This window comes from Rhinolophus sinicus, linkage group LG11 (genome assembly GCF_036562045.2).
Source record: "Rhinolophus sinicus isolate RSC01 linkage group LG11, ASM3656204v1, whole genome shotgun sequence".
Lineage (NCBI taxonomy): Eukaryota > Metazoa > Chordata > Mammalia > Chiroptera > Rhinolophidae > Rhinolophus > Rhinolophus sinicus.
In genome coordinates, this window is record NC_133760.1 from 2,246,977 (window position 1) to 2,308,795 (window position 61,819).

The window sequence follows — 61,819 nt, forward strand, 5'->3', positions numbered from 1 at the left end:
ATAGACACAAATAAGATCCAATGAATAGTTGTGATGAATGTGAAATTAGACTTTCAGAAGGAGAAGCAGGAGAAAATGAAGCTGAAGCAATATCTGAAGAGTTAATGGCTAGGAATTTTGCATATGGATAAAAAGAACCATCAAACAACAGATTTTGAAAGTTCTGGGAACCCCAAGGGGAACATATATTTTAAAAATCACTTCTAGTAATGAACACTGCCACATAATAGTTGAAAGCCACAGACAAAGAGAAAAACGTTAACCCCACCCTGCAAAAAGAAACAACAAAAAAACTGGATTCATTTCCTAGGAGTGCCATAACAAGTTATCATAAATTGGGTGGCTTAAAACAACAGAAATGTATTGTCTTACTGTCTGGAGGCTAGAAGTCTGAAATCAAGGTGTATATATTACACAGAAGATTTGAAAAAACGTAATGGAAATTATATCATAAAAGTAAATCCTTGAGCTGCTAACTAAAAGAAAGCTGGCATAATTATTTTAACATCAGATAAACTAGATTCTAAGTCAAAAAGTGTTCCTAGAGATAAGGAGGGACATTGAAATTGATTAAGGGGTCAATCCACCAGGAAAATACCAGCTCTAACTCTGTTTTCATATAGCAGTATAGTTTTTACATAAATAAAATGAAATTGACAAAACTAAAAGAAAGATAAATCCATGATCATAGGGGGAGACTTTAACACCTCTCTCAATAGATGATGGAATAAGTAGATAAAATTTAATAAGAATATAGAAGAGCTAAACAAATAACAAATGTGACCTCATTACATATATAAAACTTAGAACACAACATTGATAGAATGCATGGTCTTTTCAAGTGAACATGGAATTTTTAAAATTAAATTTATTGGGGTAACTTTGGTTAATAACATTTATAAATTTCAGGGGTACAACTTTATAATACTTGTACGACATCTGTATACTCCATTGTGGGCTCACCACTCAAAGTGTAGCCTCCTTCTGTAACCATATATTTGGCCCCCTTTACCTGCTCTCTTTGTCCTCCCCCCATCCCTTTCTCCTTTGGTAACCACTATTCTATATTTATGAGTTAAACATGGAATTTTCCAAAGTAAATTCCCTAGGAAAAGGGGTGTGTGTGTGTGTGTGTGTGTGTGTCTTCCTGAATTTTCAACAGGGAACTTAATTTTTTTATTTATTTGTATTTACCTTTACACTGGTAATGTTCTTTTTTAAAATTTTTTTTGGAGGACTGTTTAAGACAGGCGTGTTTTGTCAAAAATCCAGAAATAGCAAAGTTAAAAACTACCAGATCAGTAAAATAGTACTAAGTAACGGTTGTTGTTCATCTCAAGATGAAAGGTTACAAATTCAAAACTGATACCATGTTTCCCCAAAAATAAGGCCTAGCTGGACCATAGCTCTAACGCGTCTTTTGGAGCAAAAAATTAATATAAGACCTGGTATTATATTATATTATATTATATTATATTATATTATATTATATTATATTATATTATACCAGGTCTTATATAAAACTGGATATTATGTTATATTATATTATATTAATTATATAAGACCCGGTCTTATATATTAAATTATTTTAATTATATTGAAATAAGCCTGAGTCTTTTATTAATTTTTGATCCAAAAGACACATGAGAGCTGATGGTCTGGCTAGGTCTTATTTTCGGGGAAACACGGTATGAAGCCCATTGGCATGATGTTACAGGATGGCTAATAAAGTGAAAATGAGGAAATTGTTTACTCTTTACAATGATGGTCATGACAATGGGGATTTCCAGACAGCAGTGGGATTGGTTAAAGTGATTCTCTCATACTATTTTTAGGAAGATGACTTAAATTTCTTTTATGATTATCAGAAATAATGTAAGCTTTGCTTATATTAACGGAATAAGCTAGATTTAGTTTAGTTTACATGGCTTAAAATGGTTTTGTCTGCTCATGGAATTTTCAAGTCCGGTCTCCATTTTGTACTGAATTTTAACAGTTTATTTGTAAAACGTTGAGGTTTTTATATGTAATACTTTCATTAAAATTTAAAATGAAAAAAGCATACAGCAGAGGGAATATAGTCAATAATACTGTATTAATTATGTGCGGTGTCAGATGAGTACTGGACTTACCAGGGTGATCACTTCATAAGGTATGTAAATGTCTAATTACTATGTTGTACACCTGAAACTAGTATAATATTGTACATCAACTATAATTGAAAATTAAAAAAATTTTTAAGCGAAAAAAGAAAAGGGAAAGCATGTTGGGTAGGTAAGAACAGCAACTGTGCATCACATTAGGTCTGAAATGAGGAGGTAACAGAGTCAGGTCTGGGTGTTAGAAAGACCCTCCTGTGAGCCCCTTGGGAGATGGTTTGAGGGAGAGGCCGTATGGAGAAAGGGGCTGAAACAACATAGTCAACAGGACAGCTGGTGAGGCTGGTGCCTTGGGGGTGGAAAAGAGAGGTGGAGGAACCAGCAACAATAGACCAAAATTTCAATTCAGGAGGCAGGTGGAGATATGGGTATGGAGTTTGAAGGGAGATCTGTGTTATGAAGGGAGACTCAGAAAGAGCAGGTATTTCTAGAAGGGGAGGGAATGCCTACAGTGTAAGTCATTTCCATCCATTTCTCCCAGTTAAGCTTCCTCCAGCTACCACCCCCACCATGAAACCACCCAGGAAAAGGAACAAATAGAGCTTGTTGAAATGTGCCTACATGATGGTCACCTTCTTGTTCATGTCCTACAATAAAGGAGACTGGGTAAGAAGGAACCTAAGGTTACCTAAGGAGGGAGGAGGGTGAGTGAAGAAGGGAGAGGGAGGAAGGAGAAGACAGGGGGGTGGGCACAGAAGAAGAGAGGAAGGGTGTGAACAAAGTGCCAAACAAATGAAGCATAGGAGAGGAGACTGCCCCTCTGTAAATGAAGTCCTTCCTTCCTTCCTTCCTTCCTTCCTTCCTTCCTTCCTTCCTTCCTTCCTTCCCCCCACTCTCTCTCTTCCTCTCTCTCTCTTTTCCTTCCTTTTTTCCTCCTTCTCTCTCCATCCCTCCCTCCATCCTAAGACTTGGATAGGAGCCACTTCTTTCTGCACTAACAAAGCCCCAGAGAGTCCTATGAAATACTACCACTCATTTATTTTATCTCTCCCCCTCTCTCTCTCTCTCTCTCTCCTCTTCATGTAAGGGAAACTCTTAAGGACCAAGTATTTACTGTTTTTCTGGAGATTCTGATTAATAAGCTACCTTCAGTAGGTCATATTTTGTTAGGGGGACAGACATCAGAGAAGATGACCAGATCACTGAGTGGGAGTGATTCATAGGAAACACTCTAGGGCTGTATTAGAGAAGGAGGTGGTGACTCTTACTCATCCCAAGGGGAGGATAAACTTGTGGAAAGCTTTCTGCAGGAGATGCCACCTCCACTCCATTTGGCACAGAATTAGCCAATTGAAGAGGGGAAGGGGGAAAAGCATTCCAGGAAGACGGAACATGATAAGCATGGAAGTAGAGCTATGGGAGTAGAGGCATGGGAGCATCACTTGCAAGAAATGGCCAGTAGTCATTCATTCATCCACGCATTCATTCCTCAAAGTTAAGGCGTGTAGCAGACCTCGTTCTATATGCTGGAGACTCAGAACAAACCCCACAAGGTCCCTGGGCCCATGGAGCTCACAGGATAGGGGCAGGGGGACAGAAATGGAACAGGTAGTGAGCTCCAGAAAAGGAAGTGAATCAAGGGGCTAGCACAGAGCTCACAGGATAGAGGCAGTGGGAGCTTTACCCAGGGAGGCAATATCGGGATGAAGAAGGGGCTGGCCTTGAGAATTGCTTGGGGACAGCTATCCTGAGCAAAGTGAACATGTAAGACAAAAACCTCAAGGCAGAAATGCACTGTGTGCTCTTAAAGAACCAAAGTAAAGACTACCTGAGTACAGAGGAGCAAAGGGGTCCAGATCCTGAAAGGGCCACACAGACTACGGCAAGAAGAAAGCTTTCATTCTGTTTGGTAGAGAGCCTATGTGCATGACTGACTGGAGGCATGAAAGGGTCACTCTGGGTGCTGTAGTGGGTAGTGAACTGGAGTCGAGGCAACAGTGAAAATAGACTGAGAGAAGGAGGTTTAAGTGGCCTGGGTAGGATATTGGTAATGGCAGTAGAGATGAAGAGGACCTTGTAGCAGTTCCGCAAGGATAAGTGCTAATGGATTGGTTGTGAGGAATGAGGAAAATGAGGGTCCAAGGAGATGGGCCTCAGGCTTGGGGTTGGGCCCTGGGTTAGACCAGTGGATTAGGCTAGGGGTGACTTTACCACCCAAGAGACACTCAGCAGTGTCTGGAGACATTTTGGGTTCTCATGATTGGAGGAGAGGGTGCCACAGCATTTAGTGGGTAGAGGCTAGGGATGCTGCTAAACATCTTACATTGTATAGGACAGCCACCAGAATGGGTTAAAATGGTCCAAAATGTCAGTAGTGATGAGGATGGTGTCACTTGTGGGGGTTGTGTAAACTGGCTGGAAGATGGGGGTGGATGTGAGAGTAGTGAGAGGTGAAGATGAATACATCAGCGAGACCTGGGATGTCACAACAAAAGGGAAGTTAGAAGAGAGGGGTGGGCATAGAAGAAGGAAGAAAAGAGTGGGGAGAAAGAGACAGAGGGAAGTTGACTTGTCTTACACTTACCATTTCTTTCTCTGTTTCCGATTCTCTCCTTCATCTACCTCCCAGTGTTACTGCCACTATTGTAGCACAGAAGTGGACAGCAGGTATGTTATAGCAGGAAAGATGGGTTTTGTCCCCTGCTGGGGTGGAAGGATTTGGAACCCCAGATGGGTTTGGATACTCCAATCACAGAATCACAGAAAAGTTCCAAGTTCATCACCCTTAATCTCAAGCCACTGGTGGCCAGTGAAGAGCATTACAAATGATAAGGACATGAAGATCTGCAGGAATTCATTTATGAATTCTCTCAATAAATTTTATGTTGGATGTTTAAAGTTATGGCAAAATACATAGAACATGAAATTTACCATTAGTGACATTTACTACATTCACAACATTGTGCAACCATCACCACTACCTCCAGAACAATTTTTATTATCACAAAAGGAAATGCTGTACCCATAGCAGTCCCTCCACCCAGCCCCTGGCAATTCCTCATCTGCTCTCTCTATATATATGGATTCCATATAAATGGAATCATATACACTATCTGGCTATTTGCGTCTGACTTTCACTTAGCATAATGTTTTCAAGGTTCATCCAGGTTGTAGCATGTATAAGTATGTTGTTCTTTAACATGGCTGAATAGTATTCCATTGAGTGGATATGCCATGCTTTTTTTTTATCCATTTCTGAGTTGAAAGACATTTGAGTTGTTTCCACCTTTTGACTTTTGTGAACAGTGTTGCTGTGAACACTTGTGTACCTTGTGTACAAGTTTTTGTTTGAACACCTGTTTTCAGTTCTTTTGGGTACATACCTAGGAGTGGAATTGCTGGGTCATTTGATAATTCTGTGTTTAACTTATTGAGAAACTCATTCAACAAATTTTTATTGAGAAGCACTCTATGATGGATCCTGGATTAGTTAAAATGGTGAATTTTATGTTATGTGGATTTTACCACAATTGAACAATATATAAAGGGTAGAGGCTGGAGTCACCCTTGGGTTTTAGTTTGTGGATCCCTGCACTAGACTGTAAACCCGTCTCGGAGGCAAGAAGACCCCCTGATCTTTCCCTGGGATTCCAGTGCACAGAGCAAACCTTATATACATGTTTGCTCCCTGCACCAACCCTGAGTGATCTAGTGTGCCAGGCGGGGGGTCCAGTGGCACTGAAGCAGAGGAAGTCCCTATGCTCGTGGAGGTCGCCCTCTAGTATGAGGGCATGGGGCAAACTAGTGATCACATGAGTTTCCTGGGAGGCTGGACAGGGTGCTATGACAGAAAGGAACTTTCTGCTGAGTGGTCAGAAGAACGCTTCTGTGAAGAGGAGGTAATTGTATTGTGATGGGGGGAGGTGCCCGGCTGAGATCTAGGGAGCATGTTCCAAGTGGTGGAACAGCCTGGAGGGTTGGAGGGACACACTGAATGGAGCACAGTGTGTAAGGAGAGTGGTCTAGCATGCAAATCGGTGCACTAATACATTCCTTTCTTTTTTCTCCCCTTCTTTAGAAATGATCCCTGCTGTTCTTCCTAGCAACCTTCCATCTCAGCTCAACCTTCATGACTCTTCCAACTCCCAGGTAGTCTCACCTCCCAAGAAACCTCTGCCCCCTGGACTGCCAATTTAGAAGGTAACAAATTGGGTTCTTTGAGGAATAACACCTGTCTGCCTGGAGGCCTGGTAGGAAGGCAACTCTGAGCTCCAGGAGATCATCGGCCCAGAGAGTTGCTGAGTGAGCGTCCGCAGGGGTTTCCCCCGTAATTTCTCTTCCTTACCTTTTTCAATGCTTCCCCATTGTTTCTATAATAAAATGTATACACTTGTTGAAATGGCTGAATGCTTGGCTCTTTCATCACCCAACATTGAGAATTAATAACGTACGGGGTAGCAGGGGTGCCAAGAATCATATATATATCATTTAATTCTGACCACAATCCTATAAGTAGGTCCTATTATGCTGCCTGCTTTACAGGTGAAGAAACTACGGTTTCAGAAGGATTTGTCCAAGATGACAGAGCTGATTTTTGACCCAGGTTTTGCTCATTCCAAAGGCTCTATTTTGTGTGTGTGTATAAAAATTTAGGGTTTTCCACTGAGGAAATAAAGATCTGAAGACACAGCTGCTTCTAGTGTCCCAGCTCTCCAGCCTGCATGCTTCTTGCCAGTACTTGAGGAAGTCTGGAGTCCTGGTCAAGGCTCTGGACACAGGTTTCTTGAGTCCAAACCCCATATTCACCCCTTGCTAGATATGCAACCTTGGGAAAGTTATTGTCTCAATGCTGCCTTTCATTATCCATAAAATGGGGATATTAATAGAGTAGAAGTCCTCATCTCATCATTGTAGGCAGGACCACCGTTGGTTGGTTCATTGAAAACTTGGTTAAAATGAGCAATTAAAATACTTTAAAACATATAAATGTACATTAATTTGCCAATCTTTTGATATAGGACCACGGTTTTGTTTTATGTTTAGTATGGGTGTGGGGACAGACCCCCAAAAAGTAGTTTCCAGGCCCTCGGCCTCACATAGACAGGTGCTGGCTCAGGTAGTAGCTGGCCATCGGCTGTGATTGCATGGCCATCAGCTGTGGCTAGTTGGCCGTCAGCTGTAACCAGTGAGCCATTGGCCACTAATATAACTGCTGTGGCTACGCTAGCAGAAAGAGGAGAAAGAATGGGGGCTAGCAAGAAGATGGTGGCTGGGCTGGTAAGTGTGGATGGCAGTTTGCGGACAGTGTGGATCCAGCCTCCAGTGAGAGTATAGTGCCGCCAGAGAGAATATAGTGGTATGACTCCCCTATCTATGGCTCCGTGGGTGTTCCTTTTTGGCCTCACCATATCCTGCGTTCTTGTGTGGGGAACAGGACCAGAGACCCCGCAGGACGCCTTCCACGACAAATGGCGCATCGAGCAGGGTCTCCCGCATGACAAATGGCGCAGCAAGCAGGGTATGGTGCCAGCCAAAGCTCTCCAAAGGACAGTGGAGCAGTTTGTGTGTATGACCACTCAGTCTCTGGAAGACCAGGAGGAGCAGCTGCTAGAGAGCTGGACCCCCGTGGAGGGGTGGGAGGACGTGGACGGTTCTCCCACCAGCACAGGAAAAGCCATGCAGCTGCTGGAGAGATGGAGCCCCGTGGAGAGGTGGAAAGATGTGGACGGTTCCCCAACCAGCACAGGCCAGAGAAAGCAAAGGTCGTTGCGGCCCTGTGGGCTGGAAAGTGCTTGCTGAGGCAGCCCAGATGTGGAACTTGTCCCAGGAGGAGGGGCTTGCTGAGTCCTCCATGGGAGATGAGGGTGAGGTCAAGGTCGTCCTTCACCCCAGGACAGCCCTGGCGAATGACTATGGACTATGGGGAATTGCCTTCCATCCCTAATTTAACGGACAGCTTGACTGTTTTTTTGGGAACATACCACCATGTAGTGGAACTGGGGGATATTTGCTTTTGTGTCTTGACTGGCCACCATTGAGAATATGTAAGCACCTTGATTGTAAGTCGCTGTTGTTCCAGCACGGTACCCTGAGAGGCCCAGAGAGTGGCAGTGCCATGAGAGAGACCTGACTGAGTCCAGGAAGTCTGGCTGAGCCCTGAGATGCCCTGGCTGTGCCCAGGAAGTCAGGCTGTTCCCAGAGAGAGTGGCAGTGCCCTGAGAGCCCTGGCTGAGTCCAAGAAGTCTGGCTGTGCCCAGAGAGAGTGGCAGTGCCCTGAGAGACCTGGCTGAGTCCAGGAAGTCTGGCTGAGCCCTGAGATGCCCTGGCTGTGCCCAGGAAGTCGGGCTGTATCCAGAAGTATTGGTGGTGCCCTGAGAAACCCTGGGGAAACTAGTGGTACCCTAAGAAGTCCAGGAAGTCTGGCTGTGCCTAGAAGTACTGGTGGTGCCCTGAGAAACCCTGGCTGTGCCCAGAGAGCCTGGCTGTGTCCAGGATATTGCATTCACCTCCAGGCTCCTCGCACAGGGCCCCTCACAGAAGACGCTTGTTGTGTAGATTGTGAGGCGAGAGCCTGTAGGGGTGGAGTGTGGGGACAGACCCCCAAAAAGCAGTTTCCAGGCCCTCGGCCTCACATAGACAGGTGCTGGCTCAGGTAGTAGCTGGCCATCGGCTGTGATTGCATGGCTATCAGCTGTGGCTAGTTGGCCGTCAGCTGTAACCAGTGAGCCATTGGCCACTAATATAACTGCTGTGGCTACGCTAGCAGAAAGAGGAGAAAGAATGGAGGCTAGCAAGAAGATGGTGGCTGGGCTGGCAAGCGCGGATGGCGGTTTGCGGACAGTGTGGATCCAGCCTCCAGTGAGAGTATGGTGCCGCCAGAGAGAATATAGTGGTATGACTCCCCTGCCTATGGCTCTGTGGGTGTTCCTTTTTGGCCTCACCATATCCTGCGTTCTTATGTGGGGAGCGGGAGCAGAGACCCCGCCAGACTCCCCACACAACAATGGGTGATGTTTGAACCTGTAGTTGTGTTTGTTTTTGCAAACAGGACTGCTTTTTCTTGCCATCCTCTGGGGAAATCCATATAAAGGAAGAATGGTAAAGCAATTGATAAGAAAATAAAGACTTGGGGACTTCCGGAAAAATGGCGGAGTGAGGTGAGCCTCTGTAAAGCTCCCCTGGAATTTACAAAGAATCGAACAACAAAAACTCCACAAAGGACTCCCTGCACAGCAGACAAGCAACACGAAGAGGCCCACTACCGACTGAAATCACCTACAGGTGGGAGATTCGCGCGAGTGGAGGGAGGAGGAAAGGGAGAAGCGCGTGGAGACGGAGCCGCGCGGGCGCAGGACGCAGACCTAGCTCAGTGCTCCAAGCTCGCTGCTTCCCGGAACTACCGCAGTGGCGGGAGATCGGACTGCTAGGGCTCCGCCAGGGCTCCACAGGGCTGAGGGGACAGCATATAACACGGCTGAACCCAACGCTCACGGCAGAGACCTCGGAGAAAAGACTGAGGGAAGAAGGCTGAAAACGGTGGTTTAAGCCCTCAAGCCGAGCTGAGAACGGAGCCTTAGGCACTGAGACTAGCCGCCCCCTCCCTCCCCTCCCAGAGCTCGCCCCGCCCCCACCTGCCCGGTGCTAGAAGCGAAACAGTAGCAGTGTCAGATCAAAACAACAGAAAATTTGCTGTTTTGAGATCTGTGGACCACAAACACAAATTCACAGCCCAACTAGTTCCAGCAAAGGGGAGAGAGCAGTGGAAGCAGGACCGGCTGTGGTGGTGGTCGCCGCCATTGCTCTGGGCCACCTCTCACAACTCACCCCGCCCCTGACCCCACCTATCTGGGCGGATCCCTGCAGGAGTAAACAGAACTGCTGAAATATACGGGCTCTGAATCAGCAGCTGGAAGAGCTTTCGAACATCAAAAGCTCTCCGCATACCCACCGGGACACTGCGCCCTGTGACCTAGACGAACTATTAACAGAGGAGAAGCCCGTCTCCCAGGGAATCCCCCCATTGCGTGAGAAGTTGGAATAGTGCAGAGAAAACATAGCACTACTGTGTGGGAGAAGAAAAATAAGTTGCAGTTGGAGAAATAATAAAACATTCTACCAACAAGTACTGGCAAACAAAAGAAAGACCGCTGACTATCAACCTGTTGCAGAAGTCACTCCTGTAGATGTCTAGGAAGAGAAATAGTAAACCAGTAATCGCCATGAATAACCAAGGCAACAAGATAGCTCAGAAAGAAAGTGAAAAATCTCCAGAGAAGGCACTTAAAGATACAGAAATATGTGACTTAAATGACAGAGAATTCAAGATTGCAGTTCTGAAAAAACTCAACGAGATACAAGAAAACACAGATAGGCAGTTAAAGGAACTCAGAAACTCAATCAAAGAACAGCATGAACATTTTACGAAAGAGATTGAAATCTTAAAAAGAACCAAATAGAATTTCTGGAGATTAAGAACTCAATAGAAGAAATTAAGAATGAAATAACCAGCTTAGGTAGTAGAGTTGACCAGATGGAGCAAAGAATCAGTGACATCGAAGATAGAAACCTGGAAATGACACAAATTGAAGAAGAAAGAGACTTGAGACTTAAAAGAAATGAAAGAACTCTACAAGAACTTTCTGACTCCATCAGAAAGAGCAATATAAGAATAATGGGCATACCAGAAGGAGAAGAAAGAGAGAAGGAACAGAGAATATATTCAAACAAATTGTCGATGAGAACTTCCCAAATTTGTGGACAGAACTGGACCCTCGAATCCAAGAAGCAAATAGAACACCTAGTTACCTCAATCCCAACAGACCTTCTCCAAGGCACATTGTATTGAAGATGTCTAAAATCAACGACAAAGAAAGAATCCTCAAGGCAGCCAGGGAAAAGAAGACGGTAACTTACAAAGGAAAGCCCATTAGATTATCATCAGATTTTTCAGCAGAAACTCTACAAGCCAGGAGGGAGTGGAACCAAATATTCAAACTATTGAAAGAGAGAAACCATGAGCCAAGAATAATATATCCAGCAAAGATATCCTTTAGATATGAAGGAGGAATAAAGACCTTTCCAGACATACAGAAGCTGAGGGAATTTTCTAATACACGACCTGCACTACAAGAAATACTAAAGGAGGCCATTCGACCACCATCAACAGGGACAATTTGTGGCAAACAAAACTCAAAAAGGGGGAGAGTAAAGGCCTGAACCGGAATATGGGAATGGAGAAAGTAAGCGTGCTGAAGAAAATGGAATACTCTAAATATCAAACTTTCTTTTACATAAACTTAAGGGTAACCACTCAAAATAAATCCAGAATTGAAATACATACTGAAATAAAAAAAGAAACAGAGGGAAACATCATAGAATACCACCACACAGAAATAAGAAAATAAAGACTTTATTCCTCAGAGGGTAATTTCATATGCTTGAGCTCCAGTGGCTAAATGGGCATCTAAAAACTCCTCCAAAAAGAAGCTTCCTCTGACTTCCCAAGTCAAACTTAATTAAAGGGGGTGTGGGTGTGGCTGTGTTCACACAATTGCAGTTGACTGAGCTCACAGGAAGCTGTTGTCTTTTCTTACAGCAATTTGTGTACAAATGGGGTTGCCCATTAAATAAATAAAAAGAAACTGCCAAAGGCATGGAAGCCATGCAGTAAGTTGCTGACAGACAGATGGAAGGAAAATGCCAATTCCTTGTAGGTAAGTTAGGCAAAAATTATATCCTAGTGAAACCCCGTAGTAACTAATTTTTCAACTAGTTTATAAATTAGTTTATTATGAAGAAGAGGTTTTATACCCTAACCAGAAGCAGGCCACGTGGTTGACATTAGGTTTTTGTAACTTCCCTCACTGGTCTTTAACGGCCTTTACATGCAATCGCTCTTTCCCTTTGACAGTGGTGGTGAAGGGGGGCTCTCTTAAATCTTGTTTAACACTGAGTTTGTTAATGGGTCAGCTCATCACAGCAATCGATATCAGACACCCCCCAGTTTTATTGATATATAATGAACATATAACAATATATTTGTTTCAGGTGTACAACATAACGATTCTATATTGGTACATATTGCAAAATGACCACCACAATAAGTCTAGTTAACATTCATCACCTCATTTACTAACAATTTTTTTTCTTGTGATGAGAACCCTAAATGTCCACTGTCTTTGCTACTCTCACACACACATATGTCAGATGTTCATGAGCTGGTGAGCTTACCACGTGCTCAAGTTATCTGAAAGGAGCAGTGCTTAGGAAAAGCCCTTGGAGAGCAGCGGTTCCCAAGGGGCTGACTTGGTCCCCTATGGGACATTTGTCAGAGTCCAGAGACATTTTTGGTTGTCATGAGTGGGGCAGAATGGGTGGAGGCCAGTACACAGAACAGCGCCCCACAGCAAAGAGTGATCAGACCCAAATGTCAATAACTCTGAGGTTAACAAACAGGGATTCACTTTCTGCATCCCCTTGCTCAAAACAACGTTGGAGGCCATTCACCTGTTTGTCTCCTTGGCAACTGGCACTTGTTGGGCATTTAATAATGACCTGTTGACTGAATAAATGCACAGCAAGAGACTGTCATCAAGGACCGAGTGTTCCTGAAAACTAGTAGTGACCTAGTTTGACTGGACACAGGTGTTAATTTAAAAATAAAAAGGCCGTTCAAAGTAAGAAAGGTACAACCATTTATTTAAGATTTTTAAAAAAAGGAATAGCTATTTGGGATGCACTAATTCAGGCATAAACCTAAATAGTGTTCCAATTAGGAGACCAAAGCAAGGGGTATTTATGAGAAAGGGATGGGGAACAATTGCATCAATAGAAGGAAGGCATCGCTATTGGTACAGATAACATAGCATAGCGATGTTAATTCTAAATGATGTTTTTAATTTTCAGTCCAGTAGTCTGTCACCTTTGCAAACAGTTCTTTGGGACTCAAGTTTGCTTTAGTCCCAGAACAAAAGTTATTTTGCCCTATTTTACGGTTCCAAAGGTTTGAGGCATGACACATGCAAGGCAGTTCCTCTGGCGTGGCAGCTTCCACTCCATTTCAAAGTATCTCATTCATTCATTCATTCATACACAGGCACGAAACCATAAAGTCTAGATTTTCAACCAAATTTTATTTTTGCCCCCAACCAAACTGGGGGCAAAAATAAAAACCAGAAATGAGTATATGAATTCCAGGGAAGCCCAGGCACAATTACTCCGGAAGAGCTGGTCCCGCTCCTTCCTCCTCCCACACTCGGCCCTTCTGCCTCCCTCCCCAGACTCTTGCTTCCACTGCCCTTGCGCGGGGGGGGGGGGGGGGAGGGGGGGGAGCGCATAACGTTACCGCACAAGGGGCAGAGAGCAACAAGTGTTACCATGGCGACCAACACACGCTCAGAATTGTCCGCAAGTGACGGTCGAGCCCCATACAACCGACCCTAAGGTCTACAAACGGATCAGCCACCGTGGCAGGACCTGGTAAGCGGGGCGGATGAAAGAAAGTGGGAATGCCTGGGTCGGGGACATTTCTCACTCCCATCAGCGGCCCTGTCTCTCGGTGGCCACTTCCAGATCTGGGGTTGAGGTGGGGGTGGGGTGGGGTGGGCGGTAATGCGGAACTACAACTCCCAGAAGCCTCTGTGGCGACCTGTCTATCCTTTTTCTTCTCCTCCCTCCGATTCCCCAGCAAGTAACAGTTGGCGAAAACATTTACAAGCGCTTTATATCCAAGAACTCATCCCTGGAAGTAGGCATATTTGACATAATCTCTTTTTTATGAACAAGTGTGCCTCATTTTTCTCTGCCCCTTTGAGACTATAATACCCAGAAGTCTCTAGGCCACTTTCCTCCCCACCCCCTCCCTCAGTCCAATGGTTGCCTTTTATTCAGCGGGACGCCGGAAGCCTGAAGAATGAAGCGGGGCCAAGGTGCAAAAGGATTGCGATTGGTGAAGACGCCACGCCTCCTGCCTTAAAGAAGATGTCGGGTGCACGTGCGCATTGCATTGGCCTCGCGCGCATCCTAGGTCAGCGGGGTCCAGGGGTCCACAAGCCTCGGGCACCTGGGCAGTGTCGCAAGTCGCGCAGGGGGAGGCCGAGTCTGCGTTTGCAAGGGGCCCCGGGCCTAGTTCCCGAGACCAGAAGTGTGGGCTTCAAAGAAGTACCCCGGGAGGTGAGTGCCATACGCGGTTCCCCCACCCCGGTTTCCGAATGGGATTCCCAGTCTCTATGGTAACAGCCCAGCTTCGCTTGCATGTGACGTCATAGTTCCACCTGGGGCGAGGGAGCGCAACTTTGAAGGTGATGTTGATTCTGCGCCGCGGGCCCCTCCTCCAGGCAGTCTACCGTGTGCTGAACCACCCTGGATGGTGTGCATTTTCAAACCCTTTCAGCTGGAGCGTCTGAGTCAGAGAGGCACCAGAATACATTTCTGGAGAGTAAACCCGTGAGGACATGATGGAGGTCACTCAGCCCCTGAGGCCCGAGAGGCCTGGAGACAGATCCCACCCGAAGGACAGGAGCGGCTCTTGAGGAAACTGACCATCCTGGAGGACGAAGGCCACCCACGTTAGGCATTTTGGGAGTACCACCAGCCAGCCTGTCAACAAGCCTGAGAACGCTCCTTGGGAAGAGAGGCCGATCAGCACGTCATCTGCGGGAAAGGCTTCCAGCAGCATTTCAGACTTGGTCAACTACCTGAGGATCTACCCCGGGAGGAAGCCGGGCAAGTGCAGCGCGTGTGGGAAGTCCTCGGTTCCCGCTGGACCCTTGGCGCGGGAGGATGCGCGGGGAGCGGCTCTACGCCTGCGCGCACCTGGCGCCTACCTGAAAGTGCACGAGTAGCAGTAGCCTGGTGGCTGCGGCACCACAGCGGGCGAGAGGCCCTTGTGTGCGGGAAGGCCTTCGCTCAGCGCCCCTACCTGGACCAGCACCTTGCGCGTGCACTGGAGCGAGAGGCCCTTGGAGTGCCACCGGTGCTTGAAGGCCTTCGGTAAGTGTGCGCACTAGGTGCGGTACAGCGGGGCACACGTCTGTGCTAGGGCATGGAAGGGAGGGCTCGCCGCCGGGGAGCGGCACCAGGAACACGCGAACGCCGGCGTCGCCTTGGTTGGTGCCCCTGCCTGCGGGGACCCTTGGGCGAACACCCTCGCAAGCGCACCCCAGTGCGGGAGCATCTTCAGGGGCAGCGCAGCCGTCACGCAGCTTTGGCGGCTGCACACCCGCTAACCCGGTCGTCCTACGAGGGTGGGGAGCGGCACCAGCTAACCGTGTCCGAATGTTAATCCGTGGGTCGGGTGTTGACGCTGCCGCCTGGTGCAATATTTCCGAGGCACAGGGATTGGGGCAGGAAGAGAGCTTTCTGCAGAGGCCCCATTATGTCCCCTATTTGAAATATTTATTGGAAAGCCTTATTATGTCAGTCTCGGAGTTTCTACGCCTCTTCACTTTGGAGCTGAACCTGAGGGTGTCATGGGGCCACTTGGCTGCTCATCGCCTTGTGGGCATCTGCTCTGGGCAGGAAGGTCAAGGAGGTGAGGGTGCTGCTTCAGAGCGTTCCTCTGTTGAGGCCAGAGACCCGGTTGAAATCAATCATCAACGGCCAAAGACTTAATCACACCTATGTATGAATCCTCCATAAAAACCCAAAAGGAGGGTTCAGAGAGCTTTCAGGTTGGTGAACAGGTGGAGATTTGGGAAAGGTGGTGACCTCTGAGAGGTCATGGAAGCTCCGTGCCCTTTCCTCATCCCTTGCCCTGTGCGAGACGTCTCTACCATCTGGCCATCCTGAGTAGTGTCCTTTTATAATAACCAGTGCTCTAGTGAGTGAAGTGTTTCTCTGAGTTCTATGAGCTGCTCTAGTAAATTAAACCCAAGGAAGGAGTTGTGGGAACCTGTGATGTATAGATGGTTGATCAGAAGCCCAGGTGATAACCGGGACTTGTTCCTGTCTGAAGGGGGCGGGGGACAATCTTGTTTAACTGAGCCCCTAACCTTGGGATCTGATGCTGTCTCCAGCAGATGGAGTCAGAATTGAGTTGAATTGTGGAACACCCAGCTGGTGTGGGAGAATTGCCTGGTGGTGTGTGAAAAACACGCACATTATAATTGGTATCAGAACCGGAAGAAGGTTCCCCTTGCTCCAGGAAAGGCCCCTTCTTTCTTTTTGACTCTAAATAAAACCAGGACAGTTGAAACAACCACTAAATTAAAGCAGGGTCTGGTCCTCTGTAGTTACAAAGCTTCACAGTAGCATTATTGCATTCACTTAATCTCTTGTAGTTTAGAATCATGTGGGGGAGGAGCGGGGTGCTCCATCCCAAAAACTGGGCTTCAGTAGACCCCAAGAAGTGCTGTGCCAGTTTTTTAAAGAAATGGTAGTTATGTGTTGTGCTGGAGGTGTTACCTAATGCTATGTAATCATTTTGCAATATAAATGTATCAAATCAACACCTTAAACTTTCACAATGTTTTATGTCAATTATATCTTGATAAAGCTGGAGAAAAAAAAAAAAGTTCCCCAGTTGCCCAGCCCTGGTTGGCAGCAGGCATTGTAGTCCAGGAAGTACCTCCTCATTCATTCCTCCAACTCAGGGTGCCGCCCGGAGGCTGCACCTCCCGGCCCTTTGGGATGGGGAGGTGTTGGCAGACAAATGCATGGGCAGCCATAGGAGTGTGAAAAGTGCTATGATGAGGACAAGTACAGGATCCCAGGGGACCAAGAGCAAGTAAGTACTTCTTTGACCCAAGCTGGGGACAGGAGGTAGGGCAAGGGGTCACCCCAGGGATGATTTCTGGGAAAAGTGCTGTGCATCTAAAGAAAGAGAGTGACTGGTGACGTGGGTGAAGAGGTACATTACTTCTGTCCATATCCCATGGCCCAGAACACCAGTTGCAAGGGAGGCTGAGAAGTTTAGCCTTGACTCACAGTGGCCACAAAGCAGCTCAAAGAGCAGCTCAAAGTGGGTCTCACGGCTGTGCTGGAAAGAGCCTGGATGTGGGGAGTGACTGGCTGGTCTAATGCATCTGATAAAATTAACCAAACAGCAGTGATAATAAAACAACTAAATGCCGTTTGCTGAGCGCACCCTTGCAGTGGAAATTCTGCTAACCACTGGACACATACATATGATCTCATTGAATCTTTGCTGTAGCCCAGAGAGATGCTTGGCCCTGTCTTAAAAATGAGGACAGTGAGTCTCAGTGTCGCTCTCTGAGCCTCAGTTCCCTCCCCTGCTATGTGGGAGGCACAACTCCCTATGTGCACTTGTGAGGATTTGAAGTAAGGCACCAAGCTCCCAGCCCCTAGTAGGACCTCTATAGATGACCTGCTTTTCTGAGAGCTGCTGGCTGGTGGGAAATGCTGCCGCGCTATCTAATGGTTGAACAGCATAGCCATGGTGCCACCTGGTGGCCACATCCCGCAATTGCTCCGTCGAGCACTGAGGGGTATTGCTGCTAAGGCAGGGTTCTCAAAGTGGGCTCCCTGTGGGGGCCAGACAGATGACACAAGTGATGGAGGCAGGCTGGATGTGAGACAGAGAGCGATTGGGGGATTGCAGAAGACTGGGAAACCATCCCAAATCTCCAGCAAAGTGTTGCCGTGTGGTCATGCAGACCCAGAATTTCCCTAACTGGTGATTTTTTAAAAAGAAATCCCAACTCTTGCGAATTGTGTCTCTTTTTAGAAATGAGCACTAATTAAAATTGTTTTGCAAGCACTATATTGGCCAAACATACCTGGAGGCTGGCTATAGCCTGTGGCCCACTGCTTTGTGATGTCTATCCTACCTCATGTGGTCTTACAATTTTAAAATTTTTAAGTAAATGTTCCCCTCTCTTCTTTTTTTGGTGATTGTGAAGACTAATTTTCCTGTGTCAACTTGACTGGGTCCCAGGAAGCCCAGATATTTAGTTGAATGTGTTTTCCGGGTATGTCTGTGAGGTGTACTGGGGAGAGATTAACATTTGAATCGGTGGACCCAGTAAAGCAGGTGGCCTTTCCCAGTGTGGGCACCATTCACTTTCTGAATAGGAACTAAAACAGTGATGGAACAGAGAATTCTGTCTCTCTGACTAACTGTTGAGCTGGACATCAGTCGTCTGCCCTTTGACCAGAATTTGTCGTGGCTCTTCTGTGTCTCCAGTTCAGAGCACACTCTGGGATTTCTCAGCCTCCATAACTGCATGAGCCAATGGGTTCTACTTCTCTGGAAGACCTTGCCACGTCCAGTGACTTTTTATTAGGTGCCTATTATGTGCCCCATCCTTTACCTGCATCATTGTCACGGTATTTCCCCCACAACCTGAAAGGTAGTGATTATTGTCTCAATTGTAACATCATTAATGATAACAATGGCTAACATTTGTTGAGCTCTGGGCATGTGCTAGATATTTTGCTACATGCAATATGTAAATGACTTCACTGGGTTGCTTGCTATGAGCATTGTTTCTGTGCCTGGGGGTTGGGAGAGTAAACCGTGACTCAACAGTGAACCCACTTCATTTTTTGAGCACTTGTCACTACAGTTTACTATGATAGGTTTAAGTTTTGTATGCACAGTGGTCCTTAAGCTCTACCTTTCACTCCTCTTCTCCTACTAAGTTTCCTGACAATGAAGTTCTTTGTTTCAGCATTCATAGGTTAAAAGAAATAACAATGTTGTTAATACCTGGACCTCCACCAATAATGCAGGAGTTCAGGCCTTCATCCTAAAACCTCAGTGAAGTTTCAGGTCCTCCTGCTCAAATGGGAGCCCCTCAGCCCACGTTCCCCACCTATCAACTGAGCATGTAGCTGGCACAGGAAGTGTGGGTCATGTCCAGGTCTTGTTCTGGAGACAGGAACATGGACCCTGCTGATGTGTACAGGGAATGCAGGAGGCCCAGCTGCAAGTTAGGACAAGAAAGGAAAAAAAGATGCAAGAGCGGGGCTCCCACACAGCTTGATAAATGAGGACATTCCTTTGAATATTGTGCCTCTACAGAAAGTGCAAATAAACCTCCTCAGAAACATGCATTTTCAGCTTCTCAGTGAACTCAACAACTTGTGAAATGAATGTTTAGTTGCAGGCTAATCAGATGGGCAACATCTCCGTTGAGAATTCGCTCAAAGGCTGGAACGAAGTTTCGGATGTGTGAGATGAAAGTTCCTCTAGCAACTGAAACTCAACGAAGGAAGGGAAAGTTCCCTTCCCCCGCTTTTGCCTAGGGCACTAAGCTCTCCGTCTCTATCACTGACAAGGCTGAACGGAATGACTCAGGTATTGTACTTGTCATGGAACCCAAGTTGGTATGCCTGACGAGGAGTAAGACCAATCACTAATGCATTGAGTATGCAACACGGCATGGGTGTATTTCCAGAGGCATCCAAACAGGGAGAACTGGAGAAAGTCCAAATCCATCTCCCCATCCAGGGTTTGGGCAGGTTTTTAAGGAATTGGGGGAGCAGGTGTGTAGAAGTGCTGGTGGGGCAGGTTTTAATCCGAGGATCTTGGAACTTGGCCATTTATGGTAAAGGGGCATCAACACCAGATCTCCCTTCACAGCTGACCCTTTGCTTCTGAAAGTTACGGGTATTCGAGTTCCGGTCATGTCCTGGTCCTTTTGTTCGATGGGGGTGCGGGGACTGTGACTTCCCAGTGCAGCTGGGGGTCAATGTCATGTCCTCTGTGCATCCTTCAGCTGCATGATGTATGGTTTTGGTCTGTTGTCTGAAAAGCAGCTGAGTATCTTGTTAGAAACAGGATAGGACCATTTTAAACCGGTTCGGGGGTTACACACTGACTGCTAAGAATTTTAACTTTAAAGAGGGGGTACCTCATTTCTCCGCAAAAGAGAGTTGCCAGTTCCTCTTGCAAAAATGAGAATTTAGTTAAAAGCCACCCTGCCTCAAATTTAATCAGGCTATTGAAATTCACCTTTCACAGTATTAATTTTTCTTAGTGTTATTCTGGGAAGCTATCAGAGACGTTCAAGCAGTTTTAAATTTATCTTCTAATGATGTTCAATTTTTACCACTTCCTTTTAGTGTTTCAGAGAGCTACTTTAGTCGTTTTAAGTGACTATTAATTTTTAGATTAGTAAGAAACATGTTCATTTCAGAAAATGACAAATTAAAATGAAGGGAAATATCACTGGTGATCCTTTCAGAAACAACACTTTCCGTTTTGATGCACCTACCACATATTTTCAACATATAAATTGGGACCATTTAGGAGGTAGTTTGACAAACTAGTTTTTCACTTACCATATCCTAGGAAATTTTCTGTGTTGATTCAACTTAGGTTCTCTCATGACAAAAAGAATTTTAGGACTGGACGTCATAGGAATGGCAGCAGCGGGGTGCACTTTTGAGTTCTTCTCTGGATCTTATCACAAACAGGACATCTCTAACCCATCAAAGGACTCTCTGCTCATCACGCAGAACAGCTAAGAGATTCGTGCAAGGATTACTTGAAGGTGGGCAAATTGGGTGAGTGGGGGAAGAGGGAAGGGAGTAGAGTGGAGACACGACCCGCACCTGTGGCTGTGGAAACGCAGCCGCATCCGCAGCTGCAGAGACGCAGGGGATCCCAGGACGGAACAGAGAACACAAAAGCCAGGAGGTGGGCTCTTTACCCTGTGTCCCACAGCTGATCTCTCCCACTGAGGGGGCAGCATATCCAGCGTTTGAGGCAATAACCTCAGTGAGACCTCCAGTTGAGCCCTAGTCCGGACAAAGGACACAAACTCCATACCAGGGCCCCTCCCCCCACTCTTCCAATCCTACCGCCCCCCCCCCCCCCGCCCTTCCAGAGACTTAAACTGGCCCCTGAACTGAGGAGTAGTGTCAGATTACAGAGGAGCCTTAGTGCTCAGGCTCTGGGAAGACTGGCATGCAGCTCTGACCTAGGGAAGAGGCTGGGAAGAGTGTGATTTTTCCTGGGCTAGGAGAGAAGAGACTCCTCTGCCCCCAGCCACCACCTTTTCTGGCTGGCGGGAAGAGTGTGACATGACTGGGCTGGGAGAGAGAAGACCCCTGCATCCCCAGCCCCCACCCTTTCTGGCCTACCTAGGGCGGGGCAATTACAACTGCGGAGGCACTCCCAGAGATCAGCAGTAAGTGGCAGACACAGCTCTGGGCTTTCAGCAGCTCAGAAATCTCCCGCCCGCCACACACACACACACACACACACACACACACACACACACACGGAAGAAGTGCCCTAAGACTCAGGAGAACTGGACACAGGGCTGGTAGAGCTACTCTCCGTGCGCATATGTGCAGGCAAGAGCAGAAACTACACTGACTTTGTAGAAACTACCATCCAGACCCCTCAGCCCCACGCATCTAAATCTGTAGTTCCAACGTCACTCTGGGCATCAGGTGACCGGCTCTGCCTGCACAATATGCAGAGGACTCTGGTACAGCAGAGGACAACCTCGAGATTACTTGGTGGGCTTAAGCCAAGACTGGTGCTGCTTTTGGTTTTGTTTTGTTTTGTCTTTATATCTTTGATATCTTTGTGTTGAGTGGGGGTTGTCAGTTGTTTTTACATGTGAAGGTATTTGATTTTTTCTTTGTTGTTGTTGTCGTTGTCCTTGGTGATTTGCTTTGTTCTGAAATTGCCCTACCAGGGCCCAGCTTAAGAGGCACAAGATTCAACATACCCGGAGGCCAACTCCAGAACAAACCAGAGTACTACCGGGTTTGACCTACAAGTGACACACCCACAGGGAATTCTCTTCAGGCACAAGAACCCATAGAGGCCAAACCACATTTAAGCGGTCAACCCTCATGCAACAGAACACCCTTCGGTGGGCAGAGCCAAGTCTCACAACTAGTTAGCCTAGGAGTGAACCCCACCTACTCACAAGCGAAAAGCAATTGAAGATCTTCTTTAACAGGACAATATACACAACACAAGAATCACCTTTGGAGCACACGCAGAGAAGAAGGAAGTGGTGCAAGTCAAATATAAAGGACACATACTACATAAGATAACCCAGCAAGAACTAAGAACCCTAGGGGATCCACCTAATACATCGAAGCAAACACAGAGAGTCAGCCAGAATGGGGAAACAAAGAAACACGTCCCAAATAAAAGAACAGAAGAAACCTCCAGAAATGGAGTAGAGGTAACCAACCTATCAGAGACAGAGTTCAGATCACTGATGATAAGAATGTTTAACGAGCTTAAAGACGACATAAAGAAGAATGTAGAAATCATAATGAACAACCAGTTAGAACTAAAGAACACAATTACTGAAATAAAGAACTCACTTGAAGGAATTAACAGCAGGTTAGATGAAGCAGAGGATCGAATCAGCGACTTAGAAGACAAGTTAGCAGAGATCACCCAAACAGAACAACAGAAAGAAAAAAGAATAAAAAACAATGAAGATGGTTTAAGAGACCTCTGGGATAACATCAAGTGCAACAACATGCGCATCATAGGAATACCAGAAGGTGAAGAGAGGAAGCAAGGGATTGAGAACATATTTGAAGTAATAATGTCCGAAAACTTCCCTAACCTGATGAAGGAAACCAACATACAAGCCCAGGAAGTGCAGAGAGTTCCAACCAGGATAAACCCAAACAGGTCCACACCAAGACACATTATAGTTAAAATGGCAAAGGTTAAAGACAAAGAGAGAATCCTAAAAGCAGCAAGAGAAAGACAGAGGGTTACATACAAGGGAACTCCCATAAGACTATCAAATGACTTTTCTACAGAAACATTGAAGGCCAGGAGGGAGTGGCAGGAGATACTCAAAGTGATGGAAAACAAAGGCCTACAACCTAGATTGCTTTATCCAGCAAGGCTATCATTTAAAGTTGATGGAGAGATAAAGAGCTTCCCAGAAAAGAATAAGCTAAAGGAATTTATTACCACCAAGCCAGCATTGCAAGAAATACTAAAAGGACTTCTGTAAATAGAAGAAAGATGAAAACAATCTAACTACAAATTTAAAAATGGCAATAACTATGTACCTATCAATAATCACTTTAAATGTAAATGGATTAAATGCTCCAATCAAGAGACACAGGGTGGCTGAGTGGATAAGAAAGCAAGACCCTTGTATATGCTGTATACAAGAGACTCACCTCAGATCAAAAGACACACACAGGCTGAAAGTGAAGGGTTGGAGTAAGATATTTCATGCAAATGGAAATGAGAAAAAAGCTGGAGTTGCAATACTTATATCTGACAAAATAGACTTTAAAATGAAGAACATATTAAAAGACAAAGATGGGCACTATATAATAATAAAGGGATCGATCCGACAAGAGGACATAACCCTAGTAAACATCTATGCACCCAACATAGGAGCACCTAAATATATAAAACAGATATTGACTGACATAAAGCCAGAGATCAACAGTAACACTATCATAGTAGGGGACTTCAACACACCTCTGACAACAAGGGACAGGTCTTTCAGACAGAAAATCAATATGGAAACAACAGCTTTAAATGACACAATGGACCACTTGGATTTAATCGATATTTTCAGAGCATTTCACCACAAAGCTGCAGAATACACATTCTTCTCAAGCGCACGTGGAACATTTTCCAAGATAGACCACATGTTAGGCCACAAAACAAGTCTTGATAAATTTAAGTAAATTGAAATCATACCAGTTGTCTTCTCTGACCATAGTGCTATGAAATTAGAAATGAACTACAGGAGAAAAACCAGAAGACACACCAATTCATGGAGGCTGAATAACATGTTACTAGATAATGAATGGGTCAACCAGGAGATCAAGGAAGAAATCAAAAGATATATCGAGACAAACAAAAATGAAAACACGACGACCCAAAATCTATGGGATGCCGCAAAAACAGTACTAAGAGGGAAATTCGTAGCATTGCAGGCCTACCTAAAGAAACAAGAAACATCACTAATCAACAGTTTATCTTCACACTTAAGGGATCTGGAAAAAGAACAGCAAAATAAGCCCAAAGGGAGTACAAGGAAGGAGATAATAAAGATCAGAGCGGAAATAAATGAAATAGAAACCAGAAAAACAATACAAAAGATCAATGAATCCAAGAGTTGGTTCTTAGAGAAGATAAACAAAATTGACAAACCTTTAGCCAGACTCATTAAAAAAAAGAGAGAGGACCCAAATTAATAAAATCAGAAATGAAAGAGGAGAAGTGACAACAGACACCGCAGAAATACAAAAAATTTTAAGAAATTACTATGAGCAACTATATGCCAACAAATTTGACAATCTGGAAGAAATGGACAATTTTCTAGAGGCGTACAACCTTCCAAGGCTAACTCAAGAAGAAACAGAAAACCTGAATAGACTGATTACCACCAGGGAAATTGAATCAGTAATCAACAATCTCCCAACAAACAAAAGCCCTGGACCAGATGGCTTTACAGGTGAATTTTACACAACGTTCAAAAAAGAATTATCACCTATTCTCCTCAAGCTCTTCCAAAAAATCCAGAAGGAGGGAAGACTCCCAAACACTTTTTACGAAACCACTATCACCCTGATCCCAAAATCAGACAAAGACACAACAAAAAAAGAAAACTACAGGCCGATATCTCTAATGAACATAGATGCAAAAATCCTCAACAAAATATTAGCGAACAGAATTCAGCAATACATTAAAAAGATCATACACCATGATCAAGTGGGATTCATCCCTGGTATGCAAGGGTGGTTCAACATCCGCAAATCAATTAATGTGATACACCAGATTAGTAAAATGAAAAATAAAAATCATATGATCATATCAATAGATGCAGAAAAAGCATTTGATAAAAACCAGCAGCCATTTATGATAAAAACCCTTAAGAAAGTGAGAATAGAGGGATCGTATCTCAACATAATAAAGGCCATATATGATAAACCCACAGCTAACATCATACTCAATGGGGAAAAGCTAAAACCATTCCCCTTAAGATCAGGAACAAGGCAAGGTTGCCCACTTTCTCCACTTCTATTCAACATAGTACTGGAAGTTCTAGCCACAGCAATCAGACAAGAAAAAGAAATAAAAGGCATCCAAATCGGTAGGGAGGGAGTAAAATTGTCATTATATGCAGATGATATGATACTATATAGAGAGAACCCTAAAGACTCCACCAAGAAACTATTAGAGCTGATAGATGAATTTATTAAAGTAGCAGGATACAAAATTAATATTCAGAAATCAGTTGCATTTGTATGTACCAATAATAAAACATCAGAAGGAGAAATTAAAAAAAAAAAATCCCATTTACAATTGTTCCAAAGACTATAAGATACCTGGGAATAAATTTAACCAAAGAAGTAAAAGATCTGTACTCAGAAAATTATAAGACACTGAAGAAAGAAATGAAAGAAGATACAAATAGATGGAAACACATACCATGTTCATGGATAGGAAGAATTAATATAGTTAAAATGTCCATACTGCCTAAGGCAATATACATATTCAACGCAATTCCTATCAAACTACCAACGACATTTTTCACAGAAATAGAACATATAATCCTAAAGTTTATATGGGATAACAAAAGACCCCGGATGTCCTCAACAATCTTGAGAAATAAGAACAAAGTGGGAGGTATAACAATACCTGACATCAAATTATACTACAAGGCTACAGTAATCAAAACAGCATGGTACTGGCATAAAAACAGACCCATAGATCAATGGAACAGAATAGAGAGTCCAGAAATAAATCCATGCCTATATGGCCATTTAACCTACGACAATGGAAGCAAGAATGTACGGTGGGGTAAAGACAGTCTATTCAATAAATGGTGCTGGAAAACCTGGACAGACACATGCAAAATAATGAAGCTGGATCACCTCCTTACACCACATACAAAAATAAATTCAAAATGGCTTAAAGACTTAAATGTAAGATCTGAAACCATAAAATTCCTAGAAGAAAATATAGGAAGAAATTTCACAGACATTACCCGGAGTAAGATTTTTACTGATATATCCCCTCGTGCGAGGGAAGTAAGAGAAAAAATAAACATGTGGGATTACATCAAACTAAAAAGCTTTTTCACAGCAAAGGAAACCATCAATAAAACAAAAAGGGATCCTACTGAATGGGAAAAGATATTTGCCAATGATATATCTGATAAGGAGTTAATATCACAAATTTATAAAAAACTCACTCAACTCAACTCCAAAAAAACAAACAACCCAATTAAAAAATGGGCAGAGGACATGAAGAGACATTTTTCTAAAAAGGACATACAGATGGCAAACAGACATATGAAGAAATGCTCAACCTCACTAACCATCAGAGAAATGCAAATAAAAACCACAATGAGATACCACCTCACCCCAGTCAAAATGGCTATCATCAATAAATCAACAAACAACAAGTGCTGGCATGGATGTGGAGAAAAGGGAACGCTGGTGCACTGTTGGTGGGAATGCAGATTGGTGCAGCCACTATGGAAAACAGTATGGAGGTATCTCAAAAATCTGAAAATGGAACTACCTTATGATCCAGCAATCCCATTCCTAGGTATCTATCCGGAGAAATCCAAAACTCCAATTCAAAAATCTTTATGCACTCCTGTGTTTATTGCAGCACTATACACAATAGCCAAGACCTGGAAACAACCGAAATGCCCGTCAGTAGATGACTGGATTAAGAAACTGTGGTACATTTATACAATGGAGTATTACGCAGCCGTAAAGAAGAAAGAAATCTTACCATTTGCAACAACATGGATGGACCTAGAGAACATTATGTTAAGTGAAATAAGTCAGACAGAGAAAGACAAATACCATATGATCTCATTTATATGCAGAATCTAAAGAAAAGAATAAGTGAATGAACTAATCAGAAACAGTTTTGGAGACATAGAGGAAAAACTGAGGGTTGCTAGATGGGCGGGGGTGTGGGGATAAGGGGGAAGGTGAGGGGTTTAGAAAATAGTCGGTAACCACAAGATGTCCACGGGGTTTTGAAAATTAATTTGGGGAACGTAATCAATAATGTAAAGATTTTGTAGGGTATCCGATGGACACGTGTCCCATTTGGGAGACCACCTCAGGGGTGATGTAGATGCCTGATCTCTGCACTGTACACCTGCAGCTGAACAATAATGAATGCCAACTGTGATTTTATATATACATATACATACATATATATATGTATGTATATATATATATATATATATATATATATATATATATATATATATATGTATATATATGTATGTATATGGTTACAGGAAGCAGAGTACAGCATTAGGAATAGAGACTGTGGAAATGTAATGGCTCTGTGCGATGTCAGAGGGATAGTGGATAGTGGGAGGGGGGAATCACACAGTGTGCGGGATATAAATGATAAACGTCTAAGTATTGCTTTGTCTTGTGCACCTGAAACTAATAAAAAAAAAAGAAAACAACAACAACAAAAAAGAGGGCTTGAGGGGCATCCTACATTGATGAGATGTGCACATGCCTGTATGTATGTTATATCTCGATGTTTTAAAAATCCAGACTCGGGAGTCTGCACACACACACACACACACGCACACAAAAGGACATGACAGTGGGGTGCTGAAGACTTCCAAAGGCTTTTATAGCAGAATCCAATGCAGATATTAACGATCATGCTGGGTGGCTAGAGGGGACAGATTAGTGAAGAATTTCTGGAAAGAAGCATCCATCTGGAGGTGCAGGAATAAAGAAGAGAATGTGGATGAAGACAGGGAAGGACAGGGTGGGTTGCATGTGTCATGGTCTAGAGTTGAAAGATACTGCAGCTTATTGAGGACCAATGGTTCACAGCCTGACTTCAACCAGGTCTCTTCATTCTACTGTTTCTAGGGCACAGGAATTTAGAGAATGGCACCATCAGCCTGAAGAATTCCTGTGGCCTCCGTGGAGAAAGCCAAGGCTTTTTAAAATGATGCCCTGGGACCAGGGGGCAATGGAAGCCACATGCCAGGCTTCCCTGCATCCTCATGGTGAACAGAGCTGTGCTCCCAGGTCTGCCGCAGCTGATCAGCCCTGCCTCCAGCGCAGGGTAGCTCTACTTATGGTGACTCTTAATTTCGCACAGCAGTATGTCTTTCCCAACCCACACAGGATAGCCAACTCATGTCCCCACTTTCCAATTGGAACATCTGGTCAACCCCCATCATGGGCCATTTGGTCACTGCCACCAATTCCTCGCCCAAGCAGAGACGGCACCCCTACCTCTCCTTGTGGGCACTAGATTCCCACTTTCTGCTCCAGAGACTAAGTCCTAGTTCTCAGAAGAGACATACTCCTCAGCTACTAAAGAGACAACATCCTGACTGAGCATTACAAAGACTGTTCTTGTGCCTTATGGACACAAACAGGGTTTTGCTGCCCAACCTAAGCAAGGCTGAGGGACAGAGCTCAGGTCCCTCCTCTCTCCATCCATGATTTCCATCACCCCAGCCGATCTGTAATAACCTCAGACACACAGCGACAGTCTCTGTTACCTGCACATCCTGGTCAATGTGGACCACTGAGGGAAGAGAGCAAGGCTGGCAGATAATACATCTTTATCTGTGTTTAGCAATTCCATTTCTAGCAATATTGTAGTCACACAACAGCCTAGCCAACTGTCCCCCCATGTCTTTCCTTAAGGAAAGAAGAGTCTGTGAGACTGTGCCTTTCTGGGTCTTTGTTCCATCCTTATGTCTACACCTTATGTCTCTCCGTCTAGTCCCCAAAAGATGGTTTGCAGCCAAAGACGGGTAAGATATCTCACGGGAGACACAACCTAAGCCAGGCGGAACCGAGTGGGGACCCCAATGAGCTGCCTTAGAAAAATATGGGAAGGGGCCTTGCCTCCCCTTCCCCCTGCCTGGGAAAAGCTGTTGCCGGCTCTGCCTTTTCCCTGGCACCTGTTTGTGAGAGAAGTTACAAAAACAATAAAGATCAGTTCTCTCCACTTAGCGCAACGGAACTTACAAAATAAGAGACTTGACCCTTCTGACCCTGAGAAGGTACATACCTTAATTAGGACATTGTGGGACCTTGTGCTTCAGCTGTTGACTGACAAAGGGTGATTGAGATAAATATTTTTCTGTTATGCTGTGTGAGTTTCAGAGACCGTGTACGAAACAATGTTGCTTTCTCTTGTTTTTGCATACCTATTCAATAAAAACCCCCAGTCGGCCATATTCTGGGCTCCAGTCCTCTGAGACTGAGAGACCCCTGGCCTTCGGAGAGATTTAACTGCATTAAGTCTCTGTTTGTTTCTTTCTAAAAAACTTAACCCAAACCGCCTCTTCAGGTACCCTCACTGCCCGTGTTGCGCTGGACGCGACAGAATATACTCTTCATTAGTTAACTATTGCTGTGTATGTAACACACAAGACCAAAAGTTGGTGGCATAAAAAAAAAAAAAACTCTAATGATTGTTCAAGAGTGTAAGAATTGGGAAGGTGTTAGTACACGCAGTCCCGGGAATAGGTCCTGTGACTGAGGTTTGATCATCAGTGCAGGGCAGGGAAAGATGGAAGAAAGACCCTGGTAATGAATAGAGTTTCTTCAAGGAAACTTACATAGGAGAGCGTCTGGGGCGGCTGCAAGACAAGACAGACCTCCAGTCCCCTTGGCAGGTGCCACAGATTTACACAGGGCAGAAGATGGGACAAGTCACGCCCACTAGTCCATGAATGCTACCAAGTACAGGATATCCTCTTGCATGCTTGTCCAAGTCAGGACGACTGGAATGCTTTCCAACCCAGCATGTACAGAAGCCGGGAGGGGTGCTGGTTTGTGTCAGAACACACAGTGATGAAGATGAAAATAGCCTCCAAGAGAATCCATGACAAATGACCTTTCCTGCCTGAGTCCGGCCTGAGGGTCAGTCAGTGGTCAGGCCATGGAACAGTCTCCCCTCCACAGGAGGTTCCCCTGGTCTAGACTGGGGGATACTGGTCTCGGCTGCTGTACCCTGTATCTGTACCCTGCTGGCAAGATGGCTGGGGGTCGGCTGGTCTTGAGTGACCTTAACTAAGTTGGCTCTCCCCAGAAGGCCAGCTTGGGATTGGTCACATGTTGGTGGCCATTACCTGCCACACAATAGCTATTGTTATAACGTATACTGCAGCCTTAAGGTAGACAGCCCATCATCAAAGGATGTCACCTCCAAGCTAGTCACCTTCTAGCCTTTCTCTGCATTTGCTGGGGCCAGTGACTTCCTTCCCTATCTGACTGGGATTGTAGAGTGGGCTCCACAGCCAGAAGGGTATAGGCTGGCTCTTCCTTGGGGACCCGTACCAGTGAAAAGTGCCAACCATGATGCTGGGCCATGTGGGGCCACCTTTGGGCTCCGCGGAGGAGCAGACCACTGGTTGGGATGTCAGCTCAGGCTCTGCCTTTAACAGGAAGGAGGATGCAAACAGCCTTGTGGTTGAGAGGACACGCTCCAACCAACTGAGCCATTTGGGAGCTCAGTGGCAGCTCAGCTCAAGGTGCCGTGTTCAATCTTAATTACAGGGGCGCTGCCCACCATCCCTTGTGGGACTCGAGGAGTCACACCGGCAACCTTGTGGTTGAGAACCCACTGGCCCATGTGGGAATCAAACCAGCAGCCTTTGGAGTTAGGAGCACAGAGCTCCAACCACCTGAGCCACCGGGCCGGCCCTACCTCATTTTTTATTCAAGTATAGTTGTTATACAATATTATATTAGTTCAGGTGTGTGATGATGTGGATGGACCTAGAGGGTGTTGTGGTAAGTGAAATGAGGAGCTGAGTTTTTTTAAGACACTGATTTTGAATTGTCTGTCAGGTAATCTTACATCTCCATTTCTTGGAGGCAGGTACTGGGCTTTATGTTGTTCATTCAGTGGCCTCGTGTTCCTGACTCTTTCTGACCCTTGTAGCCATGCGTTGATATCTGCACATTTGAAGAAGAGCCACCTCTTCCAGTCTTTATGGATGGACTCCAGGATGGAAAGGTCTTCACCATCCAGCCCAGCAAGAGATACGGGGAGTCTCTCAAACCTTATCTTTGGAGGCATCTACTCCACTCCTCTCTTTTCCTCCTGGAGGGGAAGTTTTAGGATTGTGTCGTCTCTCGGCCCCACAGAGCTGTGTCATGTGCTGAGTGTGTATACTTCTTGTCCCTAGGACAGGGGTCTGAGATGCTGGGACAAGGGCACAGACGTTCCTTTTCTCCCTCCCTGAGTAACAGCCTTAGGATTGTTTAAAGCTCTTAGAGACTGCCTTGAAATGGACATTTTTGTATAAATGATTTGACGAATGAGTGTCCTCTACAGAAAAGGAGTGACGTCAGCATGACATGGAAGGAAGAAAGAGTCAGCATAGATATGGTTGGGACTGGAGACTAGTTTCCTTCTGGTTCCTCAGAGAGCTTGAACATAAATTACACCACAAATGTAGACCCTTCATAGGTCATGGTGTTAGTCTATAGGACTTCCATAGACATCATTCATTGGGAGCTGTTTGCCTTGCAGTAGGCCTGCCCTTCTAAGAAACATGTCTCATGTGTGCTTAAAGCACTTTTGCAGAAAAGAGGGTATCTGCTAGTATTCTGCAGCCTCGTTCATTGGATAACAGGTACCAAAATCATCCACAACAGAGATGTGCACACTAAATTCTAGGTTCTTATTTATTATGGGATGCCAAAGTACAGAGAAAATATATGATTTTGGGTGGCTACAGAAGACATATATGTATGCAGTGTTTCCTGGTGTGCTGTAACATATGTCATAGATATGAGAAAGTATTAACTTTTATTTATTAACCTGTTTGGAATTTGTGTGACTTTTAAAATGTTGTTTTCTTGGGGCGGCCTGTTGGCTCAGTTGGTTAGCGTGCGATGCTCGTAACACCAGGGTTGTTGGTTCAATCCCCGCATGGGCCAGTGTGAGCTGCACCCTCCACAACTAGATTGAAACAGCTGCTTGACTTGGAACTGATGGGTCCTGGAAAAACACTTAAATAAATAAAAAGTTTTAAAAAAATTTAAAAATAAAATAAAATGTTGTTTTCTTCATTATTTTGTATGTTTGCAATATTACATAACTTTCTGAAGATGGCATGGCTTAAAGTTAATAAGGAACATGGTCCGGGAGTCACATCAATAGCATGGTGGCATGAGGGGTCCCATTGATCTCTCCCCTTGATGTTACAAAATGTTGAACATCTATAATTCAACAAAGGATTCCCTGTGCAACACACAAACAAGTGTGAGAGATTTGCACATTGAAACATCTGAAGGTGGGTGGATTGGGGCATACAGAAGAGGAAGTTAGGGAGAAGTACAGAGACGGGCCATGGTACACAGCCTGGAGCTAAGTGTGGGTCTCAGGAGAGGGAAGGATTCAAGCTGCAGTTGCACTCTCTGTGGCACCAAGCATTCCTGCCTGAGTGATCAGAATATAATACACCTGAACCCAGTGATGGAGTGGAGATCTGGGGGCAAAGACCAAATATATAAGTGTGACAGCTGTGGTCTAACAACCCTCACTGCCAGGCAGAAAACAAAGCCACGGAGTCTGGTCACCTCCCCGCACCATCCCAGAGCCAGCAGCAGGTCCCAGAAGAAACTGTAGCAGTGAGTGTCAGGTACAAAGTATCTGCAGCCCTGAGAACTGGGGAGACAGTTCCTATGTAGCCAACAGACACTGACAGACACTCCAGCTAATTCTAGTGACAAGGGTGGAGATACAGAGGTGAGGCAGTTGAGGTCTGGCAGTCACCATTACTGGGTAGAGAACAAAGCCACAAACACTCTGGTGGCCTCTCCCAGCCCACCCCATCCCCCCCCCCTTTGAGGTTGATCCCAGTGGGGGCACCTGAGACAGCTCAGGAATGCAGCACTGCATCTGCCTGCAGGGGCAGCACTGGGATTTCAGGGGCTCAGAACCCCATCACTGACTACACTCTCCCACGGCGTGGTGCCCTGAGACAGAGGTGACCTGGTCACAGAGGAGACACTCACCTCCCCAGGGAATACAGGGATCGCTCACCACCCAGCAGAGATCTGAGAAGCCAGCCAGAGCAGTGCAATAAAATGCTCCAGCACCACATACTGGAAATCAAAGGAAAGACCTCTTCTTATCAACCTACTACTGAATTCACTCCCATAGATGCCTAGGCAGAGAAATAATCCATCAAATATTATGAACAACCAAAGTAACAAGTCAGCTCAGAACAAAAATTAAAAATCTTTCAGAAAATAAACTTAAAGACATGAAAATATGTCACTTACATGACAGAATTCAAGATTACAGTTCTGGAAAAACTCAACGATATGCAAGAAAACTTAATAGGCAGTTTAATTAACTCAGAAATAAAACCAATGAACAAAATTATTACCAAAGACATTGAAATTTTAGAAAAGAACCAAAGAGAAAGTCAATTATAGAGCTGAAGGATGAAATAGCGAGCTTAGAAAATAGAGCTGACCAGATGGAGGATAGAATTAGTTATATCAAAGATAGAAACCTGGAAATTATGCAAATGGAAGAAGAGAGATACTTGGGAGTTAAATGAAAGAACTCTACAAGAACTATCTGACTCCATCAGAAAGAGCAATACAAGGATGATGGGTAGATCAGGAGGAGAAGAGAGGAGAACGGGACAGGGAGCCTATACAAACAATTAGTTGACAAAACTTTCTAAACCTATGGAAAGAACTGGAGCCTCAAATCCAAAAAGCAAACAGAACATCTAATTGTTTCAATCAAAAAAGGCCTTCTCCAAAGCACAATGTATTAAAACTGTCAAAAATTAATGACAAAGAAAGAATTCTTAAGGCAGCTAGGGGAAAGAAGACAGTACCGTGTAAAGGAAAGCCTATTAGATTATCATCAGATTTTTCAGCAGAAACTCTTCAAGCAAGGAGGGAGTGTAACCAAATACTCAAACTATTAAAAAGTGAAATTTCTAGCCAAGAATAATGTATCTAGCAAAGGTATTTTTTAGATATGAAGGAGTAATAAAGATCTTTCCAGACATATAGAAGCTGAGGGGGAGATAAAAAGAAAAAAGAAAAAGAGAAAAAGACAATTAATACTACAACTTGGAAATGAACTCAGAGCATAAACAGGGATGATTAACATAAACATAAAAGGGGAGTGGCGATAAGATGCATGCAGAAGAAAAAGGACTACTGTGTATATGAAACTTTCTTTCACATAACCTAATGGTAACCACACTAAAAAATCCAGAACTGAGACACATAACATAAAAAAGAAGAAGAAGAAACAGGACAAAATCATAGAATACCATCAAACTAAAAAGACAGAAACACAAGGGCAGAGAAACAATGGAGACACAGAGTTACCAAAAAACAATCAATAAAATGACTATAGGAAATCTTTATACATCATCCTGAATGTTGATGGACTGAATGCACAATCAGAAGGCACAGAGTAGCAGAATGGATCAAAAAACAAAACCCAACCACATACTGCCTTCAGGAGGTACATCTTAGCTGCAATGACATAGACTCAAAGTGAAAGCGTGGAAAATGATACTCCAAGCAAATGGCATCCAGAGAAAAGCGTGTACAGCTGTACTTGTATCTGATAAAATAGACTTCATGACAAAAAGTTAACAAGAGACAAAAATGGAAATTTTACAATGACAATGGGGACAATACATCAAGAAGACATAACACTTATGTAAATGTGTATGCACCCAACCTGAAAGCACCAAAATATATAAAGCAACTACTAACAGAACTAAAGGGAGAAACTGATGAAAACACAATTGTAGTCGGGAACCTAAATACCCTATTGGCAGCTATGGGTAGATCATCCAAATAGAAAATCAACAAGGAAATATCAGCTGTAATGACACATTAGACCAAATGGACATAATTGGCATTTACAGATCCTTTCATCCCAGGACACCAGATTATACATTCTTCTCTAGTGCACCTGGAACATTCTAAATAATAGACCATATGTTGGGACACAAAACTAGCCTCAACAAATTTAATAAGATTGAAATCATACCAAGCATATTCTCCAACCACAGTGCTTTGAAATTGGAGAGCAACCGCAAAAAGAAAGTAGGAAAACCCACAAATATGTGGAAATGAAACACCATGCTACTAAACGACGACTGGGTCAAAGAATAAATAAAAGGAGAGCTCAAAAGATGCACAGAGAAACCTCCACACCGCCTTCCATAACGGCTGCACCGGTGGGGGGTGGGAGATGAGGGTAAGGGGGATCGAATATATGGTGATGGAAGGAGAACTGACTCTGGGTGATGAACACACAATGAGATTTATAGATGATGTAATACAGAATTGTACACCTGAAATCTATGTAATTTTACTAACAATTGTCACCTCAATAAATTTAATAATAAAAAAAAAAAAAGATGCACAGAGACAAATGAGAATGAAAATATGACATGTCAAAACTTTTGGGATGCAGCAAAAGTGGTAATAAGAGGGAAGGTTATATCATTACAGTCTTATCTCAAGAAACAAACAAAAAGTCCCAAATAAACAACCTAACATTACAACTTAAAGAAGTAGAAAAAGAACAAATTAAGCCCAAAGTCAGCAGATAAAGGAAATACTAAAAATTAGAGCAGAATTAAATGAAATAGAGAACAAAAATACAATAAAAAATTAATACAACAAAGATTAATAACATTGACAAACCTCTGGCTAGACTCACTAAGGAAAAAAAAAAAGCCTCATATAAAATCAGAAATTAAAGATAAGTTACAACAGACACCACAGAAATACTCATAGGCATTAAATCTTCTTTGAATGTTTGGCAGAATTCACTAGCGAAGCCATCTGGTCCTGAACTTTTACTTTTGGGGAGGTTTTTGATGATTGTTACAATTTCCTTACTGTTTAGATATTTCCTTTACATATTTAGATTTTCCAGTTCTTTGTGATTCAGTCTAGGAAGGTTATACTCATATCCTTCTCACTCTTCAAAAAAATTGAAGAAGAGGCAATACGTCCTAACTCACTTTATGAGGCCAACATTACCCTGATACCAAAACCTGGCAAGGATAACGCAACAAAAGAAAACAACAGACCAATATCTCTGATAAACACATATGCAAAAATCCTAGATGAAATACTAGCAAATCAAATATAACAATACATCAAAAAGATAATATATCATCATGATCAAGTGGGGTTCATTCCAGGGGCACAAGGATGGATCAACATACGCAAATTGATCTATATGATACATCACATTAACAAAATAAAGGATGAAAATCATATGATCATATCAATAGATGCAGAAAGAGTGTTTGACAAGATACAACATCCATTTATGATTAAAACACTCAATAACATGGGTATAGAAGGAAAGTACCTCAACGTAATAAAGGCCATATATGACAAACCTTCACCTAATATCATACTTAATGGTGTAAAAACTGAAAGCTTTTCCTCTAAAATCAGGGACAAGACAAGGATGCCGACTCTTCCTATTGTTATTTAATATAGCACTGGAAGTCTTAGCCAGAGCAATCAGACAAGATAAAGATATAAAAGGCATCCAAATTGGGAATGAAGAAGTAAAATTGTCACTTTTATCAGATGACATGATTCTTTATATAGAAAATCCTAAAGACTCCACCAAAAAAACTATTAGAAACACTAAACAAATACAGTAAAGTTGCAGGATATGAAAATCAATGTACAAAAATCCATTGCATTCCTGTATACTAACAATGAAATTTCAGAAAAAGAAATGAAAAAAAAATCCTTTTGCAATTGCAACAAAAGGAATAAAATACCTCGGAATAAACTTAAGAAAGGATGCAAAGGACCTATATACTGAAAAGTACAAAACATTATTAAAAGAAATTGAAGAAGACACAAAGAAATGGAAATATATTTTATGTACATGGAGTAAAAGAATCAACATAGTTAAATCTGTATTGCAATGTACACATTTAATGCAAACCCCATCAAAAGCCCAATGGCATTTTTAAAAGAATAGAACAAAAAAGAAATCAGATATTATGGAACCACAACAGGCCCTGAATAACAAAAGTAATCCTGAGAAAAAAGCACAAAGCCAGAGATATCACATTCCCTGACTTCTGATTATACTACAAAGCAACAATAATCAAAACAGTATAGTATTGGCAGAGAACTAGTCACACAGACCAACAGAACACAATTGAGGGCCCAGAAATAAATGCACATATGTATGAGCAAATCATTTTTGACAAAGGATCCAAAAACATACAATGGAGTTAAGAAAACCTCTTCAATAAATGGTGCTGAGAAAATTGAAAAGCCATATGCAAAAGAATGAAACTAGATTGCTATTTGTCACCATACACAATAACTCAAAGTAGATCAAAGATCTAAATGTAAGACCTGAAACAATAAAATACATAGAAGAAAAGATAGGTACTGAATTTATGGACCTTGGTCTTAGAGAGAATTTTGACCCCAAAAGCAATGGAAATAAAAGCAAAAATGAATGTGATTTTATCAAACTAAAATGCTTCTGCACAGCAAAAGAAACCATCAACAAAACAGGAAGGCAACCAACTGAATGAGAGAAGATATTTGCAAACAATACCTCCAATAAGGGGATAATATCCAAAGTATATAAAGAACTCATACAACTCAAAAACAAAAATCCAATTAAAAAATGGGCAGGGGACCTGAACAGATACTTCTCCCAAGCATACCCATAGCCAACAGACATATGAAAAGATGCTCAACATCACTGATCATCAGAGAAATGCAAATTGAAACCACGACATACCACCTCACACCTGTTAGAATGGCTGTTATCAATAAGACAAATAATGTAATAATAACAAGTGTTGGAGAGATTGTGGAGAAAAATGAATCCTCATACACTGTTGGTGGGAATGTAAATTGGTACAGCCACTATGGAAAACAGTATGGAGGTTCCTCAAAAAACTAAGAATAAAATTACCATACAACCCAGCAATCCCTCTTTTGGGGTATCTACCCAAAATATTTGAAAACACTTCTCAGTAAATATATGAGTATATGTACCCCATGTTCACAGCAGCATTATTCATGGTGGCCAAGACGTGGAAAAAGCCAAAGTATCCTTCAATAGATGATTGGATAAAGAAGATGTGGTACATATGTAACAATGGAATGCTACTTAGCCATAGGAGAAGATGAAATACTGCCCTTTGCAACAACATGGATGGATCTTGAGAATATCATGCTAAGCAAAATAAGTCAGATGGACAAAGTCAAGAACCATATGATTTCATCCATACATGGGATATAAAATTGAAAGGAACAAACGAGACACAAACAAAAACAACAATATGGTTATTACCTGAGGGAAAGGGATTTGGGGAAGGTAGAAGAGGGTAAAGTTCAAATGTATGGTGACGGGAGACTTGACAGTGTAATATATTGATGCTGTATTATAAAATTGTACACTTGAAACCTGTATTAATCTTATTAAATAATGTCACTCCAATAAACTTAATAAAAAAAATTTAAGTGCATAGAATGGCAGAATGTACAATAAAAGAGACCCATCTATATACTGCCTTCAAAGGACTTACTCATTTCAAACTGTATGCTGCAGGCATAAGACATCCTCCATAACACATAATAACAAAAGCAATTGTTTTATTTTCCCTATGTATACATTTTATAGTGTACCTCCATGTTAAATATTCACACAAAAACAGAATAATTTTATTTTTATAGAAATTATAGGAAGGACATAGACCTAATTTTCTGAAGTTATCTATTAGCCTGAATAAATTGTTAAACTTTTCTGACATACAGAGGATTAAAGCTATTGGAATTGCACCTGGTGCAGTCATTTGGGCTCACAGAGTCTTGGCTGACCCACCTGCATTTCAGTGTCCAGGAACATATAAACTCCTGAAAGGCGACCAATTGGGCAAGTAAATAACTATCAGCTTATTTCAGGTTAGAAAGATGTTAAAAAGTCTACCAATTTCATCAACCTATTAACATTAGAAATACTGCCCGTAATTTGTGAAAACGGCTTAATGTTTTTTCCAGACCAAAAAGTACATGGATGTAACCTTTTTCTATTAGTAAAATCACCATTTCCTGGCTCTAAATGTACTGTTTGACTGGAGGTGTTCACAATTTAGGCAATAATTAGCTTGGAACCTGGGAGAAAGTGTCCACAGAATGAGGATAAATATGGGGCCAGGAAAACAGCACCAAGTTTATTTTCCCAGAAATTGCCTTCAAATGAAAAAGCATCTATGTCTTTTATCCTCTATTTATTAACCTTCTAGTTCGCCCTCCTATGGAATTAATCGCTGGATCCTCAGAAACTATTCTGAGTTAGTTAATGATTGATTACTCAAACTGACTGGCCCTCTTGGTTTTACCTGTCATACAGGAAGCTTGTGGTGCTCTGCCCTTTATATTATGATCTGGCTCAGAAACAGGGAACAGAGTGGCTGTCTCTGTTACTAAGACCAAAACAACTGACCAACCTTGGAAGTTTGTTTATTGGGATGGCCAAAGATTACTTGTGGATTGAGGGGCTTCCTTTCCTTACAATTACTGTTAGAGACCTGAGATCTTTGCGGGACGAATTTGTGGTGAAGGATGAAGATGTCATTATACTTTCTTACCCAAAGTCAGGTAAGGATGCAGAGTCAGCAATTGAGGAGGTGGTAGAAGGAGGTGACTATACTACGCTTTGGTGATTAGTGTGGTGTCTTAATGGAGCATGGGCTCAGAGAGAGGGATTTATACAGGAAATTATAATGCAGAGGGAGGTGACTACCAGAGCACTGCAGAGATATAGAAAGCCTTATATGAGAGGAGGCTAAGGCAGATTTAGGTGATTGAGTTGGGTGTTAAAGGGGAAAGGATACCAAGGAATCTAGGCAGAAAAGGAAACATCTCTCCTGAGATGGCCAGAGTAAATGTGATGCTGTGGTATAAAAGAACTTATTCTTGATTAAATGGCAAGGAAGACTTTGTTTAAGACTTTGCAATAATGGCGAGTGAATGAATTCAACCCTGAATATAGCAGATAGCTGGGAATTGTCAGGCAATAAGCAGAGGAAGAGGGTCACTGGATGGAAAATTACTAAGAGAATTTGCTTGGACATCAGAATTGGGAGAGTTTCGCTAATGTGGCCTAACAAGATCCTTGCTAAGGCAAGTCAAGTTCATGGACATCCAGGATGAAGATCTTGAGAAGATATCAAGGGCAGGAGGAGTCTTAGTACTGATTTAGCAGGATTCCTGCTAAAACTTGGGACAGCAAGGATGGACACTGAAGGCCAAGGTCGAGGTCTAGTTGAAAAGATGGCTCAGAAGAGTCTGACTAAAGTTTATTCAAGAAGAGAGTGTTTGTCAGAGGTAAGGGAACAGAACAGAGTTAGATATGTGGAATGGTCCAGATTTCAAATATACTGAGGTAGTCAAGTATCTTAAAGAAAAACAAAAAACAAAAAAACAAAACAAAAATCTTTGCAGAGAGTAGGGGCAGGAGAGTAGCAGGAGATGAGATTGTATTTGTTTGAAATGTTTAAATAATGTGGAACCTTGAAATCTGCTATGGAATTAGAAAATTATCAAGTCAATGCAAATCCATGCAAAGCGTTTAAAGTGGCAGGATATGTGCAAAGACCACTAGGTGCTCCCTATGAAATTAGAATTTTAAGAGGGCAGGCTTAGTAGGGAGCAGTAGATCAGATTAGATTTGATAAAGCTATGTCAATAGGTGATTCAACTGACAGCTATGATCAGGACTAGGATAGTGACAGAGAACACGGGAGTTACAAAATATTTAGATAGTGGGTACAAAGTGATTTGGTAACTGTTTGGATTAGGCAGCGTTTCTGAATTATTGTGCCACTAACACTTTGGACCAGATACTGAATTTTTTGGGAGACATTACAGTTTTGACTAATGGAAATAACCTGAGATACGAGAGAATGTAATTGGGAAAAATGAATACTAAGAAAGGGCATTTGTGCAGTGGTTCAACAGTATATTCAGTGTGTTGCTGAAGAATATTTGGGGCAAGACATTTTCTCCTGCTGACCTGCTCCAGAACAACACAAATAAAACAAATATAAAAGGCAGATGTAGACAGCTGCTGGTAACAGAACACCTGACAAACACATGTTAACATACAGGGATTTGCTTTTATTTTATAATGAAAAGACTAAAGATAGGCTGTGGTCTACTTCCTTCAAAATGTCAGTAATTCAGCGCAGCAGACCAGCTGGTGTCTCTGGCTGTGCGGGCCTTCCTGTGGCTGCTAGAGGACTGCCTGAGCTGTGAGCAGTACGTCCTTGCCGCTCATTCCAAGGCAGAAGCAGATGGCTGCAAGTGGCTGAGCGTTTCCCTCTGTAGGTCTCCCTTCTTTCAGAGTGGGAAATATCTTTCCTCTTTTGAAGCTTCCCAGAACATTTCTCTGGTATAACACTTCCAGGTGTCCAGGCATATGGTCAGCCCTCGCTTCAATTGAGTAGGGAAGAACTAGCATGTGGCTCCTGTAAATTCAAAAACAGTGTCTGCCTCACTGAGAGTGCGTGTCCACATTTCTTGCCTGCACCACCTGAAAGTTCTCCTCACATGGAAGACCCCTGGCTTGGAAGGTGGCAGGGCTTACTCTTCTGATGGAGTTTGGCTGCCCATAGAAGCTTCCTACCTTAATTATTTTCCCTCTGCTTTGCCTGATAGGGCGTATGTGAGTCAAGCTGTATGTATGTATGGAATGGGATCAATGGTTTTGGGGGTTCAGGGTTGTACACATGATTAGGAGGAAGCAAAGGAGATTGAACAGTAGCAGCAAGAGTAATAAGACATCAGCAACTCCATTTCTGGTACATGCCCAAAGAATTGAACTCTGGGACGCAAATATTTATACACCCATGTTCATAGCAGCATTATTCATAATAGCGAAAAGATAGAATTTACCTAAATATCCATAATGAATGAATAAATAAATAAAATGTGGTATACACATGCAATGGAATATTATTCAGCCTTAAAATAAGATGAAATTCTGACACACACTACAACATAGATGAACCTTGAGGACATTACATTCAGTGAAATAAGCCAGTCACGAAAGGACAAATACTGTATGATTCCACTTACATGAGGTTCCTAGTGTGGTCAAATTCAGAGAGACCAACAATAGAATGGTGTTGCCAGAGGCCGGGAAGATGGGGAAGGGTGAATTGTTGTTTAACTGGTACAGAGTTTCAGCTTTGCAAGAAGAAAAGAGTTCTGGAGATCTGAGGGAACAACAATGTGATTGTATCTGACATTACTGAGCTGAACACATCAAAATTTTTAAGATGATGAATTTTATGTTTTGTGTAATGTACTACAGTTGCATTTCTTTTTATTTAAAAAGAATAGTAGGGCAAAGGCCACATGGTCTCATGGAAGCCAAAGGGACAGACTGTTTCAAGAATGAAGGATCAATTGAACTTGGCGAAGGCAAAAGTAATGTCAGAAATGAAACATCGGTTGGATTCATGGACATGGGCTCCTGGCTACAATAACAGTGTCTTTAAGATGCAGCGGTGGAATCAAGTCAGATGGAAGCAGGTGACACTCTGTTCTTCTTTATCCAGGAACCAACTGGATGCTGGAGATTGTCAACCTGATCCACACCAAGGGGGATCCCAGCTGGGTCAAGACTGTTTTGAACTGGGAACGTTCACCGTGGATAGAAATCCAGGAAGGGTTTGATCTGATAAAGAATCAGAAAGACCCCCGCTCCTACAACTCCCACCTCCCTATTCAACTCTTCCCCAAGTCATTCTTCCAATCCAAGGCCAAGGTGAGCTACATACGCAATGCAGATTGGATCACTTCCCGGGCTGTCCTGAATGCCTGTCTGTTAGGGACATGGTCAATATGTGATTCAGTAAAGTGAGAAATTAGAAAAGATTGCTCTGAGCTACAATGTCGTATTGCAGACACCCTCCCTGGTGCTGGTCCAGAGCACACTCAGTCTTTAGGTAAATAAGCCCTGCATGCACCACCAACACCAAGGCAGCCAACATTGATGTGACCGTGCGGGAAGCAGCCCAACTGTAAACAGCACCTGTGTTTCAGAGAAAATGTGGGTTTGCCACTCACGTTTGAAACCCACCTGGGTTTTTCCAATGATGATGTCACCAACGTTGGGTGGGTCTTTCCCATCATTGGTCCGCAGACCTCCAATGCGTAATCTCAGGAGCTCAAAAGGAAGGCTCTAAGCCTGAGTGACCTTGGGCTACAAATGTGCATTTTCCCTCTTCTGAGATTATAGTTTAAAACATGTTTCACCAAAAATATTATCCAAATTGTATGAAACTCTCTCAAACCATCTTATGCGATGCAGTGGTAGGAATATTAAGAAAATATTCTAATGTCCCAGGGTCTTACAATATATTAGTATTGTGCTGTATTTCTGTTTGTTTTCTGTCAGGTTCCTTTATTTGACTGTGATCACCATCATTAACCAGAGCATGTTTATTTTGTTACTTTTGATTTTTACCCTTTTACACTGACCTGGCCGAATGCTTAAAACATTATAGAAATTTAAGAAAATAGTGGACAATTAGAGAATAAATAAAATGAAAACAAACAAACAAAAATCCCAGGATGAAGCTCTGTAAAATGATTGTGATTTTGTGTCAAAAACTATGGTTTCAACCTTGGATGTCCAGACGTTATCCATGGACAGCTCGTGGCATGTCTTTAAAGCTCCATTTCTCCATGTTTACACTGACAGTTTCATCCCTCCACACATTCATTCCTGATGCGTTGTTCATTCCTGTGTGCTTTCATGCAGTTTTGTCTCTTGATACATTTAGGTATCATGCACCTGTAATGCATCAGGCTCTGCATATGGGCTGGGAGCAAAGTGATGATTATGATGTCCTCACACCACATCCAAAAAATCTTAGAGAGTTTGGGGAAAATAATAAAGAAGAGGTGTAATTAGTTCATTACATCGTGACAACATTCTTTACTGAGAGCTTAGGTTCGTATCAGATCCCAGTGCACACTTCATGAATCATATCTAGTTTAAGAACTATAATAAATAGATTAAGAGGGTGAGGTAGGGAGAAAAATATAAAGGATGGATTGGGGCACCCCCAGTGGTCAGTGCTGATGAGTTAGGCAAACAGAGGCCGACTTTGCGACTTGATCAGGGCCTGGTGAGGGGGAGCTGGAGTTTGTGGCTGAGGGAGACAGAGTGATTCCAATTACCAGAAACTTTCCTTTTTTTTTTTTTTTTTTTTTTAATTTTATTCTATTAAATTTATTGGGGTGACAATTGTTAGTAAAATTACATAGATTTCAGGTGTACAATTCTGTATTACATCATCTATAAATCCCATTGTGTGTTCCTCACCCAGTCAGTTCTCCTTCCATCACCATATATTCGATCTCCCTGACCCTCATCTCCCACCCCCCACCCCCCACCCCCCTTACCCTCTGGCAACCAATAAACTATTATCTGTGTCTATGAGTTTCTGTTTCTCATTTGTTTGTCTTGTTCTTTTGTTGTTTTTGGTTTATATACCACATATCAGTGAAATCACATGGTTCTCTGCTTTTTCTGTCTGACTTATTTCGCTCAGCATTACTCTCTCAAGATCCATCCATGTTGTCACAAATGTTCCTATATCATCTTTTCTTACCGCCGAATAGTATTCCATTGTGTATATATACCACAACTTCTTTATCCATTCATCTATCGAAGGGCATTTTGGTTGTTTCCATGTCTTGGCCACTGTAAACAAAGCTGCAGTGAACATTGGAGCACACGTGTCTTTATCTCTAAATGTTTTCAGATTTTTTGGGTAGATACCCAGGAGAGGGATTGCTGGGTCATATGGCAATTCTATTCGTAATTTTTGGAGGAACCTCCACACTGCCTTCCATAACGGCTGCACCAGTCTGCATTCCCACCAACAGTGTATGAGGGTTCCTTTTTCTCCACAGCCTCTCCAACATTTGTTACTATTTGTCTTGTTGATGATAGCCATTCTGACTGGGGTGAGGTGATATCTCATTGTGGTTTTGATTTGCATTTCTCTGATGATTAGTGATGTTGAGCATTTTTTCATATGTCTATTTGCCATTTGTGTGTCCTCTTTGGAGAAATGTCTCTTCAAGTCCTCTGCCCATTTTTCAATTGGGTTGTTTGTTTTTTTGTTGTTGAGTTGCATGAGTTCCTTGTATATTCTGGATACTAGCCCCTTATCGGAGGCACTGTTGCAAAAATCTTCTCCCATTCAGTTGGTGGCCTCTTTATTTTGTCAATGGTTTCTTTTGCTGTGCAGAAGCTTTTAAGTTTCATATAGTCCCATTCGTTTATTTTAGCTTTTACTTCCATTGCCTTTGGAGTCAAGTTCATAAAATGCTCTTTGAACCCAAGGTCCATAAGTTTAGTACCTATGTTTTCTTCTATGCAGTTTATTGTGTCAGGTCTTATGCTTAAGTCTTTGATCCATTTTGAATTAACTTTGGTACATGGTGACAAATAGCAGTCCAGTTTCATTCTTTTGCACGTGGCTATCCAATTCTCCCAGCACCATTTATTGAAGAGGCTGTCTTTGCTCCATTGTATGTTTTAGCTTCTTTGTCAAAAATTATCTGTCCATATTTATGTGGTTTTATTTCTGGGTTCTCAATTCTATTCCATTGGTCTATGTGTCTGTTTTTCTGCCAATACCATGCTGTTTTGATTATTGTAGCCCTGTAGTACAAGCCAAAGTCAGGAAGTGTGATACCTCCATTATTGTTCTTTTTCTTAAGATTGCTTTGGCTATTCGGGGTCTTTTGTGGTTCCAAACAAATCTGATGATTTTTGTTCTATTTCTTTAAAATATGCCATTGGGATTTTGATGGGGATTGCATTGAATCTGTATATTGCTTTGGGTAATATGGCCATTTTAACTATGTTGATTCTTCCAATCCATGAGCACGGAATGTCTTTCCATTTCTTTGTGTCTTCTTCAATTTCTTTCAAAAATGTCTTATAGTTTTCAGCATATAGGTCTTTCACATCCTTGGTTAAGTTTATTCCTAGGTATTTTATTCTTTTTGCTGCAATTGCAAAAGGAATTGTTTTTTGTATTTCTTTTTCTGAGATTTCATTGTTAGTATATAGGAAGGCAATGGACTTTTGTGCGTTGATTTTGTAGCCAGAAACTTTACTGTATTCGTTGATTGTTTCTAATAGCTTTTTGGTGGAGTCTTTAGGGTTTTCTATATATAGCATCATGTCATCTGCAAAGAGTGATAATTTAACTTCTTCATTCCCAATTTGGATGCCTTTTATTTCTTTCTCTTGCCTGATTGTTCTGGCAAGGACTTCCAACACTATGTTGAAAAGCAGAGGTGATAGGGGACATCCCTGTCGTGTTCCTGAACGTAGAGCAAAGGGCTTCAGTTTTTCTCCATTAATTATGAGATTAGCAGAGGGCTTGTCATATATGGCCTTTATTATGTTAAGGTATTTTCCTTCTATACCCATTTTATTAAGTGTTTTAATCATAAATGGATGTTGTATCTTGTCAAATGCTTTTTCTGCATCAATTGATATAATCATATGATTTTTGTCCTTTATTTTGTTTATGTGATGTATCACATTGATGGATTTGATGTTGAACCATCCTTGTGCCCCGGGATGAACCCCACTTGGTCGTGATGAATAATCTTTTTAATGCATTGTTGTATTCGATTTGCTAGAATTTTATTTAGGATTTTTGCATCGGTATTCATTAGAGATATTGGTCTGTAGTTTTCTTTTTTGTGCTGTCCTTACCAGGTTTTGGTGTCAGGGTAATGTTGGCCTCATAAAATGAGTTAGGGAGTGCTGTCACTTCTTCAAATTTTTGGAAGAGTTTGTGCAGAATTGGTATTAGATCCTCTTTGAAGGTTTGGTAGAATTCACTAGTGAAGCCATCTGGTCCCAGACGTTTGCTTTTGGGAAGGTTTTGGATGACTGATTCAATTTCGTTACTGGTGATCGGTCTGTTTAGATTTTCCAGTTCTTCATGGTTCAGCCTTGGAAGGCTATATGTTTCTAAGAACTTGTCCATTTCTTCTAGGTTGTTGAATTTGGTGGCATATAGTCCTTCATAGTATTCTTGGATGATCCTTTGTATTTCTGTGGTGTCCGTGATAACTTCCCTTTTACGTTTCTGATTTTGTTAATCAGTGTCTTCTCTCTTTTTATCTTAGTAAGTCTAGCCAAGGGTTTGTCAATTTTGTTAATCTTTTCAAAGAACCAGCTGTTTGTCACATTAATTTTTTCTATTGTCTTTTTGTTCTCTATTTCATTTAGTTCTGCTCTAATTTTTGTTATTTCCTTTCTTCTGCTGACCTTGGGTTTTACTTGTTCTTCTTTTTCTAGTTCTTTAAGGTGTAACATGAGGTTATTTATTTGGGAGTTTTCTTGTTTCTTGAGATAGGCCTGTAATGAGATAAATTTCCATCTTAAAACTGCTTTCGCTGCATCCCCAAAATTTTGGTAGGATGTATTTTCATTGTCATTTGTTTCTATGTATCTTTTGATTTCTCCTCTAATTTCTTCTTTGACCCAGTCCTTCTTTAAAAGTATGTTGTTTAATCTCCATGTATTTGTGTTTTCCCCGCTTTCTTTTTACAGTTGATATCCAATTTCAAAGCCTTGTGATCAGAGAATATGCATGGTATGATTTCAATCTTCTTAAATTTGTTGAGACTGATTTTATGTCCCAATATATGGTCTATCCTTGAGAATGTTCCGTGTACACTAGAAAAGAATGTATAGTCTGATGTTTTAGGATGAAGTGCTCTATAAATGTCAATTATGTCCATTTCATCTAATGTGTCATTTAGGGCTACTATTTCGTTATTTATTTTCTGTTTGATCTATCCATAGCTGTCAATGATGTATTTAAGTCCCCTAGTATAATTGTGTTTTGGTCAATTTCTCCCTTTAGTTCTGTTAGTAGTTGCTTGGTGTATTTCGGTGCTCCCTGATTGGGGGCATAAATATTGATGATTGTTATGTCTTCTTGTTGTACAGTCCCCTTCACCATTATGAAATGTCCATCTTTGTCTCTTGTTATCTTTTTCACCTTGAAGTCTCTTTCATCTGATATCATTATGGCTACACCTGATTTTCTCTGGGTACCATTTGCTTGGAGTGTCAATTTCCACACTTTCACTTTGAGTCTATGCTTGTCCTTGTAGCTGAGATGTGTCTCTTGGAGACAGCATATGGTTGGGTTTAGTTTTTTGATCCAATCTGCTACTCTGTGCCTTTTATTGGTGAGTTCAGTCCATTTACATTTAGGGTGATTATTGATATGTGAGGATTTCCTGTCATTCTATCTTTAGTTTTCTGGTAAGGCTGTGTCTCCATTGTTTCTTTGCCTTTTTGTTGTTGTCTATTATTTCTGTGTGGTGGTATTCTATGATGTTTCCCTCTGTTTCTTCTTTTATTTCAGTATATATTTCAATTCTGGATTTATTTTGAGTGGTTACCCTTAAGTTTATGTAAAAGAAAGTTTGATATTTAGAGTATTCCATTCCTGCCTAGAGGATTCTTTCTTTGTCGTTGATTTTAGACAGCTTCAATACAATGTGCCTTGGAGAAGGCCTGTTGGGATTGAGGTAACTAGGTGTTCTATTTGCTTCTTGGATTCGAGGGTCCAGTTCTGTGCACAAATTTGGGAAGTTCTCATCGACAATTTGTTTGAATATATTCTCTGTTCCCTTCTCTGTTTCTTCTCCTTCTGGTATGCCCATTATTCTTATATTGCTCTTTCTGATGGAGTCAGAAAGTTCTTGTAGAGTTCTTTCATTTCTTTTAAGTCTCAAGTCTCTTTCTTCTTCTATTTGTGTCATTTCCAGGTTTCTATCTTCGATGTCACTGATTCTTTGCTCCATCTGGTCAACTCTACTACCTAAGCTGGTTATTTCATTCTTAATTTCTTCTATTGAGTTCTTAATCTCCAGAAATTCTATTTGGTTCTTTTTTAAGATTTCAATCTCTTTCGTAAAATGTTCATGCTGTTCTTTGATTGAGTTTCTGAGTTCCTTTAACTGCCTATCTGTGTTTTCTTGTATCTCGTTGAGTTTTTTCAGAACTGCAATCTTGAATTCTCTGTCATTTAAGTCACATATTTCTGTATCTTTAAGTGCCTTCTCTGGAGATTTTTCACTTTCTTTCTGAGCTATCTTGTTGCCTTGGTTATTCATGGAGATTACTGGTTTACTATTTCTCTTCCTAGACATCTATAGGAGTGACTTCTGCAACAGGTTGATAGGAAGAGGTCTTTCTTTTGTTTTCCAGTACTTGTTGGTAGAATGTCTTAGTATTTCTCCAACTGCAATTTATTTTTCTTCTCCCACACGGTAGTGCTGTTTTCTCTGCACTATTCCTGCTTCTCACACAATGGGGGGATTCCCTGGGAGACTGGCTTCTCCTCTGTTAATAGCTCGTCTAGGTCACAGGGCGCAGTGTCCCGGTGGGTATGCGGAGAGCTTTTGATGTTCCAAAGCTCTTCCTGCACCAGATTCGGAGCCTGTATGTTTCAGCAGTTCTGTTTACTCCTGCAGGGATCCGCCCAGATAGGTGGGGTCAGGGGCGGGGTGAGTTGTGAGAGGTGGCCCAGAACAATGGCGGCCACCACCACCACAGCCGGTCCTGCTTCCATGGCTCACTCCCCTTTGCTGGAACTAGTTGGGCTGTGAATTTGTTTCTGCGGTCCACAGTTCTCAAAACAGCAAATTTTCTGTTGCTTTGATCTGACACTGCTACTGTTTCGCTTCTAGCACCAGGCAGGTGGAGGCGGGGCGAGCTCTGGGAGGGGAGGGAGGGGGCGGCTAGTCTCAGTGCCTAAGGCTCCGTTCTCTGCTCAGCAGTGAGGGCTTAAACCGCCGTTTTCAGCCTTCTTCCCTCAGTCTTTTCTCCGAGGTCTCTGCCATGAGCGTTGGGTTCAGCCGTGTTATATGCTGTTCCCTCAGCCCTGTGGGCCACAAGCGGAGCCCTAGCAGTCCGAGTTCTTCCCTCTCCCGCAGCTGTAGTGGTTCCGGGAAGCAGCGATCTCGGAGCACTGAGCTGGGTCTGCGTCCTGCGCCCGCGCACCTCCGTCTCCGCACTTCTCCCTTTCCTCCTCCCCCCGCTGGCGCGAATTCCCACCTGTAGGTGATTTCAGTCGGTAGTGGGCCTCTTCGTCTTGCCTGTCTGCTGTGCAGGGAGTCCTTTGTGGAGTTTTTGTTGTTCGATTCTTTGTAAATTCCACGGGAGCTTTACAGAGGCTCACCTCACGCCGCCATTTTTCTGGAAGTCCTCACCACAAACTTTCTTTATGCAATTTCCCCATAATTTTTAGACTTATTTTCATTGTAATAACCGCCTACGGTGTTGTTTTGCTTTCAACAGTCAGCTGTCTTTTAAGTTAATTACAAGAGCAAAGAACATACTGTCTTGTGTATTCATTGATTCACTCATGAGCTGTCTGAGGCTCGTCCCCCCTTCCTGCATGTGACTGTGAGCTCCCCTCTCTGAAGGCCTTCCTCTGGGATGTGTTAGAACGTGGAGCTTCTAGCAATAGGGTCCGTCAGCTTTCATGTTTCTAAAACTATCTTTATTCCATCCTCCTTTGTTAAGGATTTTTGTTTTTGTTTTTTTGTGTTTTTTTTTAACTGGATATAGAATGAAGGGCTGATGGTGTTGGCTTTTTTCTGCAGTGCCTAAAAGGCAGCTTTCCATCTTCATTAGGGTTCCATTGTGTTTGATGAAAAGTAGGGCTTGTTCTCCTCCCTTTCCCACTGGACGTGATGCATGTGTTTTATCTGCCTTCTTCCAGTGCCTCCTCAGGATCCCCAGGGGTGTTGATGAGCTGGTAGCAGTACCTGCCCTCTGGTAAGGGTCTCGGGATCTTGGTCTGTGCATGACAGACCAGCCCTCAGCTATGGATTTACAGAGGGCCCCTCTCTGCAGACCACCCCTCCTGATGTCCCTCTATAACAAGTCCAGTCACATGGCCGCCCTTGACTTTGACTTTTGCCTCCTCAGGTCCCTGTGACTGCTCTGCTTGGGTCATATTCTAGTTTCATTTGCTATGGTTAAGAAGTCATCCCCACAAGGACAGCAGGGTGATGAGGGGGCTCCATTTGCTAGGGTCCTTCTCATGTGTGTCTCACTCTTACATGGCCTCATGTCTACTATCTGACAAGTGTGACTGATATAGTTCATCTAGTTTTATAGTTTTCTGTATCAGGAAGACGAGTCAGTAGCAGCTAGTCCATCATCACCAGAAATAAACACCATGTCTTATTGCCATTTTTGGAAGGGGCTAAGCTGAGAGAATTACCTAGGAGATTCACAAGGGAGTTACACTGCTGGGTTGTTTGTCAGGATGTCAAGGACCTGGAGTTGTGGCAAGATATCTTTTCAGAAGATTAGAGAGTGTGATGTTGAAGAATTGAGGGAACCACATATATTGTATCTTTTAGTGCTGGGTGCTCATATGCCAATGATGCCCCCCTTACACACTCACACAAATCTGTTGTATCTCTCCATCTTCTTCACATGGGCTCCGATCTCACTAGACCTCGAGACTCCTTTGTTTGATTTCCATCATGGCCCCGATATATAAATGTTCTCAACCACTCATGATCAACAACCCAGCTGTATGTCAAGTCTTCTCCATGTCTACGTGACTCTCCAGTACATGTGAAAACAAGCCTTAAGGAGAGCTTAAAAGCTAAGAGATCCTCCTACTTACTCCTTTCTGTCTACCTGCCTCCCCACTTGAGCAAACATTTGAGAAACTCTCAGGTTTGTATTAAGTTTGCACCATCGACAGCAGCATCATGAATTTATTCATGCCATAATTGTGAATTTTATAAAAGACTATTAACATCTGTCTGATTAGGAGATGTTCATATGGTAGAAATTTCTAGGAAAAGAAACAGAAGCCAGGAAAACAAACTTCCTGGGAAAGTACTGAATAGGGATCACTGGCAGAGTCCCAACAAAACTCAGAATTCCTGATTCACAGCCCAAGACTTCTTAACCAGTGGTGCCAAAATGTAATAACATAATTTTCCTTGCAAAACTTTAGAGACCATCCCCATGCCTTGTATCATAATGTCCTTAAGGACAGAAATGATCCACGTCTTGTTCACAGCACCTTCTATAGAGCCTAAGTAAATGTCTGCCACCTGGTGGGTTCTCAATAAATTTTGTTAAGTCAGTGACTTAAAGAAGATTGAGTTGTAGCTGACATTTTAATGGAAGTTGGATTTTCCTCCACTTGCAGAAGTCCTGGAGCATGAAAATGGACACATTTATTCTCATTATCTCTTTTTTTCATTTAAGGCTATTTACATTATGAGGAATCCCAGAGATGTTATTGTTTCTGGTTATCATTTTTATAAAGTAATGGTGCTCGCCAAAAGCACAGATTCATTTGAAGAATATTTTGAATGGTTCCTTCAAGGAAATGGTGAGTCTGACTCAAAATATGGGTTCTAAGGAGAATGGTGGGGTTTCTGCACTTCATCTCCAGGTCATATTGTCTCATGGTTTAAACAACCACATTGCAATCCAACCTAGATGTTGCAAAATCTATAGACATTCCGGTTAACACAGAATCTTAGTCAAACATGCTTTGCTGCCACACTGTGTTTCTAAGTGTTATGCACGTATAAAAAGATAATTCACCACACTCAAAAAAGGAGAAGTGTGAATTCAAACTACACTGAGGTGCCATTTCTCACCTATCGTGTTGGGAAGTGTATTAGTTTCCTATCTGCTCTGTAAGAAATCACCACAAATTTAGTGGCTTAAAACAACGACCCCAAATTTCTTATGTTGTGGAGTTTAGAAATCCAAAATATGTTTTATGGGCTAAAATTAATGTGAGGGCCTAGCTACATTCCATTCTTGAGGCTCTGGGAAATCATTCACTTCTTGCCTTCCCCAGCTTCTACAGTCTTCCCACATTTCTTGGCGTATGGCCACATCCTTCCAAACTCTATTGTAATCACATCTCTGATTCTGACACTCCTGACTCTCTCTTATGAGGACACTTGTAATGACATTGTTTCTACCTGGATGATCCAAGGTGATCTCTCCATCTGAAGATCCTTAATCCCATCTTCAAAATATCACCTGCCATGAAAAGTAACATATTCAGAAATGTGGGATTGTCCATGGATATCTTTGTGGGGCCGTTATTCTGCTTACCAGAGCTCAGTTTCAAAATATTTGAATCACACTATGGTAGCAAGACTCGGAGAACAGGCATGCTCCTCTGTTGCTAGTAGAATGAGAAATGGTACAAACCTATCTGGGGTAATTTTGCAAATTCTGACATTCTAGCATTTACACTTTCATGTCTAATTTCCCTTTCTCCAATGGAACAAAAATATATACAAGGAAAAATACAAACAAATGAAAGACAGATTTATAAGAATATTCAAATGACCCTTATTTGGCAGGTGCCTTATTTGGGACAAATCAACATTATTGTAATGATAGGATCACTTGATATATGATTCCCCAGCTACAGTCATCTGAATAGAGTGCATATGTGACAAGAAAAAAATTCTCATAAGACGTGCTGTCCCAAAGGTTTGGGGTAGGTGAAGGAGAGGCAAAAAGCACGTTATCTACAGTTAATTATATCCTGTTATTCACAGAAGAACAAAGACATAGACTCCGAACTAGGTGAAGTTTAAGTATAGCTCTTTCATTTGCTAACTGAATTCTCTTCACAATTCAAAATCATTTTATCACATGGACACCTGGAACTCCTCTTAAATATGATATCTAATATAGCATCCACTGTTTGGCCATCTAGGCAGTAAATGCAGAATTCTATTTCTTATGCAAATGAGAGAAAAAGAAAAAGAATTTCCAGCACTTTAATCACTTGCTCATGAAATTCCTACAGCAAATGTGAAATGTGCAGAGTTGCCTAGGCAATGAAGCTCACAGGTGTGAACCAGTCACCTTTCCTTCTCACTTCTCTTGCAGTGCTGTATGGCTCATGGTTTGATCATGTTCGTGGCTGGCTACAGATGAAAGGAAAAGAGAATTTCCTATTAATATCATATGAAGAGCTGCAACAGGTAACACTTCTTCCAAAAACTTCCTTTGTCCAACTCCTTTTCATAGCTGTCTACCATCCCTCCTGTTTTAGTGTTTCTATTCAACCCTTTCAATCAGTGCTTATCCCAGAAATGTGACCAAGAAGGGTCATTGCCTTTCTTCATTGACCTCCTTACTTAGCACATTTTCTTTCTTTAATTTTCTTATTTTTGTATTTTTACAATGTTTAATACATACACTGAGGAAGAACTTAACAACATATGTACCTGCTGAGGGCTATCAATGATTCTATGGCAAAAATCTGATGCAATCAGGGAACCCAGGACCAGTGTCAGGTGGGGATGGAGTATACGGTGGGGCTTGACAGGGTCAGGGCAGGTGCGAGAAATATTTACATATTCCCAGACTGACTGACAGCAAGGGGATTCCTGCAGGAAGGGACTATGTCAATACTCATAGGACATGTTGGTTGCCATCAAAAGAAAGTGGCTGATGTGAATTTAATAGTCTACTTGTCTCTAAAGAGCATTCTCTTAAAAAGTCTCTGCCATCACTTACTCAGATTGCACATTTTCCAGATGAACACAACAAGCTCAACCTTTTCCTGCTTTTCTTTCTAGTCTCTCTTCTCCTCACCTTCATTCTCTGCTGTCTCTGTTTGTTTTCTTGTTCCCTATTGTACTTTAGTTTCATCTATCGTCTTTTGTGGTTTTCATTCTAGGACTTAAGAGCCAGTGTAGAGAGGATCAGCCAGTTCCTGGGCATGAAGCTAAGCCCAGAAGAAGTGAACTCAGTGGTCAAGAATGTATCCTTCCAGGCAATGAAAGAGAATAAAATGAGCAATTACTCCCAAGCACCTGATCATTTTATAGATCACAGCAAAGGAGAATTTTTGAGAAAAGGTAAGAGAGAATTTCTAATTTTAGGACATGAATGAAATGGACAGCAAATGCCCCTGCATCTATTGATACACTAAGATATGGAACAATGAAAATATCCGAATATATAAAAATCACATAAGTGGTACCAGACCTTAAGAGTTTAAGGAATGAGTTTTGGTATTTATAAGGTTGTAAAGAAAACTTAGTAAAAATGAAACATTGCTGATGAATAATATGTTACTTGGGGACCTACCTGGCCCCACCCATTTTACTCATATTTTCTCCTTGGAGAGTTTCCACTCATCCCGTAGCATGACCTTCTTTTCACATATATGGACAATGGGAAGATCTATTCCACCGAAAGAAGCTAGCAGATAGAGGCCTTGTGGAGAGAAAAATGAGAGGAAAGACTTAGCTTGAGGCCAAACCTTCAGCTGACTCCCCTATAATAAAGACCAAACATGTCCACTACACTCAAGGAATGAGGGTGTTGACTGCATAGATTGGGAAGATTTATTGGTTGGGGAGAACTCAATGAGATGATGACATTGGACTATTTGCTGGATTATCCGAGGCAAGAGCATTCTAGGTTAAGGAAACAGCAAGTTGAAAAACACTGGGTAATATAATTGAATGATATCTGTTCAAATGCAGAGAGTTAAAAAGAAACGGAAGGACTGCTTGGGGAGTAGCACTCAATAGCAAGAATACCATTCCTACCTATATGACCCAGGGTGAGTCTAGCATGGGAGAAAAGAACCTCCACTCTATTACTACTAAAGAAATGTGTTGCGTATTAAATGGGGCACACATGTAATCCTAACACAGTGCCTCGCGTATAAGAAAGTACTTGACATATGTTAGGTATCGTTGTCCTTGCCATTTGTTATTTCTCAGTCCTCACAATATCATTATGAGGCCAGCACTAGGAACAGTCATATGGCCATCTGACTCCAAACAGGAAAAATACAACCACTCGGCTATATTGCCTGCATTTTCCAGGTTCCCTCTTTATGATAGATTGGCAGTAGGGACAGACACAGAAGAAGTTCAAAAGAAATCTTGAGACCATATTTATACATCTGATCTGTAATTGTTTTCTGTATTTGACAGGAATCACTGGAGACTGGAAAAATCACTTCACAGTGGCTCAGAGTGAAGCCTTTGATAAAGTTTACCAAGAAAAGATGGCCGGACTTCCTCAAGGCCTATTTCCATGGGATTAATGTCCTCATATGTCTGAATTGACCTAAATGCTGAATTTCCTGATGTTCTGTGTACAGCCATGCTTATACAAAGCCAACTTTCAGCCTGCAATCCATTATATACTGAATGGAAAACAATCATGTTCCTTATTAACTTTAAGCCATGCCAGCTTCAAAAAGTTATGTAATCTCATATGTAGAGTCTAAAGAACAGAATAAACAAAAAAACAAAATGGAAGTAGACTCAAAGATATGGGGGGGCGGGAACTGATGGTTGATAGATGGGAGGGGGGTAAAGATGGGGGAGAAGGTAAAGGGATTAGAAAGTACAAATTAGCTACAATATAGCCACAGAGATATGAAATACAGTTTGGGAAATATAATCAATAATGTTGTAAAGACTATATAGGGTGTTAGATGGGGTTCACTCCATAGACTGTGTAGATGCCTGACCATTGCTCTATACACCTGAAGCTGAAGTTGAATAACATGGAATATCAACTATTACATTATATATATATTAAAGCATAGGGAATATAGTCAATGGAATTGTAACAGATATACATGATGTCAGGGGAGTAGTTTTTGGGGGAGGTTATCACATTGTGAGGGGTGTAAGTAAATATGTAATTATTAGCCGTTTTTTCTCAGTCTAGTTGTGTAGGACACAGCTCCCTTGCCCATGCTGGTATTATAAGCCTTGTGCTCCCCTTGGCTGAGGCAGTCGGTCACCACCACTCACGGTGGTACACGGTAGCCCATGACAGCACACAGCAGCCCACGGCAGGCAGCCTACGCCAACCTCCAGCTGCTCACAGCAGCCCAGCTCCAGAGAGAGCTGTTGTTTAGTCTTAGTGGCTCACTGGCCCATATGGAAATCGAACCAGCGACCTCAGCATTAGGAGCACGGCACTCCAACCACCTGAGCCACCAGTCCAGCCCTGGAATACATTCTTAAATGTGGTTATGTTATACATCATTTTAATGCACATTTCTCACTTTATGTTTTTTTTGCTAATGACTTATTACTTGCTGTTTATTTTATATGTATTTTAGACTATGGAAATTATGTTAGACAAAAAGCAAATTCAAGAGATTTTCTTATTCGAGTTCAAAATGGGTTGTACAGCAGCGGAGACAACTCGCAACATCAACAACACATTTGGCCCAGGAACTGGTAACGAATGTACAGTGCAGTGGTGGTTCAAGAACTTATGCAAAGGAGAAGAGAGGCTTGAAGATGAGTATAGCGGCCGACCATTGGAAGTTGACGACCAATTGAGAGCAGTCATCGAAGCTGATCTGCTTACAAGAGAAGTTGCCGAAGAACTCAACATCGGCCATTCTATAGTCATTCAGCATTTGAAGCAAATTTGAAAGGTGAAAACTCAATAAATGGGTGTGCCTCATGAGCTGAGCTCAAATAAAAAGAAATCATTGTTTTGAAGTGTCGTCTTCTCTTATTCTATACAACAACGAACCATTTCTCAAAAGGATTGTGACTTGCGATGAAAAGTGGATTTTATACAACAACCCATGATGACCAGCTCAGTGGTTGGACCTAGAAGAAGCTCTAAAGCACTTCCCAAAGTCAAACTTGCACCAAAAAAAGGTCATGGTCACTGTGTGGTGGTCTGCTGTTGGTCTGATCCACTACAGCTTTCTGAATCCCGGCGAAACCATTACATCTGAGAAGTATGCTCAGCAAATCGATGAGATGCACCAAAAACTGCAACACCTGCAGCCGGCATTGGTCAACAGAAAGGGCCCAATTCTTCTCCATGACAACGCCCGACCAAATGTTGCACAACCAAGGCTTCAAAAGTTGAACAAATTGGGCGACGAAGTTTTGCCTCATCCGCCATATTCATCTGACTGCTTGCCAACTGATGACCTCTTCTTCAAGCATCTCAACAACTTTTTTCAGGGAAAATGCTTCCACAACCAGCAGGACGCACAAAATACTTTCCAAGAGTTTGTCGAATCCCTAAGCACGGATTTTTATGTTACAGAAATAAGCAAACTTAGTTCTCGCTGGCAAATATGTGTTGATTGTAATGCTTCCTATTTTGATTAATAAAGATGTGGTTGAGCCGGGTTATAATGATTTAAAATTCATGGGGCCGGCATGGTGGGTGGGGCGGTTGGAGCTCTGTACTCCTGGCTCTGAGGGCTGCCGGTTCGGTTCCGCATGGGCCAGTGGGCTCTCAGCCACGGGGTTGCCAGTTCGATCCCTCGAGTCCCGCAGGGGATGGTGGGCTCCGCCCCCTGCAACTAAGATTGAACACGGCACCTTGAGCTGAGCTGCTGCTGAGCTCCCGGATGGCTCAGTTGGTTGGAGCGCAGGCTCTCAACCACAAGGTTGCCAGTTCAATTCCTTGACTCCCACAAGGGATGGTGGGCAGCGCCCCCTGCAACTAAAATTGAACATGGCACCTTGAGCTGAGCTGCCGCTGAGCTCCTGGATGGCTCAGTTGGTTGGAGTGCGTCCTCTCAACCACAAGGTTGCCGGTTCGACTCCCGCAGGGATGGTGGGCTGTGCCCCCTGCAACTAGAAAGTGGCGGCTGGACCTGGAGCTGGGTTGCGCCCTCCACAGCTGAGACTGAAAGGACAACAACTTGAAGCTGAACTGGGCGCCCTGCACAACTGAGATAGAAAGGACAACAACTTGACTTGGAAATAAAAATCCTGGAAGTACACACTGTTTCCCAATAAAGTCCTGTTCCCCTTCCCCAATAAAAATCTTAAAAAAAAAAAAAAAAAAAAAAAAGAGTGAATTTAAAAAAATAAAATAAAATTCATGGTCCAAAACCACAATTACTTTTTCAGCAACCTAATACATTGTTTTGTACATCTGAAACTAATTTTAAAAAGTTATGTAATATTATAAACATACAAAATAATGAAAACAACATTTAAAAAGTCATGCAAATTCTAAACAGATTAATAAATAAAAGTTAATACTTTCCCATATCTATGACATATGTTACAGCACACCAGGAAACACTGCATACATATACGTCATGTCTTCCATAGCCATCCACAATCACATATTTTCTCTGTATTTTTGGCATCCCATAATAAATAAGAAGTTAGAATTTAGTGTGTACATTTCTGTAGTGGATGCTTTTGGTGCTATTCTCCAACTGCTGTGAACGAGGCTGCGGAATACTACCAGGTGCCCTCTTTCCTGAAAAAGTGTTCTAAGCACACATGAGACATGTTTCCTAGAAGGGCAGGCCTACTGCAAGGCAAACAGCTCCCAATGAATGATGTCTATGGAAGTCCTATAGACTAACACCATGACCTACGAAGGGTCTACATTTGTGGTGTAATTTATGTTCAAGCTCTCTGAGGAACCAGAAGGAAACTAGTCTCCAGTCCCAACCATATCTATGCTGACTCTTTCTTCCTTCCATGTCATGCTGACGTCACTCCTTTTCTGTAGAGGACACTCATTTGTCAAATCATTTATACAAAAATGTCCACTTCAAGGCAGTCTCTAAGAGCTTTAAACAATCCTAAGGCTGTTACTCAGGGAGGGAGAAAAGGAACATCTGTGCCTTTGTCCCAGCATCTCAGACCCTTGTCCTAGGGACAAGAAGTAGACAACACTCAGCACATGACACAGCAATGTGGGGCCGAGAGACGACACAAATCTAAAACTTCCCCTCCAGGAGGGAAAGAGAGGAGTGGAGTAGATGCCTCCAAAGATAAGGTTTGAGAGACTCCCCGTATCTCTTGCTGGGCTGGATGGTGAAGACCTTTCCATCCTGGAGTCCATCCATAAAGACTGGAAGAGGTGGCTCTTCTTCAAATGTGTACAAATCAATGCATGGCTCCAAGAGTCAGAAAGAACTGGGAACACGAGGCCACCGAACTAACAACATAAAGCCCAGTACCTGACTCCAAAGAAATGGAGATGTAAGATTCCCTGACAGACAATTCAAAATCAGTGTCTTAAAAAAACTCAGTGTCTCATTTCACTTAGCACAATACCCTCTAGGCCCATCCATGTCTAATATAATATTGTATTGTATATCAACTATACTTGAATAAAAAACAGTGATGTAACTACATAGTTAAAAACACAAGGGTATTCACAAAAAGAAATAAACTGTATTCAAAAAAGAAAGAACAACTGTATTCAAAGAGAGGAGGAGGAAGAGCTCAGTGAGCCACGAGAGAACACAGACATCAAGACAAAATCGGGAAAGCACATTTTTAAAAATGAGATTCTGGAGTGACATAGCAAGATGGAGAAAGAGATGGTCCCTGTCCTCAGTCCCCCCACAGAAAGAGCCATAAGCAGATGTCGAGACACAAGACTCCTTCGTGGAGATGCCAGAACCCAGGCTGAGGCCCCGATGCTCCCTTTGGACACAAAAATGAGGCAAACCGCAGCAGTGAAGAAAATAAGCATTTCATATTGACTGCGTCGCCCAGCCCAGGCCGGCAAAGCGCCACACCGAGGGGGCCCCTGAGTCCAGTGTCTCCAGTGGAGACCATGCGTGGGAGACACACTTACATATCGCTCCATGGGCATCAATGAAGGAATCAGAGGAGAAGGGGGCAGGGCTGTCTGCACCCTCCTTCCTGTTAAAGGCAGAGCCTGAGCTGACATCCCAACCAGTGGTCTGCTCCTCCGCGGAGCCCAAAGGTGGCCCCACATGGCCCAGCATCATGGTTGGCACTTTCCACTGGTACGGGTCCCCAAGGAAGAGCCAGCCTATACCCTTCTGGCTGTGGAGCCCACTCTACAATCCCAGTCAGATAGGGAAGGAAGTCACTGGCCCCAGCAAATGCAGAGAAAGGCTAGAAGGTGACTAGCTTGGAGGTGACATCCTTTGATGATAGGCTGTCTACCTTAAGGCTGCAGTATACGTTATAACAATAGCTATTGTGTGGCAGGTAATGGCCACCAACATGTGACCAATCCCAAGCTGGCCTTCTGGGGAGAGCCAACTTAGTTAAGGTCACTCAAGACCAGCCGACCCCCAGCCATCTTGCCAGCAGGGTACAGATACAGGGTACAGCAGCCGAGACCAGTATCCCCCAGTCTAGACCAGGGGAACCTCCTGTGGAGGGGAGACTGTTCCATGGCCTGACCACTGACTGACCCTCAGGCCGGACCCAGGCAGGAAAGGTCATTTGTCATGGGTTCTCTTGGAGGCTATTTTCATCTTCATCACTGTGTGTTCTGACACAAACCAGCACCCCTCCCGGCTTCTGTACATGCTGGGTTGGAAAGCATTCCAGTCATCCTGACTTGGACAAGCATGCAAGAGGATATCCTGTACTTGGTAGCATTCATGGACTAGTGGGCGTGACTTGTCCCATCTTCTGCCCTGTGTAAATCTGTGGCACCTGCCAAGGGGACTGGAGGTCTGTCTTGTCTTGCAGCCGCCCCAGACGCTCTCCTATGTAAGTTTCCTTGAAGAAACTCTATTCATTACCAGGGTCTTTCTTCCATCTTTCCCTGCCCTGCACTGATGATCAAACCTCAGTCACAGGACCTTTTCCCGGGACTGCGTGTACTAACACCTTCCCAATTCTTACACTCTTGACCAATCATTAGAGCTTTTTTTTTTTTTTTTTTTTTTCAC

At 42.7% G+C, this 61,819-nt stretch overlaps 1 protein-coding gene, 1 long non-coding RNA gene and 1 pseudogene across 6 annotated transcripts; all 3 read left to right on the top strand.

Annotated features, from left to right (window-relative positions):
- Positions 1 to 13,448: 13,448 nt before the first annotated feature.
- On the top strand, positions 13,449 to 29,290 carry LOC141567589 (uncharacterized). 4 transcript variants are annotated; one of them, XR_012490371.1, is made up of 5 exons: positions 13,449 to 13,577; positions 13,786 to 15,089; positions 19,163 to 19,359; positions 20,383 to 20,557; positions 27,876 to 29,290. It is a non-coding gene; the product is annotated as an uncharacterized LOC141567589 (long non-coding RNA). The 4 variants fall into 4 exon arrangements; XR_012490369.1 differs by having other exon boundaries at positions 27,900 to 29,290; XR_012490370.1 differs by lacking the exon at positions 27,876 to 29,290 and adding an exon at positions 21,716 to 26,146.
- Positions 29,291 to 39,438: 10,148 nt separating this feature from the next.
- On the top strand, positions 39,439 to 56,450 carry LOC109439242 (sulfotransferase 2A1). Of its 2 annotated transcripts, XM_074315423.1 has the most exons (7): positions 39,532 to 39,671; positions 42,415 to 42,506; positions 42,638 to 42,846; positions 52,390 to 52,516; positions 54,052 to 54,146; positions 54,848 to 55,028; positions 56,121 to 56,450. In XM_074315423.1, the coding sequence occupies exons 2-7, from the start codon at positions 42,443 to 42,445 to the stop codon at positions 56,231 to 56,233; spliced, it is 789 nt and encodes a 262-aa protein (XP_074171524.1). In that variant the 5' UTR covers positions 39,532 to 39,671; positions 42,415 to 42,442; the 3' UTR covers positions 56,234 to 56,450. The 2 variants fall into 2 exon arrangements, with proteins under 2 accessions (XP_019575065.1, XP_074171524.1); XM_019719506.2 differs by lacking the exon at positions 42,415 to 42,506 and having other exon boundaries at positions 39,439 to 39,671.
- Positions 56,451 to 56,518: 68 nt separating this feature from the next.
- LOC141567587 (histone-lysine N-methyltransferase SETMAR-like) lies at positions 56,519 to 58,310 on the top strand (annotated as a pseudogene).
- Positions 58,311 to 61,819: the final 3,509 nt, after the last annotated feature.

Coding starts and splice junctions, on each gene's coding strand:
- LOC109439242 (XM_019719506.2), top strand. CDS start 39,542: ATGGCCAAAGATTACTTGTGGATTGAGGGGCTTCCTTTCCTTACAATT. Junction 42,847..52,389: donor TCTTCCAATCCAAGGCCAAG/GTGAGCTACATA, acceptor TTTTCATTTAAG/GCTATTTACATTATGAGGAA. Junction 52,517..54,051: donor ATGGTTCCTTCAAGGAAATG/GTGAGTCTGACT, acceptor CTTCTCTTGCAG/TGCTGTATGGCTCATGGTTT.